Source organism: Quercus lobata, chromosome 11 (genome assembly GCF_001633185.2).
Source record: "Quercus lobata isolate SW786 chromosome 11, ValleyOak3.0 Primary Assembly, whole genome shotgun sequence".
Lineage (NCBI taxonomy): Eukaryota > Viridiplantae > Streptophyta > Magnoliopsida > Fagales > Fagaceae > Quercus > Quercus lobata.
In genome coordinates this window covers 32,859,006-32,931,094 of record NC_044914.1, presented here as the reverse complement: position 1 = coordinate 32,931,094, position 72,089 = coordinate 32,859,006, and the positions used below count along the sequence as shown (strand labels likewise).

Genomic DNA, 72,089 nt, shown 5'->3' with positions numbered 1-72,089 from the left:
ACTCCCTCCAAAACCAACGAGCGGGGCGTCTGTCGGTATTAGCAGGTCCCTATCAATCCTCATCTGCTGGAATGCCGGATAGTACAATATGTCGGCCGAACTGCCGTTGTCGATCAACACTCGGTGGACGTTGTAGTCTCCTGTCCGCACGCTGACGACGAGGGCATCGTCGTGTGGATGGTGTAGGCGCCGTGCATCCTCTTCCGTGAACCCAACAATAGGTTCTTCTCCGTTTGCTATCCTTGGCAGTCTGCTCGTCAACTGGACATTCTGTACCGTCCGAAGGTATGTTTTGCGAGCCTTCTTTGACGATCCGGCCGCAGCAGTCCCTCCGACTATCATTCTTATGTCTCCAATTGGGGGTCTTGGTCGCTCGTTTTCTCGACGGAGGTGTTGTTCCTGTGGGGGTTGATCCGTTCTCCCCTTGTTGACGAACTTCTGCAGCTTCCCTTGTCGGATAAGTGCTTCGATTTGCTGCTTCAAGTCGTAGCAATCGGCCGTGTCGTGGCCGTGGTCACGATGAAAGCGGCAATATTTGTCTCTAGGCCTTTTGCTGGGGTCACTCTTCAGCTTTCCTGGGAACGTCAGGGACCCTTCGTCCTTAATCTGCATTAGGACTTGGTCAATCGGCGCGTTTAGAGGGGTGAAACTCGCGAACCTTCCGCCCATGGGTTTTGGACGTCTGTCCTCCCTTCGGTCTCCCATCCTTCCTTTCTTCCGCCCCTGGTCTTGTCGAGAATCCTCCTGTCGGTCTCTTTTCTTGGGCCTATCTTCTCGCGATAATAGTGCGTCTTCAGCGTTCATATATTTGGTGGCCCTGTAAAGGACCTCCGACATGGTCTTGGGGTCGTTTTTGTATAGGGAGAACAAAAACTTACCCCCCTTTAGTCCGTTTGTGAATGCTGCTACCAATATCTTGTCGTCGGCTTCGTCGATCGAGAGTGCTTCTTTGTTGAAGCGTGATATGTAGGCCCTTAACGTCTCCTCTTCCCGTTGCTTGATATTCATCAAACAAGCCGTGGATTTCTTGTACCGATGTCCTCCGATGAAATGCGTAGTAAATTGAGCGCTTAGCTCCTTGAAGGTGCTGATGGAGTTGGGCGCTATCCGGCTGAACCAAATCCTTGCTGCGCCCTTCAGGGTTGTAGGAAAGGCCCTGCACATAATCGCGTCTGCCACTCCCTGAAGGTGCATCAGGGTCTTGAAGGTCTCTAGGTGATCTAGAGGGTCCTTGACTCCGTCGTAACTATCCATACTTGGCATACGGAACTTATTTGGCAGGGGGAAGGAGTTAACAGCTGCTGTGAATGGTGAGTCAGTCCGGTTGACAAGGTCGTCAAGATCACTTGACACTCGCCCCTTGAGAGCGCTCATCATCACATCCATCTGCTCCTTCATCGCCTGCATCTCCGCGATGATGGATTGTGGGGCAGTGTCCGTCGGGGAAGGGATGCTTATGTCCCGTCTTACTGGTTTGCTCGGGGCGTTACTCCCCTGTGGTCCGTCCTGATTTCTCCTTTCGGCGCTGTTCCCCTCTTGATCCGCTCCTTGGTTACTGACCGCGGCATTCTTTTGGTTCAGCTGCTCTTGTAGGTCGTGGTTTTGCTTGGTGAGGCGCTCTACGGCTGCGGCGAGCGTCCTGACCTGTCTCTCAAGGGCCGTCGTAGGGGCTTCTTCCTGAACGTCATTCGTGGTTGCCATTGAGCGAGTGAGTACCATGTAACTCTTTTGTCTGGGAATCTACGAAGTACTATACGTCTCTCGTTCTTCCCCACAGACGGCGCCAACTGATGACGTTGAGAATTGTCACCAATGAGTCGCACTGTACTCGCGAGTCAACGAACCTGCACAACAAGAACGAACGGGAGAAAAACCCTTAGAGAGCACCGGTGTGGTGCCGGCCAAAAGTTCTCCGAAGGTCAAGTTAGAATTCGTCCCTTGAGTTATTTTTTAAAGGCGTTAGAGAGGGTCAATTAATCTTACCTTGATTTGCGTGAAAGTTACTCCTTTTATAGCAGTGGAGAGGTGGCTTTTCTTCTTGACCTCCAGATCTTTCCAATGTGGGACTCTGATACCATTTCCCTTATTGGATCTTAAGGCTTTTCCAGGCAATAGAGATTTCGGGCTATGGGCCCTTACTATGTCTGTCCATGATGGGCCTTTAGGGAGCGTGGGTCCCGCTTTACACAGACCAAACAGTACTATCCGTCAGGCCCATTAAGATAGGCCCACCAGACTAAATCTTACCATCTTCAAGTACTATACATACACGAATGAAATTGTTACAAGCATTGCATATTCTCCATTAGCGTTTAGCATTACTCTGCCTCTCTTTGCAACAACCCTAAACTCTCTTTGTGTTTTCACAAAATAACTAAATAAACAAAGAAACTGTGTTTTTTAGTCTTCCAGTTCAAACACTCTCTTTTCTCTCCATTAGGCTCCATTGTCATGGCTACGTTGAGGTTTCGAAAGCCTAGCGAGATTGATATATGTGATGAAACACAAGAAGATTGGTGGTCGGCCTCCAAGACCCACAAGCGGAGATGGAGAATGGCTTTCACGGCCATATCTTTCACCAGGCTCCTTTTTTCCTTGTCCAAGAAAGTCCTCGACAATGATGGCTCTCTCTTGCGCACCCTTTCCTACGTTGCCATTGACGTGCCGCGTATCAACGAGGACTCCCCACTTGACAACAAAGCTGTTACATTACTTACTGTTGATCCAACAAAGCTTCGTGACATGGTAAGGGATAAAAACTTTCAGTCTCTAAGTGAGTTTGGAGGAGTTCAAGAACTTGCTTTAATTCTTGAAACTGATGTAAAAAATGGTATCAATGGTGGTGAGGCTGATCTTATTCATAGACAGAATGTTTTTGGTGCAAATAAATATCAAAAACCACCACCAAAAGGGTTTCTAAAATTTGTGTTTGATGCATTAAAAGATATAACTATTATAATATTATTGGCATGTGCTGTACTCTCTCTAGGCTTTGGTATCAAGCAACATGGCTGGAAAGATGGGTGGTATGATGGTGGGAGTATCATTCTTGCTGTCGTTTTGGTTGTTGTTGTGTCCGCAGTGAGTGACTTTAAACAATCAAAGCAATTTCAGAAGCTTTCAACAAAGAGTAGTGATATAAGAGTCGAAGTTGTGAGAGAAGGGAGGCGCCAACCTATATCAATATTTGATGTTGTTGTGGGAGATATTGTGTGCTTAAAGATTGGTGATCAGATACCCTCTGATGGGTTATTCGTGGAAGGGCATTCCTTGAAGGTGGATGAGTCTAGCATGACGGGTGAAAGTGATCACATTGAAATCAAGGAAGGGAATCCCTTTATGTTATCAGGCACAAAGGTCACGGATGGCTTCGGTTTCATGCTTGTCACTTCTGTGGGCATGAACACAGCGTGGGGCGAGATGATGAGTTCAATAAACCGTGATTTGAATGAGGAGACACCATTACAAGTACGCCTCAACAAGCTAACTTCTTATATTGGGAAGATTGGACTGTTGGTGGCTGCACTTGTTCTTCTTGTTATGTTGATTCGGTATTTCACAGGGAACACGAGAGATGACAAGGGAAACAAGGAATTCAATGGCAGCAAGACAAAGTTTGATGATGTGATGAATGTAGTAGTGAGCATTGTATCTGCTGCTGTCACTATCATTGTAGTGGCTATTCCAGAAGGCTTGCCACTGGCTGTTACTTTAACTCTGGCTTATTCTATGAAATGCATGATGGCTGATCATGCTATGGTCCGGAAACTATCATCTTGTGAGACAATGGGCTCAGCTACAATAATCTGCACAGACAAAACAGGCACTCTCACACTAAATGAAATGAAAGTTACAGAGTTTTGGCTTGGAAAGGAAGCAATGAAAGATGACAGTTCTGCAGGTTTGGCAGGTAATATTCTCAAACTACTACAACAAGCAGTTAGCTTAAACACAACTGGTACAGTTTACAAACCACATTCTACATCAGTTCCTGAGATTTCTGGTAGCCCAACTGAGAAAGCAATCCTTTCTTGGGCTGTATTAAATTTGGATACGAGTATTGATGACATAAAGCAGAATTATCACACAATCCATGTAGAGGCCTTCAATTCAGAGAAAAAGAGAACAATGAGAAAACCATTCATACTCATTGGAAGGGAGCTGCTGAAATGATACTGGCAATGTGTTCATCTTATTATGACAGAGAAGGGGTGCTGAAAGTAATGGATGAGGACGAAAGGTTGCAGTTTGAGTCTATTATTAAGAATATGGCACAAAAAAGCTTGAGATGCATTGCATTTGCCTACAAAGAAGTTGAAGAAGAAAGTGGACAAGTTCTTGAGAAGCTTGACGAAAATGGGCTGACATTATTAGGGTTAGTTGGCTTGAAGGATCCATGTCGGCCAGGAGTCAGTGCAGCTGTGGAGTCTTGCAGAGCTGCTGGAGTGAATATCAAAATGATCACTGGTGACAATGTGCATACAGCAAAGGCTATAGCTCTTGAATGCAAGATTCTCAATCCTAATGATGATTTGGGTAATGAAGCTGTAGTTGAAGGGGTGCATTTTAGAAATTACTCACCGGAAGAGAGAATGGAAAAGATTGATAAAATCCTTGTAATGGCCAGGTCATCCCCTTTTGACAAGCTTCTTATGGTACAATGCTTGAAGCAGAAAGGCCATGTTGTTGCAGTCACAGGTGATGGAACCAATGATGCACCTGCACTAAAGGAAGCTGACATTGGGCTTTCAATGGGTATCCAGGGAACTGAAGTGGCAAAAGAGAGCTCAGATATAGTCATCCTAGATGACAATTTTACCACTGTGGTAACAGTATTGAGGTGGGGAAGGTGTGTATACACTAACATACAAAAGTTTCTTCAGTTTCAGCTCACCGTGAATGTTGCTGCCCTTGTTATCAACTTTGTTGCAGCTGTTTCTTCTGGTAAGGTTCCTTTGACTGCAGTCCAACTATTATGGGTAAATCTGATAATGGATACATTGGGAGCTTTAGCCTTGGCTACTGAGAAACCCACTAATGATCTTATGACAAAGCCACCTGTTGGTCGATTGGAGCCACTTATAACCAAAATCATGTGGAGGAATCTCATAGCACAGGCTGTGTATCAAGTAACCATCTTATTGGTTTTACAATTTAAGGGAAAATCCATCTTTGGTGTAAAGGAGAGCATTAAGAGCACCCTCATTTTCAATACTTTTGTCCTCTGCCAAGTATTCAATGAATTTAACGCAAGGAAACTGGAGAAGAAGAATATATTCAAAGGGATACTTACGAACAAGCTGTTTATGGCAATTGTTGGGATCACCATAGTTCTTCAGCTGGTGATGGTGGAGTTTCTGAAGAGGTTTGCCAATACTGAGAGACTGAATTGGGGGCAATGGGGTGTTTGCATTGGACTTGCAGCTTTGTCATGGCCAATTGGTTGGCTTGTAAAGTTCATCCCAGTTTCAGGCAAGCAGTTGGGAAACCAAAGAGCTTCTATGTTCGGAAGCACCAGCCAATATTAGCCCTTAATCAAGTGACAAGTATGTTTTAAGTACTCTTTTTGCATTACCAGAATTCTGTATAAGGTTTCTCAAATTAGGGCATACTTTGATGCAACCTATATTCCCATATAAAAGTAAATAATAAATAAATAAACTGCTCTAGTATGTGGCCAACTAGGCAGGTAGACAGGTTTCGTGAAAGAAGGAAATAAATTTTAGTAGTAACACAGGACATTGAATCAAAAAATTAAAAATACAAGCAAAACATTTGTAATAATATGAAAGATTAGTCAATGAGATCAAATTGTTTGTAATATATAGTAGAGATGAATTATAGTGCTAATGCATGTAATTTGACCGAATACTTACTGTTTAGCCACTGTTATGACATTATTTTGTGTTGCACTCCCAAACTTTGAGTTGTAGTACCACAAACTTTGCCACAACTTTCTTACATGATAATTTGTGATTGACTACCTGCTGATTTTACATAAACCCATCACTTTTTCTCAAACACGCATAACCAGAGAGTTGTAACAAAAGTTATGGCTAAATTTGTGTTACTATATTTTTTTCCAAACTTCACTATCCCACTGAAAGGAGAAAAGGAAAAAGAAAAAAGAAAAAGCTTAAAAGAATGAGAGAAAACCATCATTATAATAGAAGAATGATTGTTCCTTTCATTAGTAGCTTGACAGATAAATGTTGTCATGTCCAGTGTGAACTTCATAGCCATTAAAAGAATGAGAGAAAACCATCATTGACGTGCACAGCCTAAAATTAAGATGACCATGATGTGCATTGTCCTACTAAGGGAAGTGACTAATCCTCTGAGAAGGTCATTCAAGATGAAGATACATTAAGTTTGGCATTGTTCTAATAAAAAAGATCCAACATAATGAATCATTTACACTCCTCAGTGTAAAAAGATAAAGGGTAAGCATTTCAAAACTGTTCTGAATTATTCTTTCTAGACAGGATGGTCTTAGATCTCAAAACCATGCATATAAAGGAAGATATAGAAATTGATTCTACAAAGATGGCCCCCAACGCCCTGCTTTGATTCTGGGAACTTTAACCTCATGAAAAATTTACTCTCTGACATGTTTTGAGTAAAAACCTAAAGAATAAAAAACAAGTTCTGGGTCTGATCATTGGGGCATTGTAAAAGAAATTTTAAGTCAATTTATTGTATTTAATTTGAATAAGTTGGTCATTATGTGTAACATATATACACAAGCATTTGCAAACTTTCATAGTTATAGCATTGCAAGACAATAGAAAAGAGTCTCCCTAGATTTGGCAAAAGCAAAAGACCTCCTAACATAATTCGAATAGGGGCTAACTAGATGTGAATCGGTGCCATAGCCAATAGCAAGGGCTATTGCATGGTGCGATAGCACTTTTAAAGTGAGAGAAAAGTTAAAAAGATAAAAATTTAAATTTCTGATCTAAGTATTGAGATTAATAGTGAACTTTTTAACTTTCAATCCCTTGTGCACCTTCATTTAATTCTCCCTTTTTTTTGGGTCTTTTGCTGACATTCAAACATTAGGAACAGACTAAAAAAAGATACATATTTGCAATTTTACCTAAGCCATTCATCTAATCATAAGAAGATCTTAACAAAAACTTCTTTGTTTTAATGTGAAATAAGATGCTCAACACCATCAAAAGTAATTACACATAATGTGTATTCCAATTAGTACCTTTGTTTTAACTTTTAGTAAATTATTTTATACACAAAATCAATCAGATTCATGGTATAAGTATAACCATTATGAAAAGGGGGAAAATCATAAACCAGATTTATATACGTAGGAATGCTATTATGCTAATGTGAATTTGTGAAAATGACGAAAAGAGAGAACCAAGAGACTTGTAGCTCAATTGATTAACAGTTCTTGGTGTTTCCAACAAAGACATCTTGGATTTAACCCCCAACTATCAAATTATCAAAAATAGTAAAAAAGAGAAAGAAGGTGAGGATGGTGAATGAAAATAACTTTGATATCTAAAACTATTAATATAGAATGTCTAAATTTTTTTTTTCTTTTTTTTTTTTGATAGATAGATAATGGGGGAGGGTACTACAAAAAATGTTTGGACTTTCATTTGAAACCCTATTTAACCTCCCTTGTGAAGCTCCACATAGATGGGACCCACGATATGGCTTAAAGATTCTCTATCCACTTGTGACTTGTCAAGAGAAATGGAAAGGCCCACTGAATTAGCTTTTGGGAAAGGAACTATGATGCCATCCTCTTTTACCTAATTGTGTCTGCAATTACCCTTTATGACGTGTATGTTGTATATATTTCAGAAAAAAATGGAAAAAAGAAAAAAGTAAAAAAAGAAAGATATCTGGATATGCTCTTTTTTCTTTCTTTTTTTTTTTCTTTTTCTTTTGAGAAACTGGACATGCTCATTTGAATTTAACATTAAGGGAAAAAAAATACTTCAACATATACATACCATGGAATGCCCATTTCCTAGAAAAGCTGTCCATTCCAACTTTAAATATAAGGACAATGGCGACAATGAGCAATGCCAAGATGACAAAAATCTGCAATTCAATGGATTTTTGAACCTCCAAGAACAACAAAAACAAAAAGGATAATAACACACTTTCAAGTGCCAGTAGTAAAAAGGAACAGAATTCAAAACATGAAAATCTACATATGGATATATCTTATACAACAAAATTAAAGGGCGAATCTTCATTTATTTTACCTTATGCTTTACAGAGGATCAAATGGCAACTATGTGGAGTTTCAAAAGGGAGGTTGAATGATCTCTTTGAGGAAAAGAACAGGTTCATGATTACCTTTAAAAAAAACCTTGCAAACTTATTCTGCCTATCAAGGCTAGTGTTGTTGAATGACCTGTGTCAAACAGTTATCAGCAACAGAAGCATCTTGGCTGCAACATAATAAATGGTTTGTGTAAAGCATAAGGTAAAAGTGCCAGAGTCAATATCAAGATGATCACTAGAGATACACTCCAAAGCTATAACTATTTAGTACATGATTCTCAAACATCATGTCTAATATGAATTTAAATAATGAAGTAGAAATGAGTATTGTAAATTCAGAAATTGCTTGCCTAAAGAGTAGATTGAAAAGACTAAATCCATTATGATGACAGATCCTACGATTTGGACAGGGCTTAGATGGTACATGCTTGAAGCAGAAACTTCATATTTGTATAAGTCAAAGACCATGACCAATGACATGCCTGCTCTAGCGTGGAAAAGTTGAGTTCAGATACAATTCTTAGATTACAAACCTATACATGTACAGTGTACTTTGCCAGAAAAAAAATTATAAAAAAATCAAAAGTTGTCCAGTTTCATGTCATAATCAAAAGTTGTCCAGTTTCATGTCATAGTCAATGTCCAATTTATTTTGATGGCCAACCCAGAGCACTTGAGAGAGACACTCATAATGGACTCTTTGTAATCCACTGCCATTCAGCAACCTTCCAAACACAGCAAGAGTCAGAAGTTATTTTATATCTAATGTGAAGTTTTTAAACATATATCATTACAATTGAAATTCTTCATTTACCCCAAGAGGTAGCATAATGTGTGTTAGGGACCACCATTGTTGTTAAAAGAATCAAGTGCACTTAAGCACATAAGCCTCTTGAAGCTTAGACACAAAGCGCAGGCACACACCAAATTGAAGTAAAACATACATTTTTCAAATATTATATAAATTAACCTCTAATAAAAATATTAGCATACAATTTAAAAACAAAATTAATAAACCAAAATGGTATATTGCCTGTGAGCTAATTAGATTGTACAATTGTACGAAGTCTGTAAGTTCAAATTTTACATAAACAAGTTATAGAAAGTTTAAAATTTAAATATAACATTTAATATAATCCTCTGGTACTTATGAAGACCAACTATGATAGATATGATCAAATTAAGTGTATGGTTCAATAAATAAAAAAATGCAAAAGGAAAAGGCCAAATAGCACCAAAATAGTAAATTATTCTTTGTATCTTTATGTAGACATTTTTGAGTGTGTGTGTGTAATAAAGCACCTTAAGAATATATTTTTTTCTAACAAGTGAATGGTCCATGACTCCGTGCCATTTCCTTTTAAGTTTTAGAAATTAATTTAGTGATTCATTTTTTTTTTTTTAAAGCATTCCTTTGTGCTTCTTCAAAAAGCATTAGAAAAGTGTGCCTAAGGCATGCTGTATTAAATGAAGATTCTTTAACCAAATGAAGAGCTTAGACCTTGGGGCTTTGAACTTTGAACTCTAAGCACACTTTTTTTAGCAACACTGGGGACTTCTTCTCATGAAGCAGAGGTTACCAATTCAAATGTCTTCTTCCCATTCTCCATGGGTCATAATTCACTTATTGAATTCTAGGGTCCAAGAAGTAAATATATTCCTTCAAAAAAGTAGTTATAATTTGGTTCCTCCAGTTATAAGACAATTGAATGGGATTCCTCCAAAATAATTCTCATTACTTTTTACATGTCCATGCAAAGCTACTTTTTGCCATTGTCACGTTGACAAACCCCATTGTATCTGGTGACCATTTCATCAACCATAAAGTTTAGAGGAGGTTTTATCTTCGTCATACAATAAGTTTAAGAAAACCACTATCAATAGCTTTGACCATCCACAAGTTTTTGTTAGCTTAATTGAAAAGAAAATGGCAGAAAAAGGTAACATACTAACATATATAAAGGAATACTAAGAAACATACCTCTGCCAATACTGAGTTGCTGAAATAAGGGCAATGGAAGGCTTGTATTGGTATTGAAGCTTTGTCCAAAGAATTCGCTTATTAGGAGCATTGCATTTCCTGCTAGCAGTTATGAATATTTCTTAAGCATAGTTAATTAAAAAATAGGATACTAGAATAAAAGGTTCAGTTCTTTTACCACTTCGTCCTTCAACTCTGTTCATAATTTCCGGATGAGTTCTCAGATTTTAGGTTCATAAATTGATGTATATGTCTTGATTCTTTTCATGTGTTTTAAAATATGTGAGTGTTCACTATGTGGTTACGTAACAAAACTATTAGACACTGATTTGAGAATGCAAGTCTAGACTGCTAGGAACCATTCTAGCTACATTAGAATCCAATCTTCATTACGGGTCACAATAAACACTAACTCAAAGAAGTATTGATGTTTTTGTAAAGAAAACAAAACATATTATAGCCAAACTCCAATATTTCATATTCCACATATGTATTGTTCTAAGAATAAAAAGAAAATTATACTGAATACATATTATGAGAGCTTGATGCATCATTTTCCATATTTCACTAAGAAATCTGCTTTCCTAGAAACAATCTGTGACTGATGATCTTGATTTCCCGAGAACTAGTCTGGGACAGGACAATTCAAACAACTTTTTGTAGCCTTCCATGAATATTAATCCAAAAGGTTGTGCATCAATCTGAGCCACAAGTAGGCAGTTAAAACACAGAACCTGCATGCTTAATCAAGTAAATAAACATAATACAAGCCTTAAAAAAAATTAAATCTTTAGGAGTGGAATACCCCAACAACGTAGACATGAGAATAATAGCTTTCATCAAAGAAAAAGATTCACCTAAACAAACAATAGAGAAAAATGTGATGATTACACTTTCTTCCAGATAAACTCACCAGATGGAAAAACAAAAGAATTTGCACATGAAGCAGTCTCTAACAATTTTTTTTTTTTTTAGAAAAGGCCTCTAACAATTTAGGTAGCAACAGACCACAATGCAACAAGCTGAATAAGGAATATAGCAACACATGGAGGACCTGCTACTCATCCTTGGCTTCAAAGCATTTATGATGCAGAGCTCCAACAATCATCTTCAAACCAGGCCAGCAATCAAACCATTGTCTTACATGGACTTAGGCAAACAAGTTTTTAGTAACTAATACTGTCAATTTGTTAGATTTTGTTTTCCGTGGAATTTCAAGAAGAATAGATGTTCAACATACTTCTTTGTCCTTTTTTTCCCTTTTTCTTTTGGGATCAAGGTTTACAAAAGTACACAATTAGTTTGATAAGTAGCTGAATGACTCAAGGACAAGAAAAGAATACTAGTAAAATTGTTGTGAAGCCAAAATTCTGATATGAAGAAGGGCCCAGACTAAGAGTTTATTGACACTACCTACATTGTAGCACTTTTCATTTTTTCTTTGCATTTTATGAATAAAAGATGAGTAACATTACTTCATAGCCTATTTTCATATAGGATCAAGGTATTAAAGCAGCTGGATGACTCGAGAACAAGAAAAAAAGAAAAACATACATAAAGTTTGGCTAAGTTTATTTGCTTAAATGTGAGACAAAATGTAATTTAAGCAAATAAGTTATCTTTTCTTAATAAGTCAACTTATTTGCTTAAAGTTACTTTTTGTGTGAAAGCAAATAAGCTAGCCAAACACACATTGGATCGAATAAAGGCCCATACAAAACATTTTGCATTACTCATCCCTAGCTAAAAATCACAATAAATAAGTAACCAGCAAAGCACAAAGCAAACTTATGGTAGGTTCCCCATCCCTTGCTTCATAAACAGAATTCAACCATCAAATTGTTCATAAAATTAACTATATCCCAGCTAAAGCTCTCTCTTCGGAGAATTGGCCTATGATGCTGATTAAATCTATCTCACTTTGTTTTGATAGGTAAATACAAATCACGTATCCATTCAGGATTAAACCCACATCTTCATCATGTATCCCTTGTTTAAGGGAGGCAGGAAATTCTATGTGGCCCACAAACCAATGACCATGTTGATTATTAATTTTAACAAACATATAAATCACAATGAGGGAGTGATTTAACATTTTTCTTTTTCTCCTAAGATATTGACTAAGTTGGGGTTCAAGTGATTGCCTAGCATTATTGGTGTCCTTTATGGTACCCAAAATCAAGGATTCAAACCCTACTTATCTCTCCACTATTTACCTAAAAAAAAAAGATAACAAAGTTATTTATTTATTTATTTTTTTAAATTATTCATTAGTTAGGAAGGGAGAATTTAAATTCTGAATGTCTTCGTTGGAAACACGAGGTACTGGTTAAGCTACAAACTTCTAGGCATAACAACAATGTTCTGAACATACAAAATATGGGTATTCCAAAGCCTGATAATGTTGCTGACTACCTATATCATCCACCTAAATCTTGTGTTCTGCATGTAATTCATTCCTCAAAAAGTCTCAGTTGAGAGCTCATGATCTTAAAGTTCCCAATTCATGAAAAAAAAGGGGGGGGGGGGGGTGATGAAAGATTCAATAATAGAGAACTAAGTTTCTGTAAAGATCACAGAGAGAACAAGTGTATATGAACAATCACAAGGAAGAGAAAGTGCAAGAAAGTTATGGCCTGTTTGGAAGTTTTAAAAAGGAGGGGGAGTAGATTAGAGGAAGGGAGAGTAATTCAATTACATTATTTCGAAGTTTTTTAAGGAATGAGGGGGAGGAGTTTGGAGAGGTTTGGAGGGGTTTCAACCACCTCTAACCCCTCATTTTTAATTCTCCCAAATTGGAGAGATTTGGAGGGAGAGTAGAATAGATAAATTATTGACTAGATAAATTTCTCAATTTACCCTTTCTAAATTAATAATAGACCAATATTGCAAGTCTATTTTCAAATAAGGGTAAATTTGTCTATTTTAATTATTTCTTCTCCTCTCCATCCTAATTTTTAAAACATCCAAATAAGGGGAAGGGCTAATTACTCCCTTCCCCTTTACTAATTTTAAAAACATCTAAACAAGGTAGAGGGGAAACATTCCCCTCTACTCTCCTCCCCTCTACTCCCCTCTACTCTCCTCCTTCTCTAAACTTCCAAATAGGCCATTAAGAGGAGAGAGAGAGAGAGAGAGAGAAGAATGTAGAAACTTCTATTCAATTCCAAAGAATTCTTGCATACATTACATTAGTGCCCACAGAGTGGTTTATATACAACAAGAATAAGCTAAGCCATTAAGTTAAGCTCCCGATATTTGGGGAGTTAGTTACACTGCACTAGCTGAATTAGTTACGCTGCTCTAACTGAGTTTTGCGCCAAGACTGAACTGCCAATTGACACAGATTAGAGTGATGTGCACTGTTTCATTAAAGCACCTGAGAGAGTCAACACATAAGTGAAAACGGTGCATTTGATTACCCAATATTATGTAAAATGAAATGGTGCGTTTTCTTCACATATAATCTTCTTCTTCTTCACAGGCCTGGAATTGGAATTGTGTAAACATGTTTTGTGTGAGGATCAAGACAAAGATGGCCTTTAGAGTGAGTAGGATATCCAATGAAGATACCTTCCCTAGTCCTAGGTTCAAGCTTGTGATCAATGTAAGGTCTAAGATTGGGATAACAAGCACAACCAAAGACTTTAAATTGAGACAGGTCAGGTGAGGTGGAGTAAATGGTAGACCAAGGAGATTGCCAATCAAGAACAGAGGTGGGAAGCACATTAATCAAAGAAATAGCAATCTGCACTGCAAAAGTCCAAAAGGAATATGATAAAGAAGCCTGAGATAAAAGAGTAATGGCAGTCTCTATGATATGCCTGTGTTTCCTCTCTACAACCCTATTTTGTTAAGGTGTATAAGGACATGATATATGATGAGCAATACCATGGTTGGACAAATAAGCTTTAAACTCATTAGAAGTAAATTCTCCTCCTCCATCAGACATAAAGGTCTTGATTTTCAAGGAGAATTGATTGGCAACCATAGCATTGAAATGAACAAATTTAGTAAAAGCTTCAGATTTGGATTTAAGCATATAAAGCCAAATAAACCTAGAGTAATGATCAACAAATAAAATGTAATACTTATAACCATTGACAGAAACAGCAGATGCAGGACCCCACAAGTCAGAATGCACAAGTTCAAAGGGAGAAGAAGCTTTAAAATCAGAATGTGGAAATGAAAGATTGTGCATTTTACCATACAAGCAGTGAGTACAAGTGTGATCCTTAACATTATTATTCTGTACAGATCTGACGTTAGGAAATAAGCAATGGAGAGCTTGATCATTAGGATGACCAAGTCTCTTATGCCAAAGAGTCTTATTAAAAATAGGTGATCTAGAAGTGGTATTACAGGCCTTAGATGACAAGAAAAGTTGAGAAGCCTGATGAGGATAGATGGGGTAAACACCACCTTCACTCCTGTCCTGGTAGAGAATTTTTCCCGTGTCCAGGGCCTGGATTGAAAGAATATTTTCATCAAAATAGCACCAGCAGTTATTGTCATGACATATTTTTTGAACAAATGCAAGATTAGAGGCAATGGATGGAACTCTAAGTACATTATGAAGTTGAAGACCAGAAGAAGAAGAGGGAATAAGGGCTGTACCTATATGTGTAATAGGTAATGTCTGACCATTACCAACAGTAATATGATCTTGAGTGGTGTATGGCAAGTTGAGCTGGTTAAGACTAGTAGTCACATGATCGGTGGCTGCACTGTCAGCAAGCCAAGGTTGATCTTGAGTGAAGCTGGCATTTGAAGCAGTAGCCATTGCTGCAAGCTTTGCAGGTGGATGCTTGCCTTGATAGGCATAGTCCATCCTATGATAGCAGTCCACAGCCAAATGACCAAGTTTTCCACAAATTTGACAAATAGGCCTATCTGATTTTGCACCACAAGAACTGGATTAACCTTGTTGGAAATGATTGAATGGACTGAATTGTTGAGATTGACCATTTGATCCTCTACCACCTCTGCCTTCTCTATTATTGAAGTTTCCCCTGCCTCTTCCTCTATACTGATTTTGATTATAGCCATTGCCATTAGATTTCTGATTAGTCAATGCAGCTAAGGCAAAGATTGAGTCTTTAACATCTAATCCTTCATTGAGAGACTCTTCTTCTGCATTTAGCATAGTAGAAAGTTCATCAAACCTAAGCTGAGTGCTCCTAGTTCTGATTGCAGATCGGAATGCATTATACTCCAACAGAAAGTAATTTATCCCCAACAACTTTGATTTTCTGAAGATAAACATCAACAGTATCGTTTCCTTTCCTCAAATTATGAAGCTCACTCTTAAGATTCATGATGTGAGACCTTGACACTGAGGAAAACCTATTTTCAAGCACCTTCCATGCTTCAACAGCAGAAGCACATCCAACAGTGAGTGCTAGTACAGATGGAGACAAAGTTGAACTTATAAAGGTAAGCAAAGCTTTTTTCCTTTGATTTCCAGATCAAGAAATCTGGATTCCAAACTATATAATTGGCATTATCTAACTTCACTGTCATCATATTTAACATATTAGACAGAAGTAAGAGAGGCTGATTTACCAGATGACATTGAAGAAGTAGATGAGGACGAAGCCGTTGTTGAAGATTGATTCGCGGCAGTAGTTGCGTGCTCTGCTACCATGATGAAAGATTCAATAACAGAGAACTAAGCTTCTGTAAAGATCACAGAGAGAACAAGTGTATATGAACAATCACAAGGAAGAGAAAGTGCAAGAAAGTTAAGGAACGAGAGAGAGAGAGAGAAGAATGTAGAAACTTCTATTCAATTCCAAAGAATTCTTGCATACATTACATTAATGCCCACAGAGTAGTTTATATACAACAGGATTAAGCTAAGCCATTAAGTTAAGCTCCTGATATTTGGGGAGTTTGTTTACACTGCACTAGCTGAATTAGTTTCACTGCTCTAACTGTGTTTCGCGCCAAGACTGAACTGCCAGTTGACACAGATTAGAGTGATGCGCACCGTTTCATTAAAGCACCTGAAGGCTGAGAGAGTCAACACATAAGTGAAAACGGTGCGTTTGATTGCCCAATATTATGTAAAATGAAACGGTGCGTTTTCTTCTTCTTCACAGGCCTGGAACTGGAACTGAGTTCAACAGGAGTGATGTTTGTTAACAATTTAACTGTTTCAAATGAAGGGTGTTACAAGTTACAAGTCTGCACAGGAAGATGAAAATTCGTTTTCGATGTGTTTATACAGTGACTTGAAAGTAGTGGGCCTTTCTTATAAATTTCTCTTTGCAACAGAAACACAGAATTTATCAAACTTGTTTTCTATAGAAATGCAAATAAGCAGATTTCTATTTTTCATTCACAAGAATGAATATAGAGAAAGGAATTTGAACGTGGCTAACCTTAATGCCTTGTGCTCCCAATGTAAAATGTCATGATAAAACACATCATTTTTGTGAGATGAGATACTATTGTCTAGTGCTCCCAAAGTATCCAATAATTTTGTTCAATCGTGCATTTGTTTGCATGGAGGAGAGGAAAGGGAATGGAGTGTTTTTTAAACTTTAAAATTTTAAATAATCTTGTTTTAATGGGAGATAGGGAGGAGGGAGGGAAATCTTATTTTTTATTTCCCGAATTTGGAGTATTTAAAACTATTAAATTGCTTTTCACATTACACATGAAAAGGAAAATCTATCATTTTTCTTATTAAACAATAAGGTCATGGAAATAATTTTATTTTATTTTTCACAATTAGTGATTATATTTTGTTACCAAATAAAATATGGGGGTTTTCTAAAAATAAAATAAAATGTGAGTTATATTAATCAGTGCTCTTAAAGCAATTGTTAATAAATTATTTTTAAAAAGTTTAAATACCACTTTTTATGGAAAATATAAAAAACTGTCAAAAAATCATTTGCTTTTTTCTTTTCTAATAGAAAATTTTCTACAAATATATCATAAATCAATGTTCTTAGGATATCCGTTAATTTTTCCCTTAATATATTTTAGATACTAACTCATTTTACTGTAATTTGGCACAAAATTTGGAAACTTATTATAGATCACATGCTTCAAAACCCGTGACAGATGGTCGCTAATTTAAGGAACAAATGATTTATGAGTGGTGGGTCAATTACATGATTGTACAGCAATGAATACCTCATATTCGAGTAATGTTAAAAAGAACCGGTGTAAATTATTATAGATAGGGGTTGTTTCTTGTTTGATCAAAGATAAGGCAATGAATTTTCAATCGGTCTCAACATTTAATTAGAAGTTGTGATAATTACATACTGTGTAAGTGGCACAAAACTAAAATTGTGTTTTGAAAACACGATTTTAGTTGGAGTATGTACAAGTACAATGGTATGTGACTTAGAGGGTGTTCAGTACATGCACTTAAAAACTGAAAACATGTGTTTGAAAACATGTATGAAAATACGTGTAGGTGAAAAAGTGTGTAAAAATACGTGTAATGTTATTTAAAAACTGAAAACATGTGTTTGAGTAGGTTTACCAAACGAGGTTAGCATGTGAAACAATAATTAGCATTAGCATTTAGTTACTGCCATTTACTTAGCATCATACCATCATCTAGTTGAACAAGTTCACAAAATCTATTACCTATATAAAAAGGGCGAGGATCTCTATTTACGTATAGTGCCTTTGGTTTGATCAATTTGGTAAGGCAAAAACTCACCATTTCATGCTAGCTTTGTAATTTGTTTAAGCCAGCCCTTTTTTTCCCTTCTCTTTCTTTCTTCCATTTAGTACACTCATTTGGTTTGATCTCATTTTATGTTTTCTATTGTTTAATACATAAAGTCATGTTTATTACACACACTCTTTCATACAAACTTACACGTTGAAATCATAACTTCAAGTCACAGTCTTTCAGTGCATTTTGCGTTTGTGTATAAATTTGTGTGAAAGAGTGTGTGTAATAGTATTTATCCTAATATTTATATATGCAAACACACTGTTGTTATACTAATACAATAAATAAAAGGTACCCTAGATTTTCCAAAAATGCCCCCTCCCCCCTCTATTTAATGTTAAAATTTTAAAATATTAAGTAAATTTTAGGTGACGGCCCCCTTTTATTAAAAAAAAAAGTATAAATGATTTTTAATTTATTGTTATCTCTTTTATTTTTCCTTTTAATATTGACTTTTTCGTCATATATAAGTCATTAATTTTATGAGCATTTAAAGTATAAGTTAATAAAAAGGAGTGGGTTCCAGTTAACTCAACTAGTAAAATCTCTGATAGTTGTATAAGAGATTTAGAGTTCAATCCCGCCTACACCACCAAAAATTGATTGGTGTCTTGGTCTGATGATAAAGAGCTATTATCTAGAACGGATGCCATAGGATGAAACTCTCTCAAAAAAAAAAAGTTAATAAAAGGGTAAATTGTAAATTACACCCCTGAAGTTTAGGGGTGATTGGATTTTACACCCTGAAATTTCAAATTTTGAATTTTACTCCTTGAAATTTGGTGATATTTGAATTTTACACCCCAATGTTTCAAAATTTAGATTTTACCTCTAATATTTTTGGAGTGTTTAGATTTTACTCCCTAAAGTTTTAAAGTGTTTAGATTTCACACCTTAAAGTTTCAGAATTTGGGGGTGTAAAATCCAAACACCCCAAACTTCAGAAGGTAAAATCTAAATTCTAAAATTTCAGGGTATAAAATCTAATCACTCCCAAACTTTAGGGATGTAATTTGCAATTTACCCTAGTGGGAACACTTCTTGTATTAAGCACTTTTTGTCCGCTTTAGGGAGCCAGTCCCTCACGGTTTTGTCACGAAGGGGTGGGAGCTCAGGATTTTCACCCTTTGGGCTTGACACCCAAGTCCCACATCGCCTAAGTAACCCTCCCACTCATAGTTTATAAGCTTCTGGAGCGACCATGAGTGTACCACTACTCAGCACCCCTTTGGGCTTGACACCCGAGTCCCACATCGTCTAAGTAACCCTCCTACTCATGGTTTATAAGCTTCTGGAGCGACCATGAGTGTACCACTACTTAGCACATGTTACTTAGGCGATGTGGGATTCGGGTGTCAAGCCCAAAGGGTGAAAATCCTGAGCTCCCACCCCTTCGTGACAAAACCGTGAGGGACTGACTCCCCAAAGCGGACAAAAACTGCTTAATGCGGGAAGTGTTCCCACATTAGTCTTTATCAAAAGATTTTTGTTGTTTTCTAAAAATAAAGTCATACACATTTATATAAAAAATTAAAACTACTAGAATATAATGATACATTTGATTTGGCCCCCTTCAGAAAATTTTCTAGCTCCACAACTGCTTGGACATCTATGTTGGACTTTTGTTGTTCGATAAGCTATAAAAAGCTGGCTGGGGGAGAGGGGCAGCCAGTATTTTTTTTTCCCTTCCAATATGTAATTTTCCGGAATTATAAGGTGAATAATTAAAATTTTAAAATACAACAAACGTTATAGCATATTTTTGCCACCAGAAATGTATGGGTTGGAACTTGGCATTCAAATTATAGATCTCGCAGGATTTTTGCATTTTTAGTACAGTAATTAACTAACAACTAAACAAAATTGCGTGATTTTAAATAGATTGGTCTCTTTCTATTTTTTGTCCAATGATAGAGTAAGCATTAACACCAATCTAGTGAAAATAATGTTTCAATAAGATAATAGCTAGTCTTCTAATACAAGCATGTAGGGGTGTTCACCAAACCGCATAAACCGCACAAACCGCAAAAACCGCACCAAAACCACCTGCAAAATGGCATAACCGCACCGCACCGCAAGTAATAGTGCACCACACTGCACCCTCTTTATATATTAATATATTTATTTATTTTTAATATTAAATATATTATTAATAGTTTAATAACCCTAGTTTAAAAAAAAAAAAAGTTTAATAACTCTAGCAAGTGTTGACTAAAAAAGCCAACCCAAAATAAAGAAAAACTAGCTCAATAATTAAAAACTTGGCCCAAAAAAGGGAAAAATTAGTTTTGGGCTGAGTAGGAAAAGCCCAAAATTTGGAAAATATACCGACTTCAAACCGCATCTTATACATAGTATCGCACATGTGACCATAAAAATGAGGTGTGGTGCGGTTATGGTTTTGGTTAAACTCTAAACCGCATTACACCACACCACACTACACATGTGACCGCAAAAACAAGATGCGGGTGCAGTTATGGTTTTAGCTAAACCACATCGCAAAGTGCGGTGCTAAAAATGGCCTAAAACCACACCGCATCGCACCGCGAACACCCCTACAAGCATGCATCAAACTCAATACTTTACGTTTCAAAGTTAACATGCGAACAATACCTCTCTCTCTCTCTCTCTCTCTCTCTCTCTCTCTCTCTCTCTCTATATATATATATATATATATATATCAACAAACTAACTTTGATTATTGTTAATGCTTTCTCATATGAATCTCTCAGATACTATTCATCAACAAACTAAATTTAATTACTTTCTCCCAAAAAAAAAAAAAAAAACTAAATTTAATTATTGCTAATGCTTTCTCATCTGAATCTCTCTCTCTCAAATACACATTCAATTCCAAAGTTGCTGAGGTCGCCACCGCTGCTTCTTTGAGATTGTACTGAGCTCTGACTAGTCCATCTAGGTCACGATCTGGTTCGCAATGGGTGGGGGTAGAATCTTATTAATAATATATATGCCAAAATAGAGCGCTTAACATATTTATATTCATAGTCCGAACAATTCAGAATTAATTAGAAGTCTTCAAAGGTATATTCAGAAATTTTCTTGGAAGAAATTTTTTAATGCTAAGAGCTTTGTAAATCAGTAGTATTGCTTGTTCTCTTTTTCGAACAAAACCAAGGTTTAAATCATTTGTTCCTAATATTATAGTTATTGAATTATAATAAAAAAAAATAGTAAAAAAAAAGAAGAAAGAAAGAAATGTTCCAATTTGAAAACCAAGAATAACAACTAAATAGGGCAAATCAATATAACCCGCGCAAAAAAAAAAAAAAAAAAAAACCGGGTGTGTTACCAATTTTCCATAAAAGTAAAAAGTTCACTCAAATTTGATTGTATTAATTAAATTGAAAGCATTCAATATACATAGATATTTTAATGTGCACCCATTGCCCATGACCCAATAGGTAGTCCAACTACTCACAGTTTTTTCTCTTTGGCAAGGAAGGCGTGAATGCTACAATTACTCGGAAAATTACCAATATATATATATATATATATATATATATATATTCAATCAATTAAGATTCTATTTTCAAAATACAGTTATAGTTTTAAAAAAGCATAAATGGTAAAAATATTGAATACATCCTTATTTTCCTATAATAAAATAACAAAGAATCACACACACCGTGTAAACCTTATCTACAAAAATAAAAAAATCAATAATCATTTATAAAATAAATAAATAAATAAAATCTATCTCAATTATTAAAGAGCTTATATTACAAAGAATTATACAAAGTAATTCTATCTTGTAAATTTCAGAAAAGTTACATATATCCTTATAATGTGTAATAAAATCTGTCACAAAAATTACTAAGAAGCTACAGTGAACCTTCTTAGCTTACGCTATATAAACAAAGAAAATTGGCACACGTAGTACAATTCACCATGAGCTCTTAGCATTGGCTCTCTCTCTCTCTGGAACCCTTTTATTATCCCAAGCTCTATTTGTATTTTCACTAAAAAAAAAAAAAAAAACCGGCTGTGTACCAATTTTCCATAAAAGTAAAAAGTTCACTCAAATTTGATCGTATTAATTAAATAGAAAGCATTCAATATACATAGATATTTTAATGTGCACCCATTGCCCGTGACCCAATACGTAGTCCAACTACTCACACTTTTTCTCCTTTAGTGCTACGCAAGGAAGGCGTGAATGCTATAATTACTCGGAAAATTACAAAAAAAAAGTTTCAATCAATTAAGATTCTATTTTCAAAATACAGTTATGTTTTACAAAACCATAAATGGTAAAAATATTGAATACATCCTTATTTTCCTATAATAAAATAACAAAGAGTCACACACACCACGTAAACCTTATCTACAAAAATAAAAAATCAATAATCATTTATAAAATGAAAAAAAAAAAAAAATCTAACTCAATTATTAAAGAGCTTATATTACAAAAAGTTACATATTACACACAGTAATTTTATCCTGTAAATTCCAGAAAAGTTACATATTACACAGAATAATCTTATCTTGTAAATTTCATGGAAGTTACATATAACCATGAAATTTACATATAACCATATAACACGTAGTAAGATCTATCACAGAAATTACTAAGAACTTACAGTGAAACTTCTTAGCTTACACTATATAAACAAAGAAAATTGTCACACACTGTACAATTCACCATAAGCTCTTAGCATTGTCTCTCTCTCTCTCTCTCTCTCTCTCTCTCAAACCCTTTTATTATACCAAGCTCTATTTGTATTTTCATTAAAAAAAAAAAAAAAAAAACCCTTATTTGTTCTTCTTGGACTACGAGTACACAGTAACAAACTCACTCTCTAATCTCTATTAGGTTTCATTGTTATGTCTACTTTGAGGTTTCGAAAGCCTAGCGAGATAGGTGATGAAGGACAAGAAGACTTGTGGTCAGTCTCCAAGACCCACAAACGGAGATGGAGGATGGCTTTCACGGCCATATCTTTCACCAGGCTCCTTTTTTCTTTGTCCAAGAAAGTCCTTGACAAGGATGGCTCTCTCTTGCGCACCCTTTCCTACGTTGCCATTGACGTGCAGCGTATCAACGAGGACTCCCCACGTGACAACAAACCCGTTTCTTTGCTTACTGTTGATCCAAAGAAGCTCCGCGATACGGTAAGGGACAAAAACTTTGAGTCTTTGAGTGAGTTTGGCGGGGTTAAAGAACTTGCTTTAATTCTTGAAACTGATGTAAAAAACGGTATCAATGGCTGTGAGGCTGATCTTATTCATAGACAGGATGTCTTTGGTGCCAACAAATACCAAAAACCACCACCAAAAATGTTTCTAAGATTTGTGTTTGATGCATTTAAAGATACGACTATTTTAATATTATTGGCATGTGCTGTTCTCTCTCTTGGCTTTGGTATCAAGCAACATGGTTGGGAAGATGGGTGGTATGATGGTGGGAGTATTATTCTTGCTGTCTTTTTGGTGGTTGCTGTGTCTGCAGTGAGTGACTTTAAACAATCAAAGCAATTTCAGAAGCTTTCAACAAAGAGTAGTGATATAAGAGTGGAAGTTGTGAGAGATGGGAGGCGCCAACCTATATCGATATTTGATGTTGTTGTGGGTGATATTGTGTGCTTAAAGATTGGTGATCAAGTTCCCTCTGATGGGTTATTCTTGGAAGGGCATTCTTTGAAGGTGGATGAGTCTAGCATGACTGGTGAAAGTGACCACATTGAGATCAATCAAGGGAATCCCTTTATGTTATCAGGCACAAAGGTCACAGATGGCTATGGTTTCATGCTCGTCACTTCTGTGGGCATGAACACTGCATGGGGTGAGATGATGAGTTCTATAAATCGTGACTTGAATGAGGAGACGCCATTGCAAGCACGCCTCAACAAGCTAACTTCTTATATAGGGAAGATTGGTCTGTTGGTGGCTGCACTTGTTCTTGTTGTTATGTTGATTCGGTACTTCACAGGGAACACTAGAGATGACAAAGGAAACAAGGAATTCATTGGCAGCAAGACAAAGTTTAATGATTTGATGAATGTAGTAGTGAGTATTGTCTCTGCTGCCGTTACTATCATTGTGGTGGCTATTCCAGAAGGCTTACCTCTGGCTGTTACTCTAACTCTGGCTTATTCAATGAAATGCATGATGGCTGATAATGCTATGGTCAGAAAACTATCTTCTTGCGAGACAATGGGCTCGGCTACAATAATCTGCACAGACAAAACAGGCACTCTTACACTAAATGAAATGAAAGTTACAGAGTTTTGGCTTGGAAAGGAAGCAGTGAAAGATGACACTTTTGCGGGTTTGGCAGGTAATATTCTCAAACTACTACAACAAGCAGTTAGCTTAAACTCAACTGGTACAGTATACAAACCACATTCTACATCAGTTCCTGAAATTTCTGGTAGTCCAACTGAGAAAGCAATTCTTTCTTGGGCTGTGTTTAATTTAAATACAAGTGTTGAAGCAGTAAAGCAGAATTATAACATAATCCAGGTAGAGGCCTTCAATTCAGAGAAAAAGAGAAGTGGGGTTTTGGTGAAGAGGAACAATGAGAAGACCATTCATACTCATTGGAAGGGAGCTGCTGAAATGACATTAGCCATGTGTTCTACGTATTATGATAGAGAAGGGGTGCTGAAAGTAATGGATGAGGAAGAAAAGTTGCAGCTTGAGACTATTATTAAGAATATGGCACAAAAAAGCCTAAGATGCATTGCATTTGCCTACAAAGAAGCTGAAGAAGAAAGTGGACAAGTACTTGAGAAGCTTGAAGAAAATGGGCTGACATTATTAGGGTTACTTGGCTTGAAGGATCCATGTCGGCCAGGAGTCAGTGCAGCTGTGGAGTCTTGCAGGGCTGCTGGAGTGAATATCAAAATGATCACTGGTGACAATGTGCATACAGCAAGGGCTATTGCCCTTGAATGCAAGATTCTCAATCCTTATGAGGATTTGGATGATGAAGCTGTAGTTGAAGGGGTGCAATTTAGAAATTACTCACCTGAAGAGAGAATGGAAAAAGTTGACACAATCCTTGTAATGGCCAGGTCATCTCCTTTTGACAAACTTCTTATGGTACAATGCTTGAAGCATAAAGGTCATGTGGTTGCAGTTACAGGTGATGGAACTAATGATGCACCTGCACTAAAGGAAGCAGACATTGGGCTTTCAATGGGGATCCAAGGAACTGAAGTGGCAAAAGAGAACTCAGATATAGTCATCTTGGATGACAATTTTACCTCTGTGGTAACAGTATTGAGGTGGGGAAGGTGTGTATACACTAATATTCAAAAATTTCTTCAGTTTCAGCTCACAGTGAATGTTGCTGCCCTTGTTATCAACTTTGTTGCAGCTGTTTCTTCTGGTAAGGTCCCTTTGACTGCAGTCCAACTATTATGGGTGAATCTGATAATGGATACATTGGGAGCTTTAGCCTTGGCTACTGAGAAACCCACTAATGATCTTATGGAAAAGCCACCTGTTGGTCGATCGGAGCCACTTATAACAAGAATCATGTGGAGGAATCTCATAGCACAGGCTGTGTATCAAGTAACCATCTTATTGGTTTTACAATTTAAGGGAAAATCCATCTTTGGTGTAAAGGAGAGCATTAAGAGCACCCTCATTTTCAATACTTTTGTCCTCTGCCAAGTATTCAATGAATTTAACGCAAGGAAACTAGAGAAGAAGAATATATTCAAAGGGATACTTACGAACAAGCTGTTTATGGCAATTGTTGGGATCACCATAGTTCTTCAGCTGGTGATGGTGGAGTTTCTGAAGAGGTTTGCCAATACTGAGAGACTGGATTGGGGGCAATGGGGTGTTTGCATTGGACTTGCAGCTTTGTCATGGCCAATTGGTTGGCTTGTAAAGTGCATCCCAGTTTCAAGCAAGCAGTTGGGAAACCAAAGAGCTTCTGTATCCTGAAAGACCAGCCAATATCAGCCCTTAGCCTAATGACAGGAATGTTTTAAGTACTTAGCTTTCATTTGTTTCTCAAATCAAGTTTATGTAAATATTCAATTTGATTTCTAGCTGTTTGCCTCATCATGTCATGAATGGAATTTTCTTGAATAGAAGATGAAAGATATTCATTCAATATGCCTATGGAGATTTGCTATTATTTTCAGTTTAGAATTCATACTGCTCTCAAGTTGATATATAAAGTAACTGCTTAAGATGCAACCAGTAAACTACCTTGTGGATGAAGACTGAAAAAAGTCATTTTCCAAGGTTGCGATATATATCATATAAGTAAATAACTAGTTCTCTTTTTGCACTAACAGAATTTTGTATAAGATTTCTCAAACTAGGGTACACTTTGATGCAACCTATTTTCCCATATAAAAGTAATTAATAAACAGCTCCAGTTTGTGGCCAACTAGGTAGGTATACAGGAGAGGGGGAAAATAAGGAGAAGAATCCAGAAGAATGTATTCACACAGGTCATTTCTAAGAGTTACAGTTGAAGAAGGAAAGAAATTTTAGCAGTAACACAGGTCATTGAATCAAAAAAATAAAAATAAAAATGCAAGTGCGTGTGCGCGCGCGCGCGCACACACACACACACACACATATATATATAAGAAAACATTTGTAATAATATGGACCTAATGCCTTGCATGAAATTATGGGCACTTTAACCTCATGATAGGTTTTCTCTTTGACACGTTTCGAGTAGGCATAATAAAAAACAAGTACTAGGTTTGCTTATTGAGGCATGGTAAAAGAAATTTTAAGTCAATTTATTGTATTTATGCATTATGTGTATACAAAAGCATTTGCAAAGTTTCATAGGTATAGCATTGCAAGCCAATAGAAAAGAGTCTTTCTAGATTTGGCAAAAGCAAAATAGCTCCTAACTTAATTCTAATGGGGGCTTAACCGGATTTAAAATTTTAAATTGGTGCAATAGTCAATAACAAGGGCTATTACACTGTGGAATAGCACTTAAATGTGAGAGAGAAAAGCTAAAAAGTTAAAAGATTAAAAAAAATTTGTGATCCAAGTATAGAGATTAAAAGAGAACCTTTTTCTTTTTAATCCTATCCCGAGGCCAACCTGACTTGAGAAGGGCGGTAAACAAACAAAGCTATTTATAAACAACTCGAGCTTCACTTGGAAAAAGGCTAGTTTATGTTCATTTGTTTAGCAAACATCCCAGGGTCAAGCCCAAATATAAACTTGACTATTAAACAAGCCAATTTGAATCATAATAATGTGTTCTTGAATAAGCTCATGAACATGAGACTTAATTTAACTATATCTTTTCCTCAAAAAAAAAAAAAAAATTATATTTAATATTATATTTTTATATGTATGTTTGTGTAAAAGTATACGGCTTGAAATTAGATTGTATAAGTTTGTAAATAAGTTCATATGACATCAAAGTATTATTTATAGTTTATTTGATTATAAAAACGGTCCATTTGTAGTAAAAATTCATAAGTTTGTGAAGGAAAAAAAATAAATTTAGTCATTGTTTTACTATATATGGAAAAAAAAAAAGTTAATCAAGTAACTCATAAACAACCTTAAACTTGTTCAACAAGAAAATGAATCAAGGTTGAACATGTAATATTGTTTGGTGACCAGCTCAAGCTTGACTTGTGTTCAAAATAAAATAAAATTAACCAGTCTGAATTTTTAATTTTGACTTGGCTCAGTTTGTTTACAGCCATACTACTGAGCCCACTCTGGCCTTGTGGACCCCTCTGGAAGTGTGTGCGTGTCAGTGTGTGTATATGTACCTTTAAATTTTTATTTTATTATTTTTTGATCTATGGCTGAAATTCAAAAGTAGGAAAACTAAGACAAATAGACTTGCAATTTTACCCAAGGCATTCATCCAATCATACAAAAATCATAACAAAAACTGCTTGATAAAGATTCTTTGATTACTTGTCTAGAGATTTGGTAGTGCCTTTTTTCTTTTTTTCTTTTTTTTAAGTCTTTTAAACCTTTGAAATATTTTATAGTTATAATAGGAGAGAGAAAAGATAAAAAGTTAAAAGATTAAAAAAAATTTGTGATCCAAGTATTGAGATTAAAAGAGAACCTTTTTCTTTTTAATCCTATCCCGAGGCCAACCTGACTTGAGAAGGGCGGTAAACAAACAAAGCTATTTATAAACAACTCAAGCTTCACTTGGAAAAAGGCTAGTTTATGTTCATTTGTTTAGCAAACATCCCAGGGTCAAGCCCAAATATAAACTTGACTATTAAACAAGCCAATTTGAATCATAATAATGTGTTCTTGAATAAGCTCATGAACATGAGACTTAATTTAACTATATCTTTTCCTCAAAAAAAAAAAATTTATATTTAATATTATATTTTTATATGTATGTTTGTGTAAAAGTATACGGCTTGAAATTAGATTGTATAAATTTGTAAATAAGTTCATATGACATCAAAGTATTATTTATAGTTTATTTGATTATAAAAACGGTCCATTTGTAGTAAAAATTCATAAGTTTGTGAAGGAAAAAAAATAAATTTAGTCATTGTTTTACTATATATGGAAAAAAAAAAAGTTAATCAAGTAACTCATAAACAACCTTAAACTTGTTCAACAAGAAAATGAATCAAGGTTGAACATGTAATATTGTTTGGTGACCAGCTCAAGCTTGACTTGTGTTCAAAATAAAATAAAATTAACCAGTCTGAATTTTTAATTTTGACTTGGCTCAGTTTGTTTACAGCCATACTACTGAGCCCACTCTGGCTTTGTGGACCCCTCTGGTAGTGTGTGCGTGTCAGTGTGTGTATATGTACCTTTAAATTTTTATTTTATTATTTTTTGATCTATGGCTGAAATTCAAAAGTAGGAAAACTAAGACAAAATAGACTTGCAATTTTACCCAAGGCATTCATCCAATCATACAAAAATCATAACAAAAACTGCTTGATAAAGATTCTTTGATTATTTGTCTAGAGATTTGGTAGTGCCTTTTTTCTTTTTTTCTTTTTTTTAAGTCTTTTAAACCTTTGAATTATTTTATAGTTATAATAGGATAGTGGCTTCCTCTTCAAAATTCCAGATTCTGGGAAAACCTTCAAACATACTGAATTAGCTTTTGGGAAAGGAACTATGATGCCATCCTCTTTTGCTTGTTTGTGTCAGCAATTTCCCTTTATCATGTGTGTTTATTATGTACGTTGTATATATTTAAAAATAAAATAAATATGTCAATATATGTTTGTAATTATGGGAAAAAAAATACATCAACATATACATACCATGCAATGCCTATTTTCTACAAAAGCAATGCCAAGCCCGATAAAAATCTGCAATTCAATGGGTTTTCGAACCTCCAAGAACAACAAAAACAACAAGGATAATAATACGGTTTCAAGTGCCAGTACTAAAAAGGAACAGAATTCAAAACCTGGAAATCCACATACGGTTATATCTTATATGACAAATTTAAAGAGCCAATCTTCACCTTATTTTACCTTATGCTTTACACAGAGGATCAAATGACAACTCTGCGGAGCTTCAAAAGAAAGGTTGAATGAACTCTGTGAGGAAAAGAGCAGATTCATGATTACCTTGAAGAACATCATGTCTAATATGAATTTAGATGATGAAGCAGAAATGGGCATATTAAATTCAGAAATTGCTTGCCTGAAGAGCAGAGCAAAAAGATTAATTCCTTGCCTTGACTTTTGTACTTGATATTAGAGAAAAGAAAAAGATGACTTCTATTCTTCCTTTTTGGCAAGCTTCTTCAGCAAGCTCAATTTATTTGCTGACTTCTCTGCAGCTTGTCCAACAAGCACTTTTAATAAGCTAAGCAAAAGAATGGGCTGGACCCACATGGTGCAATGCACCGACAAAATTAAGGATCTAGGCTGCGATTGGGTTAGAATTAAAAATTAAAATTATTTCATTATTTAGCTTACTTTTTATATTATTTATAGACTCCATTACATTTTTTGATACTATTTATGGGCTCCACTATACTATTTCAACTAACTTTTACCTTTATTTATAGTACTTTCAGTAGTAATTTTTCAATTTCAGCAAAATAAGCGGTATCTAAATATACTCTAGAGTGGCTAAGGAGAGTTCATTTATAGCTCTTAGATGACAAACCTACATATGTCTTAAGATTTTAAAGATGTGTGTACAGTGTACTATGCCAGAAAAAAAACATTCAAAAGTTGTCCATTTTCATCTCATAGTCAATATCCAATTTATTTTGATGAAGGCCAACCTAGAGCAGCTGAGAGAGACACTCAAAATGGATTTCTTTGTAATCCTGCATTGCTACTCAGCAACCTTCCAAACGTGGCTAGAGTCAGAAGTTATTTTGTATCTAATGTTAATTTTTGAAACATATATCACTGCAAGAAAATTTTCATTTACCCCAAGAGGTAGCATAACGTGTTAGGGACCACCAGAGTTGGTAAAAGAATCAAGTGCATACACTTCTTGGATCTTAGACAAAATGCGCAAGAGCACACCTAATTGAAGTAAAACACACATTTTTCAAATATTATATAAATAACCTCTAATAAAAATATTAATAGCAATAATATATAAAAATAAATAAAAAACCAAAATAGTAATATATTTTCCTATGAGCTAATTTAGATAGTACAATTGTACAAAGTTTGTAAGTTCAAATTTTACATAAACTAGTTATAGAAAGTTTATATGTAACATTTTATATAATGGTCTTGTGCTTAAGAAAACCAACTACGATAGCTATGATTAAAGGAAGTATATGGTTCAATCAAAAAATTCCAAAAGGCAAAGGCCAAAAAGCACAAGAATAGTAAATTATTCTTCATATCTTTTGATATATAGACTTTTATGTATGTGTGTGTGTAATACAGCACCTTAAACATAGTATTTTTCTAACAAGTCAATGGTCCATGACTCCGTGTCATTTCCTTTTTTGAGAAATTAATTTAGTGATTCATATATTTTTTTTAGAATAATAATAAATAAATAAATAAATATCATGCCTTCGTGCTTCTTCAAAAAGCATTACAAAAGTGTGCCTGAGGCATGCTTTATTAATTGACTTTTCTTCAACCAAATGAAGCGCTTAGACCTTGGAGCTTTGAACTTTGAGCTCTTAAGCACACTTCTTTAACAACACTGGGGACTACTCCTCAAGAAGCAGCGGTTAATAGTTCAAATTTCTTCTTCCCATTCTCCTTGAGATCATAATGCACTTATAATTAAATTTAAGGGGCCAAGAATTAAATATATTCCTTTAAAAAAGTAATTTAAATTTGGTTCCTCCAGTTGTAAGTCTTGTCAATGGGGTTCCTCCAAACTAATTCTCGTCACTACCTACATGTCCATGCAAATCTTCTTTTTGCCATTGTCATGTTGACAAATCCCATTGACAAGGCTTATATCTGGTGACCATTTCATCAACCCTAAAGTTTAGAGGAGGTTTTACCTTCGACATACAAGAAGGTTAAGAATACCACTATTATCAATAGCTTTGACCATCCACAAGTTTTCGTTAGCTTAATTGAAAAAAAAAAAAAAAAAGGGTAACGTATATAAAGGAATACTAAGTAACATACCTCTGCCAATATTGAGTTGCTGAAGCAAGGCCAATGAAGGGATTGTATTGGTATTGATGCTTTGTCCAAAGAATTTGCTTATTTGGAGCATTGCATTTCCTGCTAGCAGTTATGAATAATTCTTAAGCATAGTTAATTACAAAATTGGATACCAGAATAATTTAGTTTTTTTACCACTTCATCCTTCAATTCTATTAATAATTTCATGATGAGTTTTCTGATTTTAGGTTCTGTTGTAAATAGCTAAGACATAAATCTTAGGTTCTTGAATTGAAGTATATGTCTTGATTCTTTTCATGTGTTTCAAAATATGTGGATGTTCACTATGTGGATATGTAACAAAACTATTAGACACTGTGCTTAAGAGAATGCAAGTCTAGACTGCTTGGAACCATTCCAGCTGCATTAGAATCCAATCTTCTTAAAGGGTCACAAAAAACGCTAACTCAAAGAAGTAATGATGCTTTTGTAAAGAAAACAAAACATATTATAGCCAAACTCCAATATTTCATATTCAGCAGATGTATTGTTCTAAGAATAAAAAGAAAATTATACTGAACTACATATCATGAGAGCTCAATGCATCATTTTCCATATTTCACTAAGAAATCTGCTTTCCTAGAAACAATTTGTGACAGATGATCTTGATTTCCTGAGGACTAGCCTGGGACAGGACAATTCAAACAACTTTCTGTAGCCTTCCATGCATATTAATCTAAAAGGTTGTGCATCAATCTGAGCCACAATTCAAGTAAAAAATCATGTGAAAAGAGCTTAAAGTACTAAAAAGTAATGTAGCTTAGATCATTATAATGATGGTAAGCAGTTAAAACACAGAACCTGCACACATAATCTAGTAAATATATATAATACAAGCCTTAAAAAAATTAAATCTTTAGGAGTGGAATACCCCAACAACATAGACATAAGAATAATAACATTCGTCGAAGAAAAAGATTCACCTAAACAAACAATAGAGAAAATTGTGACAATTACACTTTCTTCCAGATAAACTCATGAGATGGAAAAATAAAAGAATTTGCACACGGGGCAGCCTCTAACTTTTGAGTAAAAGCCTCTAACAATTTAGGTACCAACAGAATGTAGCAACAAATGGAGAACCAGCTGCCCATCCTTGGCTTCAAAGCATTTATGATGCAGAGATCCAACAATCATCTTCAAACCAGGTCTGCAATCAAACCATTGTCTTACATGGACTCAGGCAAACAAGTTTTTAGTAACTAGTACTGTTAGTTTTTTTTTTTTTCCCAGAATTTCAAGAAGAATAGATGTTCAACAATACTTTTTTGTCCATTTTTTCCCTTTTACTTTTGGGATCAAGGTTTAAAAAAGTACACAATTATATTGATAAGTAGCTGAATGACTCAAGGACAAGAAAAGAATACTAGTAAAATTGTTGTGAAGACAAAATTCTGATATGAAGAAGGGCCCAGACTAAGAGTTTATTGACACTACCAAAATTGTAGCACTTTTTTCATTCTTTCTTTGCATTTTATGAATAAAAGACGAGTAACATTACTTCATAGCCTATTTTCAAAGAGGATCAAGGTCTAAAAGCTGTAGGATGACTCAAGAACAAGAAAAAAAGAAAAGCATACATAATATTTGGCTAAGTTTGTTTGCTTAAATGTAAGACAAAATGTGAATTTAAGCAAATAAGTTATCTTTTCATAATAAGTCAACTTATTTGCTTAAAGTTACTTTTTGTGTGAAAGCAAATAAGCTAGCCAAACACACATTGGATCGAATAAAGGCCCATACAAAGCGTTTTGCATTACTCATTCCTGGCAATACATCACAATAAATAGGTAACCAGCAAAGCACAAAGCAAACTTACGGTAGTTTCCCCATCCCTTGCTTCATAAACATAATTCAACCATCACATTGTTCATAAAATAAACTATATCTCTGCTAAAGCTCTCTCGTCAAAGAATTAGCCTATGACACTGATTAGTTATATATCTCACTTTGTTTTGATAGGTAATTACAAATCACATACCCACACAGGATTAGAGCTATAAAAAAAGCTCTCTTTTTTTCTTTTTTCTTTTTTTTTTTTCTTTTGTTGATTATTCGATACTTAGGGGAGGGAGGCAGGATTTAAATCCTATATGTCTTTGTTAGAAACACCAGGAGATAGTGGTTGAGCTATAAACGTCTTGACATAACAACGAAGTTCTGAACATACAAAATATGGGTATTCCAAAGCTTGCTAATGTTTCTAGTTGCCTACATCATGCACCTTAATCTTGTGATTTTCATATTAATTTGATTCCCAAGAAGTCTCAGTTGAGTGCTCATGATCTTATAGTTTCCAATTCATGAAAAAAAAAAGGGTTTGTTAACATTTTAACTGTTTCAAATGAAGGGTGTTACAAGTCTGCACATGGGTCTATTATAAAGGAAGATGAAAAGTCATTTTCAATGTGTTATATAGTGACTTGAAATTAGTGGGTATTTCCTTTGAATTTCTCTTTGCAACAGAAACACAAAATTTAGGCAGACTGTTTTCTAAAGAAATGCGTATAAGCAGATTTGTATTTTTCATTTACAGGGATGAATACAGAGAAAGGAATTTGAACGTGGCTAACCTTAATGCCTTGAGCTCCCAATATAAAATGTCATGATAAAACACATCATCTATGTGAAATGAGATACTATTGCTCCCACAGTGCTCAATAATTTTGCTCAACTGTGTATTTGTGAAGAGTGGAAAGGGGATTGTGGTATTTAAATAACCTTGTGTTTTTTTGTTTTCTTTTAAAGGAGGAGGGAAAAGATTTTAGGGGACCCATTTTAAAAAATTAAATTTAAAAAAAAAATCGATAATTACATTTACAGGGAGAGAAGAGAATTTGAACATGAAGGGAAGCCTAATTTTTAATTTTCCAAATTTGGAAAGAAAATTATTCCACTTATATTATCTACACTAATATTTAAGAGACTTGTTTAGACTCAAGGGCAGCACTATAGCCAACCCAGGGGTTCAAATAAACCCCCTGGCCAATTTTTAATTTTAGTATATATAAAACTTTTTTTTTACCTCCAAAAATAAAATTTTGAACTCCCTAACTTTAAGTTTTGTTTAAACCTTGCTGAAATGAGCTTGAATATGATCATCTTAATACTATTTTCACATTATTTTTCACAATAAATTTACAATAAAGGTTAAGTGGCAAATTGTAACTGATTTTTATCTAGACCCACAACTTACATCATTTTTTTACATATCTTTAATAACTTGCCACCTAAATTTTGCTATGAAAGTGTTGTGTTAGTAGCAATACTCTTAAAATTGCTCATTCATTAAAAATAAATAAATAAATAAACATTCTCTCTAGAAAATAAATAAATACACTTCAAAAGTAAAAACTTATATCATTTATTATTTTTTCTTAGTTTTATGTTTACTCCCAGTTCTACTTCCAGGTGTTTTACTATTCTTTTTTATCATATATTTTTATATAATTGATATTAAATATAATAAATTATTATTAATTTGACAAAAATATATTATTAGTTAGTTAATTATATTTATTTATGCATTTAATGGTAGTTGTCTTACCAATCTTTAAACTATTAATAATTTTTTTAGACTATATTGTATGTAATATTTAGAATACTATTTTAGATTATTGTATATAATATGAAAGTTGTATATACAAAAAAAAAAAAAAAAAAAAAAAAATCAATTTATTTTTTACTCCCACAACAAATTTCTAGTTCCAACACTATTAACCCCTCTAAAAAATAATCTTGGAGTTGCCACTGTTTGGACTAGACTTTTTTTTTTTGTTACAAAATACCCCCAACAATCCTAGGGTTAAGTAGAGATAAAACTAAAGGATAATCAGGTAAAAATACATGTCTAATTTGTACTAAAAAATTACCTACAAAATAGGAACACTCTATATTCAAGTATTTGAAATGCTCCAACTATGTTTAAGTAGAGACAAAACTAAGCGATAGTAAAAATACAACTCTAATTCTCACTAAAATATTGCCTAAAAAATAAGGTCACTCTCCTATTGATTTTCAAATTGCAAGTTTTTATTTTATTTTTGCTAAAGAAAAGCCTCATCACACACTAAGCAAGTGTGATAAGTTTAGTAACTATTAAATTGCTTTTCACATTACACATAAAAGAAAACTCTATGATTGCTTTGTTCCTATTAAACAATAAAATATATTTTTTTACCAAATAAAATATTTCATGCTCTAGGCATTGCTAATTTCTCTGAATAGGTTGAAGAGAAATCTTTGTTTTATTGAACAAGCTCTTAACCACGATATGCTCGTAGCTTTTCATCTCTATACATTAAAAGGATTCAGAAAGTTAGTTATTATATTTTTTTTACTTTCAAAAATACCCCTAATTTAATTAACTTATCTTTATTCTTAAGATATAAAATAAGGTTAAACTGTAAATCTAACCAACATTCATTAAAAATAAAAAAAATAAAAACTTCCCACTTCACAGCTCCAAGAAGGGCCAGAACTTCCCGCTACCCCACGTTCTTTGAAAAAAAATTATAACTAAAACTAAAACTACCCACGGACAAAGCCAAAAAAAAAATACCCTCAGTTCCCCAAAAAAACAAATAAAAAAACTTCCATGAAAAATAAAAATAAAAATAAAAAAATTCTCCTTTTTTTGTTGCTCTCTTCCCCTTTTCAAGATTGTGGAATGCATAAGGAAAAATTCTAAAAACATTAGATTCTATATATAAACTTCAAATCCATAATATTCTTTCAATTTCTTCTTCATTATTTCATCCTATTTCTAATTGACACTATCTTCTTTCATACTCACTGTTTCATATGCCGAATGCTTCTCAAAGGTAAGACATTTTTCTGTCAAAATTGGTAAGTCTTTGAACAAAATTTATATACTCTTTGATCTTTTGTGATACTTGAACTATATGAAAGGTGTTATAGAAAATTTGGTTATGAATGAAAAATTATGACACTAAACCCAAATGTATAATATTAAATGTGTATACCTCAAATTGTGATGAATGAAAAATTATAATAATAAACCCAAAAAAAAAAGAGTTTCATCTCACGCGTAAAGCGTGTGTGATAAGGCTAGTTCTTAATAAAAGTTTTTGCAGTCTTCTCATCAAAAAAAAAAATATATATATATATATATATATTTCATGTTTACTTACTGATTGGTAATAGATAACTAGGGAGAAAGGTTTAGTAAATTTTCATTTCTTAAACGACTATTCAACATTTTCTAATTTCTAGAGCACTTGAATAATACTTTAGTTTGTACCTTTTTTTTTTTTTTGGGTGGGAATGCAAATTCTCCTCGCAAATCATCCAGCTATACTTCCAGAAGCTGAAATTTTGTTTATTAATGTAATCTATATATAATATATAACTCAACTCGATTTTTATATTTTTTAGGAAACTAATCCAGATCTGTTAATAAATCAGCCAAGCCCCTTGCCCATTATGCATGCATGTGCTCCGGAAAATATCCAAGTGAGGGTTGAAGAACGTCCCATCCTTCTTTTTTCTTTTCTTTTTTCTTTTTAATTTTAGGAATACATTTTTAATGCTTTTAAGAGCATCCGTAGCAGATGTTCTAAAAATTATGCCATTTTACCACATCAAATGCCTACTTTATTATTTTACCACATCATTTTACAACATCCCATTTATCAGATGTTTTATAATTCAATTCTATACATTAAAATAATATTTACTACACATTAAAATAATATTTACTACACAGCAACACAATAAACAAACAAAAAACAATATACCACATCTCTTCCGTACCGTGGCAAATTTGCCACGGTACTGTTCAATGTTGCAAAAAAAAAAAAATTTACCACATCTATTAAATGGGCTAAAATTGGGTTTGGTGTGGGATATGTGCCAAATATTTAGCATTTGGCACATATCCCACATCTAGTGTGGGTGCTCTAATACAGCAGATAAGCCCAAGGAATCTCTCTTATGTAATAGTTGAGAAGATTACGTGAGTCCAAGTTAATTCAATTGGTAAAATCTTTTATAGTCAAATAAGATATCTAAGATTTAATTCACGCTTACTCCAAAAACCATTTGGTATCAGTTTGATGATAAAGATCAATTTTCAAGAGCAGACACTATAGGTTGAAACTCGAAATTTTTTTTTTTTTTTGAGAAGATCCCATTAATTTTACTGTAATTTAGTGCAAAATTTGGAAAAGTGAGCATTTGCAATTTTGCCCCAGTGGGTGTAAAATAGAAAAAATTGATCTAGCCACATCAGTCCATTTATATTACTATTTATATCCAATATTGCTACAATAACCGTGCAAATATACACAGTTACTGTAGCTTTCTAAATGATTATTTTATTTTATTTTCTCTCCCGTCTGATGCTCTCTCTTCCTCGACCCTCTTCCTCCTTTACCTTCTCTTCAATCCAGCAACACGCTATACAAATCTATACAGATCATCAAACTCGTTCTAAATTTAGATCCAAAATCATCAAACCCGTATACAAATTCATATAAATAATCAAAGGAGAAGAAGAAGAAAGAAAGAAGAAGATGCGAAAGAAGAAGCAACAATTGCAAATTTGCCCAAAATCACCATTTTCTCCGCCCAAAATTTTTGCTTTCTCTGCCCAAAATCAAACCCAGATTGCAAACCCAAAATCATCATCTATAATCAAACCCAAATTGCAAAAGAAGAAGAAGAAGAAAGAGAGGCACGTTAAGAGAGGAAAAAAAAAAAAAAAAAGGTGAAAGAGTGTTAAGTGGGAGTAGGTGTGAAATAATAAAAAAAAAGTGAGGAAAAATATTATTTAAATAAAAGAGTGTGTATAATAGATAAATTGATATAGATGTTTTTGTAAAGTGTCTATGTAATTTTTTTATTTTTTTTTAAGTGGGTTCTTATGCTAAAATGGACAAAAAAAACTTTAGATGCACGGATGAATGCCTTATAGTTCACATGCTCAAAGAACCCTTGACACGATTGCTAATTTAAATCTCATATTAGTGCAATTTTAGTTTATTATGAGACTCAACTCTAATCCAAAGCTCAAATTATGAATACAAAAAATGGAACAAAAGATGGTTTTTTTTTTTCTTCAAAATAACACCAATTTTCAAACAATTTTGTTAGTTAACAACGTTCCAAACTATTTAGGAAACTAACATCTCGAATCCTATAGAATCAAGTTTATTGTAGCAAATCAAGTCTTAGAGACTCGAGTTCCATACTGAGAGAGGAGCAAAGAAACCTAGCAAGCACAAAGAAAAAAACCCAGCAAGAACGAAGAGAGAAGAGCAAAGAAAAACCCAGCAAGCAAAGAAAAAAACCTAGCAATGCACTTGGATACGGAAAAGAAGAGCAAAGAAAAACCCAGCAACGCACGGTCGTAGAGGAAGATCAAGTTTGCTCAAGTATATCAGTCAGATTTTTCTTCTTCTTCGGTTAGATCCTTCTTCTTTCTTCTTCTTCTTCACTCTGTTCTTCACTCTCTGTTCACTCATTCTTCTTCACTTCTTCACTCTTTGTTCACTCCTTCTTTCACTCTCTAGTTTTTACACTCCTTCCTTCAGCTCTATGGAACTTGAGTCTTAGAGACTTAAGTTCCACATGAATTTTCATAGAAATCGAGTTTTTGATACTCGAGTTACTACAATGAACTCGAATCTCATAGACTCAAGATGTTAGTTTCCTAAATAGTTTGAAAAAGATGCTAACAAACGAAATTGTTTGAAAATGGGTGTTTTTTTGAAAAATAAATCCAACAAAAGATAGTGGGGTTGTTTCTTGTTTCTAAGTAATGTTAAAAGTACTGCTCTACATTATAATAGATGGTGGGGTTGTTTCTTGTTTGATCAAAAGATGAAACGGCCATGAATTTTCAATTGGTCTTAGCATTTAGTTAACGTCATCATCTAGTTGAACAAGTTCACAAACTACTACTAAAAAATCCTTGCAAAATTGTCACTTTCTTCGTATTCCTTTTCTTACAACTCTTTTAACTCCACTTCTTGCACCAAAGACTCACTCTCAGATTCAAATAATAATTAATAAATCCACTCTCACTCCCTGTTTCACACACACTCTAAATTTCTATACACAGACAATTATTTTCATATGGATGTCCAAATGGATCAAATTCCTTCTCTTACTAGCAATTTAAATTGCTAGTAACATAGGAAACTTGGTGTTAGTACATTTTAAATTAAATATGTTAAAACTCAAAATAACTGAAGATGAATAAAGAGATGAGTTATAATAAAAGTTGTTAAAGAAAGAGTTGTTAAAGAAAGAGTTACTTGTATGTAAGTTAGATTAAATAAATTAAGAGAAGTTTTCTAAATTAATAAATAACATGTAGGTTATGTGAAGGGTTGGAAGACTATATATACGGCTATGCTATGGACTAATCTCATATCAAGAGTGAATGAAGAAAATAGTTAAAAGTAAAGTGTATTGTGTGAGAGAGTGAATTCAATAATATTCCTAAATACTTGAGAGATTTTGGGCCAAAGAAAGGTGTTCTTCTGGTGGAGCTTTGGGCTTGAACACTTTGTGCAGAAGTTGTTCTAGCCATACAACATTTGTTGGGCTGTTGTATCCTGAGGGAGACAAGTCAGAGAAGGTCTGCACCGGTTACAAAGTTTAGCCAACCAAGGGCTTGAATCTCCTTAAAGAGAGCGAGTGCCGCGCCTCAGTCCAAATAGTGTTGTGTAATTTTTCTCATTGAATTAATAATATTCAGAAGTACTATTCAGTTTCTCTTTGTGTGTTATTTCCATTATTATTGTGTTTGCACCAACACTTGGTACATTTGGACCTCTATATTAGACTTGTATTGTTCGTTGGGCTATAAAAGCTGGCTGGTGGAGGGGAGGAGGCAGAACTTTTTGGTTTTGTTTTTTTCCCACACTCCACGTGTAATATAAGGTGACGAATTAAAATAGAACAAACGTTATAGCATATTTTTGCCAATATAAATGTCTACTAACATTGGCATTCAAATTATGGAACTCGCAGGATTTTTGAATTTTTGGCAATAACTTATAAGTAAACAAAATAGCATGATTTTTTGTTTATTTATTTATTTAGAAAATAGCATGATTTTAAATAGATAGGTCTCTTTTTATATTTTGTCCAATGACACAGTAAGGATTAGCATCAGCATAGTGAAAATATCGTCTTTAAAAAAATTATAACTACTAAAATGAGTGTGCATCAGTCTCAATATTTTATTGAGTACTAATATGTAACCCGTGCTTACGTACGAAAATGATGAATTATAGTGGTGCTATTGATGTTAGGTCAAGTTATAAAACATATAAGATATTAGTTAGAGGTATTAAAATAGTTTTTTCTTGTAATTTTCATTATATTAATTACACCAAGTTTCTCATTACTCTACTATTATGTTTATAATTTTTAAAATCACTATTAGATACTACATATACAATATTAATTCACAATTGTAGGGTCCGATTTTTCTAGTCTGGCCCAAGATGCGTGGAACCTTAGACCAGCGAGCCCGGTACAATGAATTTGTAGAGAGTGGGCCAAAGAGCTAGGCTTTGGTATATGAACAAAAGTTACCATGGTGTTTTACTCGATCAGGATGAGATGGACTGAGTTCATCTAGGAGAATTGGTCCTCGGCATGATTCTGGGAGCCCTTTCTGGTCCCTCTCGTGTGTTGGGGGGTCCCCTCATCTCTGTCTCTCTTTACTCCCTTTTTATAGTAGATTTCTTCCTCATGAATAGGGTCTCAAGGGTAGGTACTTGTCCCATCCGCCCTTCCCTCCAGTTGTTGGGAGTGGTTGTAAGGACAGGGAAGTATGGTCATGTCAGGCACAAGGTCATAAACACAATAATGACAGCCTTTTCCCTAGACACCTCCCTTTTCTCCGTTGTCATTTTCTGTTATAATACTTTTCCTGCTCCGTGGTACAATATAGAGTGTCACTACTAGTGGCAGGTTGTCTCCTTTATCCTGGGCTATATCCATGCCGAGAAGGATTCTCCTCATGGCCGAGGAGGGGTCTTTCCTTGGGCTAGGCCCTTGGCCCAAATGTAGACATTCGCATGGGCCTCCGGGTCTTTTACCCCCCACAACAATCATTGTCCATGAAATTCTATTAAATACAATACAAAATAAAGAATAAATTGGTCTAATAATATATTCTAAATTGAATATGGATAGGTGCATAGGATCGTTTAGCTCAATTACAATTTATTACGTTCAAGATCCTAGTATACAAAATATCTAAATAAAAATAGTATAAAAAAATATGTTCATTAGTTCAAAGAGAAAATAACAGCAAAAATCTAAACAATTTAATTTGTATGGAAAGCTAACAAAAGCAAAAATTTAATTTTGAATTTAATTCAATTTTCTCTATGTGTTGGTTATATATATGATTAGGTTTTTTTATGGTTTATTTATATTGAACTCTTTGTTTTCTACATTGAATTAACTCACTTGGCAAAAAAAAAAAAAAAAAAAAAAAAACTAGGTACAAAAATTTAAAAACTTAAATTTGATGAGACACATAGTACAAAATTAAACTTTAATTAAATTCTAATTTTTACACTGAATTAGCTAACTTGGTACAAAAATTTAAAAACTTAGGTTAGATACGACACGTGGCGCAAAATTAGACTCTAATTAAATTCCAATTCGAAATATAATTGAATTTTCTCTCAGCTTTGCCCATATATATATATATATAGATTGAGGATATAGTTCATCAACAAACCAAATTAAATCATTTTTAATGCTTTCTCAAATGTCTCTCTCTCTCTCTCTCTCTAAAACACATACACATTCGGTTCCTGGAGTTGATGAGATTGCCACAGTTGCTTCTCTGAGATCATACTAAGCTCCGAATTGTCCATCTGGGTCAAAATCTGGTAGGCTCTGATCTGGGTTGTTAAGATCTGACGGGTACAGAGGCAATTGAAGCTGACTCAGATCTGGTCGCCATGGGTGATGGAGATGGTGGTTGGGTTTGGGTCTGGGTCTATGATGGTGGTTCATAACCAAATCATAGAAAATACACAGTTCACATTATAGTTCCATTATAGAACATTGTGAATCATGATAAAAAAAACTATAATAGATGAATGGCCAACGTTAGAACAAACTTTAGGCAAGGGTAATAAAAAAATTACCAGAAACAACAGATCACAAATGTAACTATACAAAAAATGATTTTGATGTTAACAAAGGAACAGAGGGTCCTGCTGGTGATCTCACAATGAAATTTTTTTTAGCTGCATAAAGTTTGGTTTCACTGGACTAGCAGGATGCAATCCCACGGTCTATAAAGGAAACCAAAAGGCAAAATCGACGACAGTGGCTAGGTGCCTCAGTTGGGTCTTTGCATAGCGAGTATTGAGGCTGTTGTATTTGACTGTAATAATAGGAAGATTTTTAGACTAAATTTGACTAAACTATATGGAGTGTGATGTGAATGCTCTAATCTTCTTACTTCCTCGAATTCTCGGATTCCTTCAATCTGGAACCAGTATAACACTGGCTGAGGTAATCAGGTGATAGACCAGCGTAAGCCAAAGGCTATCTAAAGCCAACACCTATGTACAAAAGTCTTACTAACTACAGCCAGCACCTATTTACAAAAGTTTAAAACGATCGAGAATTGGATAGATACAAGTACTCAAACACTCGATGAACAACCCCATCAATGGATTTAGCCAAAAAAAAAAAAAAAAAAAAAAAGCCCATCAATGGCAACCTCCACCTAACAAAAGTGGTATATAGCATATCCGATATATATAAGCACCCTCTAACAGGTTGCATTGTAGTAGTTTCGTACTTATAGGATCCGTTCTTATGTGAGACAAAGAAAAAAAGGTACTTGTATATGTCCGATGCATAATGAATTTTTTCCACCGTAACAGGTTATTTAAGGTGTAGTCTCAATATCTGTACTCCAGCATTGAAATTCCTCCATCTATTGCCAACTCAATATCCCAGAATCATAGCCAACATTACTAGAAAAAAAATTCGACATTATACACAATCAAAATCCTTATTGCAGCATTGGATATATTATGCAATCAAACACACGAGTTATGGGCATTCTAGAAAAGCAACCAAACATACAAATACAACGTCCTCTTATTACACGAATACAGACACGTTACATCGTCTGAGTATTCTCCATTTGTTTCAAACACACCCATTCTCAGAAAAGTTGTAGACACTGCAATTTGCAACCAAAAAAAAGAGTGTCACTACTCACTATCCTTTGTCCTTCGAGGAATAAAAACAAGCACATGGCGGGCGTATTAACACATACTAAGGAAAACAGATCTCCTTCAGCTTATCCGCCACCGATTTATCCACCGAATACTGCATTAACAAGAAACCCAAAATGGGTCCTCAAAAGTTCCCACATTTACATAATTTAAAATTAAAAAAAAAAAAAAAAAAGTTTGATATTTTGAATGACAGAGACAGAGACAGAGACATAGAGTTAAGACCTTGTTGAGGACCCAGATGGAGTGGTTGTAAGCGCGGTGGAAGAGCTCGTCAAGGGCATTGGAATCTTTGGCGTCGACCTCTCTGTAGTTGACGAAGTTTTCACGAGCGTACTTGGCGTAGTAAGGCCTTGTGTCCTTTGGCAACCGCCTCACTAGCCTCAATACCTCACCATAGACTCTCAGCGCTTTCTCCATTTCTGTTGCTCTTCGAAAGATGGAAATCGATCAACAAAAATAATGGGCTTTGGGTTCTTTGGGCGTACTCGGAAACATACAATACAAGGGTATGGAATGTTGGATATTTACTTGTGTTGCAGTCTAGAATGGATTCTGGTTCTGGCCTCAATATTCGGCCCAATGTGTGTTGGAAACTTGATTACACCAACTATGGTCTATGCGTATGCATTCAGCCCGCTTACCTGACGAACCCAATCTAACCCAATGCCTCAATTCAATTCGACTTTTTGTGGGTTGATGAGGTTCTGAAACTTTGATTGGGTTAGATTTTGGTTGGTAAAATTTTCAACCAAGGAGCCCAATCAAACCTATGCTAGTAGTAAATTGCAATGGCAAACTCTTAAAAGTTTGAGGTAATTTTGATTTTTTTTTTTTTTTTTTGTTTTTGTCCCTTAAAGTTTTTTTTAAAAATTTTGTTTGAGAGGGTTAAAATTTTAAAACTTGAATCCATAAAACTATGTCAATTTGAGATATATGATACCTAATAAACAGCTCATCGCGACACATTAATAGAAGAGCTTAAATCCAAGTGATATGTAGTGTTATGAGTGTGGATCCATATTTTGAAACTTTAAAGAATAAAATCAAAATTAGTCAAACTATTAAGAGTATAAATTACAATTATGTGTGTGTGCTTTATCTTGATTTTGATGGTGCTATTATTTACTTGACAAACTGTTTTCAAAGAATTTGATATAATATTAATACACGTGTAAACATGTGTATGGACTTAAAGAGGAGTAAGGTTGCAAAAACAACTTAAGAGCATCTCTAACAGACTCTCCAAATTTTTGTACTGTTTGGAGAGTGAAATCTTGTTTTGAAAACACGATTTTAGTTAGAGTATGTACAGGTACAACAATATGTGACTTAAAGGGTGTTTGGTATATGCACTTAAAAACTGAAAACATGTGTGGAAATACGTGTGGGTGAAAAAGTATGTAAAAATACGTTTAATGTTATTTAGAAACTGAAAACATGTATTTGAGTGGGTGTACCAAACGAGACCTTAGCATGTGAAACAATAATTAGCATTAGCATTTAGTTATTGCCATTTACTTAGCATCATGCCATCATCTAGTTGAACAAGTTCACAAAATCTATTACTTATATAAAAAGGGCGAGGATCTCTATTTACATACAGTGTCTTTGGTTTGATCAATTTGGTGAGGCAAAAACTCACCATTTCATGCTAGCTTTGTAATTTGTTTGAGCCAACCCTTTTTTCCCTTCTCTTTCTTTCTTCCATTTAGTACACCAGTTTGGTTTGATCTCATTTTATGTTTTCTATTGTTTAATACATAAAGTCATGTTTATTACACACACTCTTTCATACAAACTTACATGTTAAAATCATGACTTCAAGTCACAGTCTTTCAGTGCATTTGCGTGTGTGTATAAATATGTGTGAAAGAGTGTGTGTAATAGTATTTATCCAAATATTTATATATGCTAACACGGTGTTGTTATACTAATACAATAAATAAAAAGGTACCCTAGATTTTCCAAAAATGCCCCCTCCCCCCTCAATTTAATGTTAAAATTTTAAAATACTGAGTAAATTTTAGGTGATGGCCCCCTTTCATTAAAAAAAAAAGTATAAATGTTTTTTTAATTTATTGTTACCTCTTTTATTTTTTCTTTTAATATTGACTTTTTTGTCATATATATGTCATTAATTTTATGAGCATTAAAGTATAAGTTAATAAAAAGGAGTGGGTTCTAGTTAGCTTAACTGGTAAAGTCTCTGATAGTTGTATAAGAGATCTGGTGTTCAATCCCCGCCTATACCACCAAAAATTGATTGTTGTTTTGGTCTGATGATAAAAAGTTATCATCAGGAGCGGACGCCATAGGATGAAACTCTCTAAAAAAAAAAAAGTTAATAAAAAGGCTAAATTGCAAATTACACCCCTGAAGTTTAGGGTGATTGGATTTTACACCCTGAGATTTTCAGAATTTGAATTTTACTCCTTGAAGTTTGGTGATGTTTAGATTTTACAGCCCAATGTTTCAGAATTTGGATTTTACCTCTTATATTTTTGGAGTGTTTGGATTTTACTCCCTAAAATTTTGCAGTGTTTAGATTTCACACCCTTAAGTTTCAGAATTTGGGGGTGTAAAATCCAAACAACCCTTAACTTTAGGGGGTAAAATCTAAGTTTTGAAATATCAAGGTATAAAATCCAAACACCCCAAACTTCAAGAGATAAAATCTAAATTCTAAAATTTCAGGATATAAAATCCAATCATCCCCAAACCTTAGGGGTGTAATTTGCAATTTACCCTAGTAAAAATATATAAGTAAATCTCTTTAGTCTTTACCAAAAGATTTTTGCTGTTTTCTAAAAATAAAGTTATACACATTTATATAGAGAATTAAAACTACTAGAATACAATGATACATTTGATTTGGCCCCCTTGGACATCTATGTTGGACTTGTGTTGTTCGATAAGTTATAAAAAGCATGGTTTTCAAAACCAGATCAGACCGGGAGGTCGGACCATGAAAACCGAGAACCGAGATAAAAACCGGTTTTTTAAGCCTAAAGAATCGGATTTTTTGTTAATTCCATGAACCGCTAAAACTGGGGTTGGACCACACGAACCGGTGAGAACCGTGCGGTCCAACCCCTCAACAATTTTTTTTTTTTGGTATAAAAAAAAAAAAAACAACTTAATACAATTTTATTCTACTTAATTAAATTATCCATCTCTTACAAGGAATAAAAAAAAATTATAATTAAAATCCTTCAAAGATATTCAACTTTATTTCAAAAATTAATCATAAATTTTAATGTTTTCATGGTTATTATTTTATTTTATTAACTTTCTTATTTAATTATTAAATATATGCTTAAAAATCATTAAATTTCCCTCACATATATAGATATATTGTCAATTTTGCTAGTTTTATAAATTTAATATCTATATTTAGGCTTTAATTAATTATTAAATTAATTATGACATCATCACGGTTCGACCCCGGTTCGACCTCGGTTCGACCTCAAAAACCTTGAACCTCTCCCTTTTACGGTTCAATAAACGGTCCGGATCTGAAAACCTTGATAAAAAGCTAGCTGGGGGAGAGGGGCAGCCAAATTTTTTTTTTTTTCCCCTTCCAATATGTAATTTTCCGGAATTATAAGGTGAATAAATAAAATTTTAAAATACAACAAACGTAATGGCATATTTTTGCCAACATAAATGTATGGGTTGGAACTTGGCATTCAAATTATGGATCCTGCAGGATTCTTGCATTTTTAGTACAGTAATTAACTAATAACTAAACAAAATTGCGTGATTTTAAATAGATTGGTCTCTTTCTATTTTTTGTCCAATGACAGAGTAAGCATTAGCATCAATCTAGTGAAAATAATGTTTCAATAAGATAATAGCTAGTCTTCTAATACAAGCATGAATCAAATTCAATACTTTACGGTTCTAAGTTAACATGTGAACAATACCTCTCTCTCTCTCTCTCTCTCTCTCTCTCTCTCTCTCTCTATATATATATATATATATATATCAACAAACTAAACTTTGATTATTGTTAATGCTTTCTCATATGAATCTCTCAGATACTATTCATCAACAAACTAAATTTAATTACTATCTCCAAAAAAAAAAAAAACTAAATTTAATTATTGTTAATGCTTTCTCATCTGAATCTCTCTCTCTCAAGCACATACTACAACAAACTTTAATGTGTGTACACACATTCAATTCCCAAAGTTGCTGAGGTCGCCACCGCTGCTTCTTTGAGATTGTATTGAGCTCTGACTAGTCCATCTAGGTCACGATCCGGTTCGCAATGGGTGGGGGTAGAACCTTATTCATAATATATATGCCAAAATAGAGGGCATGTTGAAAAGAAAGACGTAAAGGTAGGCTTAACATATTTATATTCATAGTCCAAACAATTCAATTGATGAAAAGTCCAAACAATTCAGAATTAATCAGAAGTCTTCAAAGGTATATTCAGAAATTTTCTTTCTTGGAAGAAATTTTTTAATGCTAAGAGTTTTGTAAATTAGTGATATTGCTTGTTCTCTTTTTTTTTAGCAGATATTGCTTGTTCTCTTTTTCAAACAAAACCAAGATTTAAATCATTCATTCCTAGTATTATAGCTATTGAATTATAAAAAAAAATAATAATAAAAAAAGAAAGAAAGAAAGAAAGAAAGAAATGTTCCAATTTGAAAACCAAGAATAACAACAAAATAGGGCAAATCAATATAACCAACGCCAAAAAAAAAAGAAAAAAAAAAAAAGGAGGGGTGTGTTACCAATTTTCCAAAGTAAAAAGTTCACTCAAATTTGAACGTATTAATTAAATAGAAAGGATTCAATATACATAGATATTTTAATGCTAGGCAAGGAAGGCGTGAATGCTACAATTACTCGGAAAATTACAAAAAACAAAAAAACAAAAAAAAAATTCAATCAATTAAGATTCCATTTTCAAAATACAGTAATGTTTTACAAAAGCATAAATGGTAAAAATATTGAATACATCCTTATTTTCCTATAAAAAATAACAACGAGTCACACATACTGTGTAAACCTTATCTACAAAAATAAAAAATAAATAATCATTTATAAAATGAAAAAAAAAAAAAAAAATCTATCTCAATTATTAAAGAGCTTATATTACAAAGAATTACACAGAGTAATCTTATCTTGTAAATTTCAAGAAAGTTACGTATATGCGTAGTAGAATTTACCACAAAAATTACTAAGAAGCTATGAAACTTCTTAGCTTAGGCTATATAAACAATGAAAATTGTCACGCATAGTACAATTCACCATAAGCTCTTAGCATTGGTTCTCTCTCTCTGGAACCCTTTTATTATCCCAAGCTCTATTTGTATTTTCATTAAAAAATAAAAACCTTATTTGTTCATCTTGGACTACGAGTACACGGTAACAAACTCCCTCTCTAATCTCTATTAGGTTTCATTGTTATGTCTACTTTGAGGTTTCGAAAGCCTAGCGAGATAGGTGATGAAGGACAAGAAGACTTGTGGTCAGTCTCCAAGACCCACAAACGGAGATGGAGGATGGCTTTCACAGCCATATCTTTCACCAGGCTCCTTTTTTCTTTGTCCAAGAAAGTCCTTGACAAGGATGGCTCTCTCTTGCGCACCCTTTCCTACGTTGCCATTGACGTGCAGCGTATCAACGAGGACTCCCCACGTGACAACAAACCCGTTTCTTTGCTTACTGTTGATCCAAAGAAGCTCCGCGATACGGTAAGGGACAAAAACTTTGAGTCTTTGAGTGAGTTTGGAGGGGTTAAAGAACTTGCTTTAATTCTTGAAACTGATGTAAAAAACGGTATCAATGGCTGTGAGGCTGATCTTATTCATAGACAGAATGTTTTTGGTGCCAACAAATACCAAAAACCACCACCAAAAATGTTTCTAAGATTTGTGTTTGATGCATTTAAAGATACGACTATTTTAATATTATTGGCATGTGCTGTACTCTCTCTTGGCTTTGGTATCAAGCAACATGGTTGGGAAGATGGGTGGTATGATGGTGGGAGTATTATTCTTGCTGTCTTTTTGGTGGTTGCTGTGTCTGCAGTGAGTGACTTTAAACAATCAAAGCAATTTCAGAAGCTTTCAACAAAGAGTAGTGATATAAGAGTGGAAGTTGTGAGAGATGGGAGGCGCCAACCTATATCGATATTTGATGTTGTTGTGGGTGATATTGTGTGCTTAAAGATTGGTGATCAAGTTCCCTCTGATGGGTTATTCTTGGAAGGGCATTCTTTGAAGGTGGATGAGTCTAGCATGACTGGTGAAAGTGAACACATTGAGATCAATCAAGGGAATCCCTTTATGTTATCAGGCACAAAGGTCACAGATGGCTATGGTTTCATGCTCGTCACTTCTGTGGGCATGAACACTGCATGGGGTGAGATGATGAGTTCTATAAATCGTGACTTGAATGAGGAGACGCCATTGCAAGCACGCCTCAACAAGCTAACTTCTTATATAGGGAAGATTGGTCTGTTGGTGGCTGCACTTGTTCTTGTTGTTATGTTGATTCGGTACTTCACAGGGAACACTAGAGATGACAAAGGAAACAAGGAATTCATTGGCAGCAAGACAAAGTTTAATGATGTGATGAATGTAGTAGTGAGTATTGTCTCTGCTGCCGTTACCATCATTGTGGTGGCTATTCCAGAAGGCTTACCTCTGGCTGTTACTCTAACTCTGGCTTATTCAATGAAATGCATGATGGCTGATAATGCTATGGTCAGAAAACTATCTTCTTGCGAGACAATGGGCTCGGCTACAATAATCTGCACAGACAAAACAGGCACTCTTACACTAAATGAAATGAAAGTTACAGAGTTTTGGCTTGGAAAGGAAGCAGTGAAAGATGACACTTTTGCGGGTTTGGCAGGTAATATTCTCAAACTACTACAACAAGCAGTTAGCTTAAACACAACTGGTACAGTATACAAACCACATTCTACATCAGTTCCTGAAATTTCTGGTAGTCCAACTGAGAAAGCAATTCTTTCTTGGGCTGTGTTTAATTTAAATACAAGTGTTGAAGCAGTAAAGCAGAATTATAACATAATCCAGGTAGAGGCCTTCAATTCAGAGAAAAAGAGAAGTGGGGTTTTGGTGAAGAGGAACAATGAGAAGACCATTCATACTCATTGGAAGGGAGCTGCTGAAATGACATTAGCCATGTGTTCTACGTATTATGATAGAGAAGGGGTACTGAAAGTAATGGATGAGGAAGAAAAGTTGCAGCTTGAGACTATTATTAAGAATATGGCACAAAAAAGCCTAAGATGCATTGCATTTGCCTACAAAGAAGCTGAAGAAGAAAGTGGACAAGTACTTGAGAAGCTTGAAGAAAATGGGCTGACATTATTAGGGTTACTTGGTTTGAAGGATCCATGTCGGCCAGGAGTCAGTGCAGCTGTGGAGTCTTGCAGGGCTGCTGGAGTGAATATCAAAATGATCACTGGTGACAATGTGCATACAGCAAGGGCTATTGCCCTTGAATGCAAGATTCTCAATCCTTATGAGGATTTGGATGATGAAGCTGTAGTTGAAGGGGTGCAATTTAGAAATTACTCACCTGAAGAGAGAATGGAAAAAGTTGACAAAATCCTTGTAATGGCCAGGTCATCTCCTTTTGACAAACTTCTTATGGTACAATGCTTGAAGCATAAAGGTCATGTGGTTGCAGTTACAGGTGATGGAACTAATGATGCACCTGCACTAAAGGAAGCAGACATTGGGCTTTCAATGGGGATCCAAGGAACTGAAGTGGCAAAAGAGAGCTCAGATATAGTCATCTTGGATGACAATTTTACCTCTGTGGTGACAGTATTGAGGTGGGGAAGGTGTGTATACACTAATATTCAAAAATTTCTTCAGTTTCAACTCACAGTGAATGTTGCTGCCCTTGTTATCAACTTTGTTGCAGCTGTTTCTTCTGGTAAGGTCCCTTTGACTGCAGTCCAACTATTATGGGTGAATCTGATAATGGATACATTGGGAGCTTTAGCCTTGGCTACTGAGAAACCCACTAATGATCTTATGGCAAAGCCACCTGTTGGTCGATCGGAGCCACTTATAACAAGAATCATGTGGAGGAATCTCATAGCACAGGCTGTGTATCAAGTAACCATCTTATTGGTTTTACAATTTAAGGGAAAATCCATTTTTGGTGTAAAGGAGAGCATTAAGAGCACCCTCATTTTCAATACTTTTGTCCTCTGCCAAGTATTCAATGAATTTAACGCAAGGAAATTGGAGAAGAAGAATATATTCAAAGGGATACTTACGAACAAGCTATTTATGGCAATTGTTGGGATCACCATAGTTCTTCAACTGGTGATTGTGGAGTTTCTGAAGAGGTTTGCCAATACTGAGAGACTGGATTGGGGGCAATGGGGTGTTTGCATTGGACTTGCAGCTTTGTCATGGCCAATTGGTTGGCTTGTAAAGTGCATCCCAGTTTCAAGCAAGCAGTTGGGAAACCAAAGAGCTTCTGTATCCTGAAAGACCAGCCAATATCAGCCCTTAGCCTAATGACAGGAATGTTTTAAGTACTTAGCTTTCATTTGTTTCTCAAATCAAGTTTATGTAAATATTCAATTTGATTTCTAGCTGTTTGCCTCATCATGTCATGAATGGAATTTTCTTGAATAGAAGATGAAAGATATTCATTCAATATGCCTATGGAGATTTGCTATTATTTTCAGTTTAGAATTCATACTGCTCTCAAGTTGATATATAAAGGGTGTGTTTGGATAGAACTTATTTTGCTGAAACTGAAAACTGAAAACACTGTAGCAAAATAATTTTTAAATATGTGAATAGTACCGTGATACCCATTTTTAATGAAAAAGTTAATAAAAAGTGTAATTTGTGGGTCCGTGAACAGTGCATATATGCACTGTTCACTGAGAAAGTCAACATTTGCGGTTACTGTTCAATGAACAGTAACCGCATTACTCCAAAACAAAACGCGTGAAAAAAAAAAAAAAAAAAAAGAAACGCAGCTTCAGCAAACGCAACGCCGGAACCAAACACACACAAAGTAACTGCTTAAGATGCAACCAGTAAACTACCTTGTGGATGAAGATTGAAAAAAGACATTTTCCAAGGTTGCGATATATATCATATAAGTAAATAACTAGTTCTCTTTTTGCACTAACAGAATTTTGTATAAGGTTTCTCAAACTAGGGTACACTTTGATGCAACCTATTTTCCCATATAAAAGTAATTAATAAACAGCTCCAGTTTGTGGCCAACTAGGTAGGTATACAGGAGAGGGGGAAAATAAGGAGAAGAATCCAGAAGAATGTATTCACACAGGTCATTTCTAAGAGTTACAGTTGCAGAAGGAAAGAAATTTTAGCAGTAACACAGGTCATTGAATCAAAAAAATAAAAATAAAAATGCAAGAGCATGTGCGCGCGCGCACACACACATATATATATAAGAAAACATTTGTAATAATATGGACCTAATGCCTTGCACGAAATTATGGGCACTTTAACCTCATGATAGGTTTTCTCTTTGACACGCTTCGAGTAGGCATAATAAAAAACAAGTACTGCGTTTGCTTATTGAGGCATGGTAAAAGAAATTTTAAGTCAATTTATTGTATTTATGCATTATGTGTATACAAAAGCATTTGCAAAGTTTCATAGGTATAGCATTCCAAGCCAATAGAAAAGAGTCTGCCTAGATTTGGCAAAAGCAAAATAGCTCCTAACTTAATTCTAATGGGGGCTTAACCGGATTTAAAATTTTAAATTGGTGCAATAGCCAATAACAAGGGCTATTGCACTGTGGAATAGCACGTAAATGTGAGAGAGAAAAGCTAAAAAGTTAAAAGATTAAAAAAATTTGTGATCCAAGTATTGAGATTAAAAGAGAACTTTTTTCTTTTTAATCCTATCCCGAGGCTAACCTGATTGAGAAGGGCGGTAAACAAACAAAGCTATTTATAAACAACTCGAGCTTCACTTGGAAAAAGGCTAGTTTATGTTCATTTGTTTAGCAAACATCCCAAGGTCAAGCCCAAATATAAACTTGACTATTAAACAAGCTAATCTGAATCATAATAATGTGTTCTTGAGTAAGCTCATGAACATGAGACTTAATTTAACTATATCTTTTCCCCAAAAAAAAAAAAAAATTATATTTAATATTATATTTTTATATGTATGTTTGTGTAAAAGTATAAGACTTGAAATTAGATTGTATAAGTTTGTAAATAAATTCATATGACATCAAAGTATTATTTATAGTTTATTTGATTATAAAAACGGTCCATTTGTTGTAAAAATTCATAAGTTTGTGAAGAGAAAAAAATTAATTTAGTCATTGTTTTACTATATATGGAAAAAAAAAAAAAGCTAATCAAGTAACTCATAAACAACCTTAAACTTGTTCGACAAGAAAATGAATCAAGGTTGAACATGTAATATTGTTTGGTGACAAACTCAAGCTTGACTTGTGTTCAAAATAAAATAAAATTAACAAGTTTGAATTTTTAATTTTTAATTGGCTCAGTTTGTTTACAGCCATACTACTGAGCCCACTCTGGCCTCGTGGACCCCTCTGGTAGTGTGTACGTGTCAGTGTGTGTCTATGTACCTTTAAATTTTTATTTTATTATTTTTTGATCTATGGCTGAAATTCAAAAGTAGGAAAACTAAGACAAAATAGACTTGCAATTTTACCCAAGGCATTCATCCAAATATACAAAAGTCATAACAAAAACTGCTTGATAAAGATTCTCTGATTACTTGTCTAGAGATTTGGAAGTGCCTTTAAGTCTTTTTAACCTTTGAATTATTTTATAGTTATAATAGGATAGTGGCTTCCTCATCAAAATTCCAGATTCTGGGAAAACCTTCAAACATACTGAATTAGCTTTTGGGAAAGGAACTATGATGCCATCCTCTTTTGCTTGTTTGTGTCAGCAATTTCCCTTTATCATGTGTGTTTATTATGTACGTTGTATATATTTAAAAATAAAATAAATATGTCAATATATGTTTGTAATTATGGGAAAAAAAATACATCAACATATACATACCATGCAATGCCTATTTTCTACAAAAGCAATGCCAAGCCCGATAAAAATCTGCAATTCAATGGGTTTTCGAACCTCCAAGAACAACAAAAACAACAAGGATAATAATACGGTTTCAAGTGCCAGTACTAAAAAGGAACAGAATTCAAAACCTGGAAATCCACATACGGTTATATCTTATATGACAAATTTAAAGAGCCAATCTTCACCTTATTTTACCTTATGCTTTACACAGAGGATCAAATGACAACTCTGCGGAGCTTCAAAAGAAAGGTTGAATGAACTCTGTGAGGAAAAGAGCAGATTCATGATTACCTTGAAGAACATCATGTCTAATATGAATTTAGATGATGAAGCAGAAATGGGCATATTAAATTCAGAAATTGCTTGCCTGAAGAGCAGAGCAAAAAGATTAATTCCTTGCCTTGACTTTTGTACTTGATATTAGAGAAAAGAAAAAGATGACTTCTATTCTTCCTTTTTGGCAAGCTTCTTCAGCAAGCTCAATTTATTTGCTGACTTCTCTGCAGCTTGTCCAACAAGCACTTTTAATAAGCTAAGCAAAAGAATGGGCTGGACCCACATGGTGCAATGCACCGACAAAATTAAGGATCTAGGCTGCGATTGGGTTAGAATTAAAAATTAAAATTATTTCATTATTTAGCTTACTTTTTATATTATTTATAGACTCCATTACATTTTTTGATACTATTTATGGGCTCCACTATACTATTTCAACTAACTTTTACCTTTATTTATAGTACTTTCAGTAGTAATTTTTCAATTTCAGCAAAATAAGCGGTATCTAAATATACTCTAGAGTGGCTAAGGAGAGTTCATTTATAGCTCTTAGATGACAAACCTACATATGTCTTAAGATTTTAAAGATGTGTGTACAGTGTACTATGCCAGAAAAAAAACATTCAAAAGTTGTCCATTTTCATCTCATAGTCAATATCCAATTTATTTTGATGAAGGCCAACCTAGAGCAGCTGAGAGAGACACTCAAAATGGATTTCTTTGTAATCCTGCATTGCTACTCAGCAACCTTCCAAACGTGGCTAGAGTCAGAAGTTATTTTGTATCTAATGTTAATTTTTGAAACATATATCACTGCAAGAAAATTTTCATTTACCCCAAGAGGTAGCATAACGTGTTAGGGACCACCAGAGTTGGTAAAAGAATCAAGTGCATACACTTCTTGGATCTTAGACAAAATGCGCAAGAGCACACCTAATTGAAGTAAAACACACATTTTTCAAATATTATATAAATAACATCTAATAAAAATATTAATAGCAATAATATATAAAAATAAATAAAAAACCAAAATAGTAATATATTTTCCTATGAGCTAATTTAGATAGTACAATTGTACAAAGTTTGTAAGTTCAAATTTTACATAAACTAGTTATAGAAAGTTTATATGTAACATTTTATATAATGGTCTTGTGCTTAAGAAAACCAACTACGATAGCTATGATTAAAGGAAGTATATGGTTCAATCAAAAAATTCCAAAAGGCAAAGGCCAAAAAGCACAAGAATAGTAAATTATTCTTCATATCTTTTGATATATAGACTTTTATGTATGTGTGTGTGTAATACAGCACCTTAAACATAGTATTTTTCTAACAAGTCAATGGTCCATGACTCCGTGTCATTTCCTTTTTTGAGAAATTAATTTAGTGATTCATATATTTTTTTTAGAATAATAATAAATAAATAAATAAATATCATGCCTTCGTGCTTCTTCAAAAAGCATTACAAAAGTGTGCCTGAGGCATGCTTTATTAATTGACTTTTCTTCAACCAAATGAAGCGCTTAGACCTTGGAGCTTTGAACTTTGAGCTCTTAAGCACACTTCTTTAACAACACTGGGGACTACTCCTCAAGAAGCAGCGGTTAATAGTTCAAATTTCTTCTTCCCATTCTCCTTGAGATCATAATGCACTTATAATTAAATTTAAGGGGCCAAGAATTAAATATATTCCTTTAAAAAAGTAATTTAAATTTGGTTCCTCCAGTTGTAAGTCTTGTCAATGGGGTTCCTCCAAACTAATTCTCGTCACTACCTACATGTCCATGCAAATCTTCTTTTTGCCATTGTCATGTTGACAAATCCCATTGACAAGGCTTATATCTGGTGACCATTTCATCAACCCTAAAGTTTAGAGGAGGTTTTACCTTCGACATACAAGAAGGTTAAGAATACCACTATTATCAATAGCTTTGACCATCCACAAGTTTTCGTTAGCTTAATTGAAAAAAAAAAAAAAAAAGGGTAACGTATATAAAGGAATACTAAGTAACATACCTCTGCCAATATTGAGTTGCTGAAGCAAGGCCAATGAAGGGATTGTATTGGTATTGATGCTTTGTCCAAAGAATTTGCTTATTTGGAGCATTGCATTTCCTGCTAGCAGTTATGAATAATTCTTAAGCATAGTTAATTACAAAATTGGATACCAGAATAATTTAGTTTTTTTACCACTTCATCCTTCAATTCTATTAATAATTTCATGATGAGTTTTCTGATTTTAGGTTCTGTTGTAAATAGCTAAGACATAAATCTTAGGTTCTTGAATTGAAGTATATGTCTTGATTCTTTTCATGTGTTTCAAAATATGTGGATGTTCACTATGTGGATATGTAACAAAACTATTAGACACTGTGCTTAAGAGAATGCAAGTCTAGACTGCTTGGAACCATTCCAGCTGCATTAGAATCCAATCTTCTTAAAGGGTCACAAAAAACGCTAACTCAAAGAAGTAATGATGCTTTTGTAAAGAAAACAAAACATATTATAGCCAAACTCCAATATTTCATATTCAGCAGATGTATTGTTCTAAGAATAAAAAGAAAATTATACTGAACTACATATCATGAGAGCTCAATGCATCATTTTCCATATTTCACTAAGAAATCTGCTTTCCTAGAAACAATTTGTGACAGATGATCTTGATTTCCTGAGGACTAGCCTGGGACAGGACAATTCAAACAACTTTCTGTAGCCTTCCATGCATATTAATCTAAAAGGTTGTGCATCAATCTGAGCCACAATTCAAGTAAAAAATCATGTGAAAAGAGCTTAAAGTACTAAAAAGTAATGTAGCTTAGATCATTATAATGATGGTAAGCAGTTAAAACACAGAACCTGCACACATAATCTAGTAAATATATATAATACAAGCCTTAAAAAAATTAAATCTTTAGGAGTGGAATACCCCAACAACATAGACATAAGAATAATAACATTCGTCGAAGAAAAAGATTCACCTAAACAAACAATAGAGAAAATTGTGACAATTACACTTTCTTCCAGATAAACTCATGAGATGGAAAAATAAAAGAATTTGCACACGGGGCAGCCTCTAACTTTTGAGTAAAAGCCTCTAACAATTTAGGTACCAACAGAATGTAGCAACAAATGGAGAACCAGCTGCCCATCCTTGGCTTCAAAGCATTTATGATGCAGAGATCCAACAATCATCTTCAAACCAGGTCTGCAATCAAACCATTGTCTTACATGGACTCAGGCAAACAAGTTTTTAGTAACTAGTACTGTTAGTTTTTTTTTTTTCCCAGAATTTCAAGAAGAATAGATGTTCAACAATACTTTTTTGTCCATTTTTTCCCTTTTACTTTTGGGATCAAGGTTTAAAAAAGTACACAATTATATTGATAAGTAGCTGAATGACTCAAGGACAAGAAAAGAATACTAGTAAAATTGTTGTGAAGACAAAATTCTGATATGAAGAAGGGCCCAGACTAAGAGTTTATTGACACTACCAAAATTGTAGCACTTTTTTCATTCTTTCTTTGCATTTTATGAATAAAAGACGAGTAACATTACTTCATAGCCTATTTTCAAAGAGGATCAAGGTCTAAAAGCTGTAGGATGACTCAAGAACAAGAAAAAAAGAAAAGCATACATAATATTTGGCTAAGTTTGTTTGCTTAAATGTAAGACAAAATGTGAATTTAAGCAAATAAGTTATCTTTTCATAATAAGTCAACTTATTTGCTTAAAGTTACTTTTTGTGTGAAAGCAAATAAGCTAGCCAAACACACATTGGATCGAATAAAGGCCCATACAAAGCGTTTTGCATTACTCATTCCTGGCAATACATCACAATAAATAGGTAACCAGCAAAGCACAAAGCAAACTTACGGTAGTTTCCCCATCCCTTGCTTCATAAACATAATTCAACCATCACATTGTTCATAAAATAAACTATATCTCTGCTAAAGCTCTCTCGTCAAAGAATTAGCCTATGACACTGATTAGTTATATATCTCACTTTGTTTTGATAGGTAATTACAAATCACATACCCACACAGGATTAGAGCTATAAAAAAAGCTCTCTTTTTTTCTTTTTTCTTTTTTTTTTTTCTTTTGTTGATTATTCGATACTTAGGGGAGGGAGGCAGGATTTAAATCCTATATGTCTTTGTTAGAAACACCAGGAGATAGTGGTTGAGCTATAAACGTCTTGACATAACAACGAAGTTCTGAACATACAAAATATGGGTATTCCAAAGCTTGCTAATGTTTCTAGTTGCCTACATCATGCACCTTAATCTTGTGATTTTCATATTAATTTGATTCCCAAGAAGTCTCAGTTGAGTGCTCATGATCTTATAGTTTCCAATTCATGAAAAAAAAAAGGGTTTGTTAACATTTTAACTGTTTCAAATGAAGGGTGTTACAAGTCTGCACATGGGTCTATTATAAAGGAAGATGAAAAGTCATTTTCAATGTGTTATATAGTGACTTGAAATTAGTGGGTATTTCCTTTGAATTTCTCTTTGCAACAGAAACACAAAATTTAGGCAGACTGTTTTCTAAAGAAATGCGTATAAGCAGATTTGTATTTTTCATTTACAGGGATGAATACAGAGAAAGGAATTTGAACGTGGCTAACCTTAATGCCTTGAGCTCCCAATATAAAATGTCATGATAAAACACATCATCTATGTGAAATGAGATACTATTGCTCCCACAGTGCTCAATAATTTTGCTCAACTGTGTATTTGTGAAGAGTGGAAAGGGGATTGTGGTATTTAAATAACCTTGTGTTTTTTTGTTTTCTTTTAAAGGAGGAGGGAAAAGATTTTAGGGGACCCATTTTAAAAAATTAAATTTAAAAAAAAAATCGATAATTACATTTACAGGGAGAGAAGAGAATTTGAACATGAAGGGAAGCCTAATTTTTAATTTTCCAAATTTGGAAAGAAAATTATTCCACTTATATTATCTACACTAATATTTAAGAGACTTGTTTAGACTCAAGGGCAGCACTATAGCCAACCCAGGGGTTCAAATAAACCCCCTGGCCAATTTTTAATTTTAGTATATATAAAACTTTTTTTTTACCTCCAAAAATAAAATTTTGAACTCCCTAACTTTAAGTTTTGTTTAAACCTTGCTGAAATGAGCTTGAATATGATCATCTTAATACTATTTTCACATTATTTTTCACAATAAATTTACAATAAAGGTTAAGTGGCAAATTGTAACTGATTTTTATCTAGACCCACAACTTACATCATTTTTTTACATATCTTTAATAACTTGCCACCTAAATTTTGCTATGAAAGTGTTGTGTTAGTAGCAATACTCTTAAAATTGCTCATTCATTAAAAATAAATAAATAAATAAACATTCTCTCTAGAAAATAAATAAATACACTTCAAAAGTAAAAACTTATATCATTTATTATTTTTTCTTAGTTTTATGTTTACTCCTGTGGGTCCGAGAGGTCTGCAATCCGGCCCAAACTCTATCTGAGCCCAGGGCCCGTGCCGAGGAGGTATCTTGCCGAAGACGAATGATCAGTGGCCGAGGTAGCAAGGGGAACGGCTGAAATTTACCCTGTCCTCAGCATTCCAGAGCTTCAATGGGAAGACCAACACCATGGTGTAGGCAATCCCCAAACAGCCCCCTCAAGGGGATGTGAACGGAATGGGGCCCATAGGGAAGCAGGGTGTGAAATTGGACCAAGGAAAATGCGTCCCCTCTTCAGTAAATGCACCTGCCAATACCCAGAGCTGATTAATGAGAAAAGACGTTTGGACGGTGTAAACTTCGATCCATGCAACTAATAGAAAGTTAGACGGGACGATTGATGGGATGGATACAGAAATAAGCTCCTGCCTGACCTACAAGTGGAAGGTCAGGATCAACCAAGACGGACTATATAATAAAAAGGAAGGTGCACCAACAGGGGTTTGGGAAAAATGGCCAAAAACCAGAGCTTCCCAGCTCACCTCCAGGAGAAAGACTCCAGGGGTGAAGGAAAACTTAAACTTGTACGAACACCATGAAAAACCCACCGCCTGTCGATCAAGGCCTAGCCTTCCAAACCCACGCTCTACAAATGATATTGTTAGGGCTTTTTCACGCGCGAACCCGACACTGTTACGGTCCGCCACGAATCGCGTCCTTACAATTGGCGCCGTCTGTGGGAAAGGCTTGTGTGTTGGTATAGGATGTGGGTCGATAGAGTTTCTTCGTTATTTCTAACCGTTGGTTATAGAGTTCTAGTATAAAGTTCTGCTAGGGGCTACGTTTCTTGACTAGGGGCTTGGTTGAGGAGCTAACTCCCTTAAAGCCAAGGTCCCCCGTAAAGAGTAAACTAGGCACTTGATAGCATTAATCGTATGGATAAACTTTAGGGGCTTGGTTGAGGAGCTAACTCCCCTAAAACCAAGATCCCACACAAAGAGAAAACTAGGTTTTGGACAGAATCAAGGCATTGCATAGTCCTCGGACTCAAGCCTATGGGGAAACCAACTACCTGGATGAGGAAAACTAGGTTTTGGACAGAACCAAGGCATTGCATAGTCCTCGGACTCAAGCCTATGGGGAAACCAACTACCTGGATGAGGAAAACTAGGTTTTGGATAGAACCAAGGCATTGTATGGTCCATATACTCAAGCCTATGGGGAAACCAACTACCTGGATGAGGAAAACTAGGTTTTGGACAGAACCAAGGCATTGCATAGTCCTCGGACTCAAGCCTATGGGGAAACCAACTACCTGGATGAGGAAAACTAGGTTTTGGACAGAACCAAGGCATTGTATGGTCCACGGACTCAAGCCTATGAGGAAACCAATTACCTGGATGAGGAAAACTAGGTTTTGGACAGAACCAAGGCATTGCATAGTCCTCGGACTCAAGCCTATGGGGAAACCAACTACCTAGATGAGGAAAACTAAGTTTTGGACAGAACCAAGGCATTGCATGGTCCTCGGACTCAAGCCTATGGGGAAACCAACTACTTGGATGAGGAACCAACTATTTTAAAAAAAAAACTATGGCATATAAACCTCAAAATCCATGGGAAGAAAACTCTTCGTTAACAGATGGGTTAATCCCTCGATTGCACGGATTCCCCGGTCTACCCTCGGATCCCCAGTACCAAAGGAGTTGATGCGGTACAGTGTAATATATTACCCAAAAGCACAATCAAAGTCCCTCGCTACTCGGCTACCCTCTCGGACGAATTATTTAGAGTTTATCGTTCTCGGACATTGGTCTAGCATGCATCGCGCAGCACTCAGCGATTATCCCGGTTAGTTCCAAGAGTTTAATTTATTGAGGATTAACCTTGTTATACTTGATAATATTTGTGAGTTTAAACCAGTAGGACTCTGTGTTAAGGCATTTTTCTGCCTGGAGTATCATTAAAGGTGAGCTTACATTTAATATTCATGCACCAAGTAGTTGTTGCAGAGAAGGAAAGTATGTAAAAAGAAATAAACACATTTTTATTAAGAGAAAAGAACAGTACAGTGTACAACGAAAAACTGAAACAAGCTTACATTAAAGCTAACTACGCAAGTAAAGAAAAATACAAGAGAATGAAGAAAAGCCGAAGAAAAAAGGCACAGATGAGAGATTGGCTACTGTTCCAAGATGTCGTCTAAGGAAACTATTCCTCGACGCTTCTACATGCCCATAACTCAGGCAGCCAAAGAACCCAACTTGGGGCTTGCACCGGTGAAGAAAAGGTGCAGGGAACCTGACCTCAGGCTAACACCATCTACAGAAAAGGTGCAGGGAGCCGGAAGTTGGGGAGCCCCCGCAAAAATTTGCTTGCTACAAGGCAGACGGCGTGATGGCGGAAATTCCTTCTTCTGACATACCAAAAACCTGGCATGACCAGAACCTGCTTCGGATTTTGACTAAAAGAAGGAGGAATACCATCTTCCTCCTGTCAAGACGGAGGACTGGCTTGAATCTGTGGCATCCTTGTCCATACCATATCACCTTGAGGATTCGGTGCCTCTAAAGCGTGCGGAGACCTTTCATTCCCATCCACGCCTCAAACATCTTGCTTTGAGGCAGTGGCACTAGAAAGAGAGATCGCGGATATGGAAGAAATATGGTTCTGAAGGGAACAGGAGAGTTCATGTGCAAGTGAAGTGATCCCCTATCCCATTTATACCCAGAAGTAAATCGGTGGCATTTAATTCACGCAGCGTCCCAAGGAACGCTACAGACAAAACGTCTCTGACTCGATTTCCAACGTCGTCTGCAACCCTGAGGCTAAAGGAGTCTCGAGAAGGCGCACCTCGAAAACTGGGACGCCAAAAAGTACCGCGTGATCAAAGACTACGGAAATACCTCTTAATTTGCGGGCCCAGTAAATTTGCGGCCCAGGCCCGTTCAGCATAGGAACCCAGGGACAGAACCAAGGCCTTGCATGGTCCTCGGACTCAAGCCTATGGGGAAACCAAGTACATAAAAAATTACAGGTTTTGGACAGAACCAGGGCATTGCATGGTCCACGGACTCAAGCCTATGGGGAAACCAACTACCTGGATGAGGAAAACTAGGTTTTGGACAGAACCAAGGCATTGCATGGTCCACGGACTCAAGCCTATGGGGAAACCAACTACTGGATGAGGAAAACTAGGTTTTGGACAGAACCAAGGCATTGCATAGTCCTCGGACTCAAGCCTATGGGGAAACCAACTACCTGGATGAGGAAAACTAGGTTTTGGACAGAACCAAGGCATTGCATGGTCCACGGACTCAAGCCTATGGGGAAACCAACTACCTGGATGAGGAAAACTAGGTTTTGGACAGAACCAAGGCATTGCATAGTCCACGGACTCAAGCCTATGGGGAAACCAACTGGATGAGAAAACTAGGTTTTGGACAGAACCAAGGCATTGCATGGTCCCGGACTCAAGCCTATGGGGAAACCAACCTGGGGATGAGGAAAACTGGAGGTTTTGGACAGAAAGGCATTGCATAGACTCAAGCCTATGGGGAAACCAACTGCCTGGATGAGGAAAACTAGGTTTTGGACAGAACCAAGGCATTGCATGGTCCACGGACTCAAGCCTATGGGGAAACCAACTGCCTGGATGAGGAAAACTAGGTTTTGGACAGAACCAAGGCATTGCATGGTCCACGGACTCAAGCCTATGGGGAAACCAACTACTTGGATGAGGAAAACTAGGTTTTGGACAGAACCAGGGCATTGCATAGTCCTCGGACTCAAGCCTATGAGGAAACCAACTACTTGGATGAGGAAAACCAGGCACTAAGCGAGATTTAGCTATTATGCGTGACGTCGAAAATGGTGCTTATATCTTCGTAAGACGAAGGTTAGAAATGAATCTAAGGCCTCTGTGGGTGCAAGTAAATTAGGGTTTGGGGAACATGATGATAAATGTATTGCATGCATAGCTATTTGTACATGTTAAAATGAATCAGCGCAGAGTTCATAAGCAAATAGTGCGCATCAACGAGGGCGGTTAACGATGTAATCAGAAGGGAAAAGGAAAAACAAGATTTCATATATACATGTTCAAATGCTTGTAAACCATCAATAAATTAGGAAGTTTGTGAAAGGAAAAGAAACAAGTTAATCGTTCAAATAGAAACGAATACAAAAGCCCAACCAAGGCTTCTACTTTTCTGCTTTTTTGTCGGTGACATCTTGGGAGATGGGAACAAGATCAGCTTCGATGCCCGGAATGACGGTTCCTTCTGGGGAAGGCTGAACAGGGCCAGCACTGGTACTCTGAGGGACCACAGCAAGGGGAATAGCCTGTGGCGGCTGTGCAAGTGTGGCTGGTTCTTCTGTACTGGACACCTGAATGCCAACCTTGGGCTCAGTAACCTCTGTAGGTGCCCCAGGATCCGCATGCTGCGATATCACTATCACATCCTGAAGTTTTCCCTCTTTGGGCGCCTTGCTAGAGGAACCACTGGCTTGTAAGTTTTCCGACGGGGTGACCTCTTCCTCGAGTTGATCATCCGTGGTCGCAGAGCTGGTGGAAGTGGTCTCGCGGATGGCCGCCGGGTAGAATACGCTCTCTGCCTTCCATAAATCTGATGAAGCGTCCATCCAAGCTCGCTTCAATGCTTCTTCCCAGACCTAGGAGCAATAAAACCTGCACACTCTAGGAATCTGCGCCTTAAGGGTGGCTTGGGTTTCGGCTACTCCTATGTTGTAACCATCGTCCTCGGCCGTATTCTTGGCAGCCTCTGCCTCATTCCTGGCAAACTCGGCCTCCTGCTTTGCCCTTACGGCTTCATCACGGGCATATTCTGCCACTCCTTTCTCATGCAGAGCCGCGGCCAGCTGCTTATTTAAATCCTCGATCAGATCTCTGGCTATTCGCAGCTGGTCCTCAGCTTCAATTGCGCGCTTGGTTTGGTCCTTGGCCTGTTTTTGCGCACTAGCAAGGCCCGCCGAGACGTTATCCCTCTCGCGGGTAGTCATTGTTAAGTCATCCTTGACTTTGGCAAGTTCCTTTTCAGAAGCTTCGAGAGTCTTTGAGGCCGTTATGCGCTTCTTGCATTCGTTCTCGGCCGCTTTACTCCTGTCATGCACTTCTTCCTCCATCCTATAGGTTGCCTGGAGAGCCTGTCAAGAAAGATGAACGTGTAGTGAGTGACAAACTGATGACAAGAGTTAATAAAGTGTTAGGTTTCAAGAAATCTTACCATGCCCAAGTATCTCTTAGTACTGAGAAAAACCTCCTGCATCCTCATTCTCTTCAGCTCATCCATGTCATTAGGGAGTAACATGGTTTTCCCTAATGCATCCGCCACGTATCCACCCTCGCCGTCTCCAAGGTCCCTCAGAGAGGCAATTTCCAGTAATGGACCCCCGTGAAGCATTGGGGCAGGAAGCCAGGCGCTCGGTAGGGATTGGGAATCAATTCCTTTTCCCTTGCCTTGAGAGGTTTGAACTGCGGGTCCTTTGCCCTTGCCTTGGGGTCCGATCTTCAGTTGTTTTGTGCGCGGAGTCTCATCCTTCTCCTTAGGAGGTTGGGATTTTCCCTCGTCCACGATGTCCTTGCCCTTGGGGCTCCTCTTTCTCTTGGAATCAGCACCTTCAGGTCGAGGAGACCGAGCTGGTTGGGAGGAGGTGGGAGGTTCGGGGCGGGTGGATTGTGGCTGGGACTTAGTGGAGGATGACCTAGTTTGGATTGTAAGGGGCCGAGGTGGTGGAGGAGGAGCATTGGGTTGTGGTGCCTCCTGGGTATCCTTCCCTGGTTGGTCCTCGAGGAGTTGGAGAAGGGGGGTTAAAGGTATTCTCTTGACTCCCATCTCGGCTTGAGAAGAGGTGCCTATTAATGACAATTCCGCCTCGGACAAGGTTGGGTCACCTAGGTCACCAGGAGGGTCCTCGGATTGGTAGACTAAGTCAAATACCCCGAACCCTTCCTCCGGCTGATCTGGCTCACCTTCGTCCTCTGCTGCTTGATGAGACGAAGAGGGGCCCACCAGGGGGATGTTCTTGGGGACAGCTGGCTCCTGCGAGATTAAAAATCCCTTCTCTACCACGGTAATTTTTGGAAGCCAAGGACGGCGGGCACTGATCACGTGCTTCGCGTCCCCGAATGACTTCTGAATCGGAGGGTGCCCTAGTATTTTGTGAGCTGCACGGACTTGGCCATCACTGTCATTCACAAAAACCGCCGCTTGTAAAACGGTCTCCAAGTCTGCTCGATTGACTAAATGAAAATGCCGTGTATAGGCGCGTTCATCTACAAAAGCAACAAACATATATGCATGGTTAGTTATCGGAAGACGTTAGGTTAGAATGGTTTAAAGGATTATCCCTCTTCCATTCCTAATACCCCACCTGGTTCTCCTTCTACTACCGGGCATGGATCGCCATCATGCCACTCCCCAGAGACAATAAGGAAATTCTTGTTCAGTCCCTTGTTGGAATCAGGGAGGCACTGGATCAACCGAACCCTATCATCCCTCGACCTCATGTAGTAGGTTTTTCCTTTCAATTTCTGGAGGTTATAGCACCAGTTTACATCATGGTGGGTCAGTCTTAAACCCATCTTCTCGTTTAAAGCGTCCACGCAACCCAAAATCCTAAGAACGTTGCCGGCGCACTGGGTAGGGGCTAAACGGAAATGCCTGAGGTAACCCCTCGTCACTGGTCCCATAGGGATTCTCATACCTCCCTCTACAAAGGCGAGGACGGGAATTACAACCGCACCCGTTCCCCTCTTAATGTGCCATTCCCCCATCTTACAGTGCTCCAGACTTACGTTGGGGGGAATCCTATAATCAACGATGAACTTATTCATCGCCTCTTCAGTATCGACCAACTTCCTCAATCTCAATTTAGTCGCCTTTGTCATTTGCTAAAACAAACCTAACCCGGACGGAAAAGAAGGGGAGCCAAAGAGAAATAAACTCAGAAAAGAAAAAACGCGAGTTAATGGAGGTAGGGAACTTACATAAAAGGAGAATTACGCTTCGGATGGGCTATATGTGCTTGAGATAGATTTGAATTTGGGCGGAAGTTCGGATGAACCCTGGATACACGCACTAAAACTCTTAAGTACAGAACTGGAGAGACGGATCCATCTCCAAAAAATCTTTTATACTTTCTAGGGTAAACTGCACGCCCTTTTTCCCGCCCAAAGAGGCCAGGAGATCACCACCGTTCGATTTCCATCACACCATTGAACGTGGGAAGCACCAAGCCGCCCGTATTTAATGAGGCCACGTTTCACCTTCCAACGGCTCTAGGAACGTGCCTTGGGCAGATGAAAAACCTCGGGAATCGATAGATGACAAGGATTGATAGGCATTGGCAGATCCCTGATGTCATCAAAACCCTCCTATTCGTCCGAGGGGACGGATAGCAGGATTTTGAGGGGCTATTGTGGGTCCGAGAGATCTGCAATCCGGCCCAAACTCTATCTGGGCCCAGGGCCCGTGCCGAGGAGGTATCTTGCCGAAGACGAATGATCAGTGGCCGAGGTAGTAAGGGGAACGGCTGAGAACTTACCCTGTCCTCGGCATTCCAAAGCTTCAATGGGAAGACCAACACCATGGTGTAGGCAATCCCCAAACAGCCCCCTCAAGGGGATGTGAACGGAATGGGGCCCATAGGGAAGCAGGGTGTGAAATTGGACCAAGGAAAATGCGTCCCCTCTTCAGTAAATGCACTTGCCAATACCCAGAGCTAATTAATGAGAAAAGACGTTTGGACAGTGTAAACTTCGATCCATGCAACTAATAGAAAGTTAGACGGGACGATTGATGGGATGGATACAGAAATAAGCTCCTGCCTGACCTACAAGTGAAGGGTCAGGATCAACCAAGACGGACTATATAATAAAAAGGAAGGTGCACCAACAGGGGGTTGGGAAAAATGGCCAAAAACCAGAGCCTCCCAGCCCACCTCCAGGAGAAAGACTCCAGGGGTGAAGGAAAACTTAAACTTGTACGAACACCATGAAAAACCCACCGCTTGTCGATCAAGGCCTAGCCTTCCAAACCCACGCTCTACAAATGATATTGTTAGGGCCTTTACCTTTAATAAGTCTTAAATGTTTCACATAAAAAAAAAAAAAATATATATATATATATATATATATATATATTAAAACATAGAAGAGCCTGAGACTAGTTTCCAACTAGCACTTTAATTCATTTATTTTCCCATGCTTCTGATCATCGTCCTTTACTGTTGCAAACAAGTGAGGAGGGGGGTCTGCGAAACAGAGGGGTTCAAAGCTTTAAGTTTGAAGAAAAATGGCTTTTGTGGGAGGAGTGTGAAAAGATTGTTGCTGAAGCTTGGTCCAAAGATTGGAGAGCACCGACCTCGCTGGCAAACACAAAGGAAAAGATTGGGCATTGTGGGGCCGAATTGTTTGCCTGGGGTTCTTCTAGGACCCATCCTGATGCCAAGGAAATTAAAAGATTGCAGAAACATGTGGAGCAGTTGAGTGTTGGGGTTATGACTGAGGAGAGTAAGGCATAATTTTTGGTTGCTAGTAAAAGGCTTGATGATCTATTACTCAAACAGGAGATATATTGGGCACAAAGATCTCGGGTTAATTGGCTGAAGCACGGGGATAGAAACACTAAATTTTTCCACTCCAAAGCCTCATAAAGGCGTCGGAAAAATTTTATTAAGGGAGTTAGAGATCAACAAAACAATTGGGTGGAGGAGATCGAGGATATTGCCGGTGTTATAACGAATTATTTTGAGACTATGTTTGAAGCAGGTGATTGTAGCCGGATGGAGGAGTGTCTAAGTGTAGTTCCCCAAAAGGTGACGATGGATATGCAGGAGATTTTGTCCAGAGAATACAGTGCGGAGGAAATTAAGGCAGCGTTGTTCCAAATGGGACCAACGAAGGCTCCTGGACCCGACGGTATGAATGTTTTGTTTTATCAAAAATTTTGGCATATTGTTGGTAATGATGTCACTGCTGCTGCACTTGATTTTCTAAACTTCGGAATTATGGTTCCAGAAATAAACTATACTCATATTGTGCTCATTCCAAAAGTTAATTCACCGGAAAAGATATCAGATTATAGACCTATTAGCCTATGTAATGTTATTTACAAAATTATTTCAAAAGTGTTGGCTAACAGGTTGAAGCAGATTCTCCCTCATGTGATTTCTACTTTCCAAAGTGCTTTTGTCCCTGGTCGTCTCATCTCTGATAACATCCTTGTGGCATATGAAACTCTCCATGCTATGCACTGTAAAAAGAATGGGAAAAAGGAGCTTTGGCCCTGAAACTGGATGTCAGTAAGGCATATGATCGTGTTGAATGGTCTTTCCTTAGGGGCATTATGTACAAATTGGGGTTTCCTGATACATGGGTTGACAGAGTAATGAGTTGTGTAACTACTCCTTGCTTCTCAGTTCGCATAAATGGCAAAGCTTATGGAAATATTGTCCCAACTAGGGGGCTCCGCCAAGGTGACCCGTTATCCCCATACTTGTTCCTTTTGTGTGCTGAGGGATTTTCTTCCTTGATTGCTAAAGCAGAAGAGGAGGGGAAGCTCCATGGTGTGTCAATTTGTAGAAGGGCGCCATCCGTTTCCCATCTTTTATTTGCTGATGACTCTCTCTTGTTCTGCCAAGCTACTCATGATGAGGTGAGAACTATTCTGGAATTATTACAATTATATGCTGATTCCTCTGGACAATGCATTAATATGGAGAAATCCTCAGTCTATTTTAGTAGTAATGTGGAGGAGGAGCGAAGACAACGGATTAAGGAGTTGTTAGGGGTAAAGGAGGTGGAAAGGTTTGAATCCTATTTGGGATTACCTACTTTGGTGGGCCGAGCAAATACCAAACATTCTCATTTCTAAAAGATAGAGTGTGGAAAAAAATCCAAGGGTGGAAGGGTAAACTACTCTCAAGAGCGGGTAAGGAGATTTTGATCAAAGCGGTGGCTCAATCCATTCCCACTTACACTATGGGGGTTTTCCAACTACCTATGAAGCTTTGTGAGGAACTAAATGCTATGTGTGCTAGATTTTGGTGGGGGCAGATTGACAATGAAAGGAAAATTCATTGGAAGAAGTGGAGTGTGTTGGCTCAACCGAAAAAGGAGGGAGGAATGGGCTTTAGAGACTTACATAGCTTCAATTTAGCCATGTTGGCCAAACAAGGATGGAGATTACTTCAACAACAAGAGTCTTTGGTGTACAAGTGCTTTGAAGCTAAATATTTTCCTCGGGGTTCCTTCCTAGAAGCTACGGATGTACCGAATAGCTCTTATGTTTGGAAAAGTTTATTAGCAGCCCAACCAATCCTAAGGAATGGATGTTGTTGGAGGGTAGGCAACGGGTCATCTATTCGGGTAACCATGGATAGCTGGATTCCCAATCATCCTACACATAGAGTGCTTCACCCACCCCGGGTGGATGAGTGGGAATGGAGAGTGTCCGAGCTTATTGATTGGAGGGTTAAAGCTTGGGATAGGGAACTTATTGCTGCTGCCTTTCATAAGGAAGATGCTGATGCAATTCTTCGCATTCCATTGAGTAGCAGGGTGGTGTCGGATGTGTTATTTTGGCTCCACACCAAGAATGGAGAGTACACGGTGAAGTCGGGGTATCAGACAGCTAGGCTGATCCTAAAGCAGGAGAAGGATTTGGGGGAGTGCTCAAAGGTTGCGGATGGCTCTCATATCTGGAAAAACGTATGGAAGTTGAAAGTGCCAAATAAGATACGTGTGTTTGCATGGAGAGCTTGCCAAAACATTCTGCCTACACGTGAGAATTTGTTTCGCAGGAAAGTGATTCAAGATGAGTTTTGTGAGCGATGTAACCAAGCTCCCGAATCAGTTCTTCATGTGCTTTGGGAGTGCGGTGCAGCGCAAGATGTGTGGGCTGTTGCTCCAGGCAGATTGCAAAAGGTGTGCACGGAGTAGAGGGAGTTTTTGCAGCTGTTTGAATACTTGTGTCACAGGATGTCCGTGGAAGAATTGGAGCTTTTCTGGGTTCACTGCTGGCTAATTTGGCACCAGCGAAATATGTTGCTGCATGGAGGGAAAGCCCAAGAACCATCAAGAATTACCAATCGGGCTTCTGAGTTGATAGAGGAGTTTAAAGTTTCAAGGGATCGGTTGGCTATCAATGCATCCAGGGAGGTTGTGCAACGGTGGTGTCCACCTCCAGGTACTCTGTTTAAGCTGAACTTCGATGCGGCTGTCTTCATGGAACCGGAGTCGTCGGGTTTTGGCGCGGTTATAAGAAACAGCATGGGTGAAGTGATGGCGGCGTTATCAGCAAAGGGTCCTCCAGTTGCAAACAGTGAAGAAGCGGAGATTTTGGCTTGCCGGAAGGCCTTGGAATTTGCTGTGGAGGCGGGCTTCCAAGATGTTGTGGTGGAGGGAGATAATGCCACGGTTATGAACGGATTGACAGCAGACAAACCCGTCAACTCATGGCTGGGATATATATATGAAGAT

The 72,089-nt window shown here is 36.3% G+C and overlaps 3 protein-coding genes and 1 pseudogene across 7 annotated transcripts; 3 read left to right on the top strand and 1 right to left on the bottom strand.

Moving 5' to 3' along the window:
* The first annotated feature begins 2,271 nt into the window (after positions 1–2,271).
* On the top strand, positions 2,272–5,830 carry LOC115967342 (annotated as a pseudogene). Its single transcript, XR_004086438.1, has one exon. The product of XR_004086438.1 is annotated as a putative calcium-transporting ATPase 13, plasma membrane-type (transcript).
* Positions 5,831–22,574: 16,744 nt separating this feature from the next.
* On the top strand, positions 22,575–26,046 carry LOC115969033 (putative calcium-transporting ATPase 13, plasma membrane-type). The gene has a single exon (XM_031088591.1). The coding sequence runs from the start codon at positions 22,800–22,802 to the stop codon at positions 25,872–25,874; it is 3,075 nt and encodes a 1,024-aa protein (XP_030944451.1). The 5' UTR covers positions 22,575–22,799; the 3' UTR covers positions 25,875–26,046.
* Positions 26,047–43,552: 17,506 nt separating this feature from the next.
* LOC115968230 (LYR motif-containing protein At3g19508-like) lies at positions 43,553–45,528 on the bottom strand. 4 transcript variants are annotated; one of them, XM_031087563.1, is made up of 4 exons: positions 45,405–45,528; positions 44,026–44,507; positions 43,842–43,894; positions 43,553–43,745 (listed from the first exon to the last, which is right to left on the bottom strand). In XM_031087563.1, exons 2-4 carry the CDS (start codon positions 44,218–44,220, stop codon positions 43,712–43,714), a joined length of 282 nt encoding a protein of 93 aa, XP_030943423.1. In that variant the 5' UTR covers positions 44,221–44,507; positions 45,405–45,528; the 3' UTR covers positions 43,553–43,711. The 4 variants fall into 4 exon arrangements, with proteins under 4 accessions (XP_030943423.1, XP_030943424.1, XP_030943425.1 ...); XM_031087564.1 differs by having other exon boundaries at positions 45,446–45,521; XM_031087565.1 differs by having other exon boundaries at positions 44,026–44,513; positions 45,446–45,513.
* A 3,435-nt stretch (positions 45,529–48,963) lies between these two features.
* On the top strand, positions 48,964–52,476 carry LOC115968229 (putative calcium-transporting ATPase 13, plasma membrane-type). Its single transcript, XM_031087561.1, has one exon. The coding sequence runs from the start codon at positions 49,230–49,232 to the stop codon at positions 52,302–52,304; it is 3,075 nt and encodes a 1,024-aa protein (XP_030943421.1). The 5' UTR covers positions 48,964–49,229; the 3' UTR covers positions 52,305–52,476.
* The last annotated feature ends 19,613 nt before the right edge of the window (positions 52,477–72,089 follow it).

What these genes read in the sequence shown, in the direction of transcription:
- LOC115969033 (XM_031088591.1), top strand. Translation starts at nt 22,800, where the DNA reads ATGTCTACTTTGAGGTTTCGAAAGCCTAGCGAGATAGGTGATGAAGGA.
- LOC115968230 (XM_031087562.1), bottom strand. Translation starts at nt 44,220, where the DNA reads ATGGAGAAAGCGCTGAGAGTCTATGGTGAGGTATTGAGGCTAGTGAGG. An exon ending in CCATCTGGGTCCTCAACAAG is followed by an intron (nt 43,895 to 44,025) that starts GTCTTAACTCTA and finishes TTGTTAATGCAG; the next exon opens with TATTCGGTGGATAAATCGGT. An exon ending in AAGGAGATCTGTTTTCCTTA is followed by an intron (nt 43,746 to 43,841) that starts GTATGTGTTAAT and finishes TGCAAATTGCAG; the next exon opens with TGTCTACAACTTTTCTGAGA.
- LOC115968229 (XM_031087561.1), top strand. Translation starts at nt 49,230, where the DNA reads ATGTCTACTTTGAGGTTTCGAAAGCCTAGCGAGATAGGTGATGAAGGA.